Raw genomic sequence first — 71,773 nt, 5'->3', positions numbered from 1 at the left:
TGTTAATCGCCCCCAGAATTAATTTTTGGCCTCTGTTATGGGGAAGATTGCAATAAACCCTGCTCTGACCTTGCTGTCTTTGAAGAGGAAAGGCTTTTTAGGGGCAAAACTGACTGCTTCAGGCATCAGCACATCCTCACTGGTACCCACTGCAATAAAGGATGTTGATTAATTGATTAAATCTTGCTAACAGTGCTCTGAGACTTCACAAAAAATGCATATTGAAGAGGAGAACTTCATCAAGATAATCTTGGATACCTCATTTATTCTGTTCTCTCTGCCCAGGATAACGGAGACCTCCCAACAGATCCTGCTGGGATGGTGAGGGTTTGATATTTGTCATTTCTCCAGCTCAGCCATCTCTCAGTATTTACCTTGGTGTGTATGTGCTCGTCATGGTGACACATCCATGGAGGCTAAAATGAGCAAGATCCTATTAGCAGAGAACTGAGCATGGCTGGGGAGAGAACTGGAGCTGTTCCAGTCACACTAACACTTTTTGCTTGGAGATAAAAACAGCCCAGTTACATTAATTTATTTTTTTTTTTGCTAGGCACATCCAGTGTGGACTGACAATGATGGCCCCAAAGGGTTTTTATGAGGTTTTAATGCACCCTCTGGGGTTCTGCAGAGCAACTGGCAGAGTTAAATGCAGGACAAATCAGGTGGTTAATCAGCATGTGAATGCATGAGGAGCCATGTCTGCACACCAACAATTGCTATTTTTAAACCCCTGGGGAGCTCTGCCACCAGATGGGTTTATTTTATTTTTTTTTTTTTTTTTTTGGAGCTATGAATATTCCTCATGAGAGGAGTGTTGGATTTGTCTTTACAAATAAGCTGCAGGTCTGCTGGTAGATAAAACCAGCACTAAGAAATAAAAGAAACAATGGGATGGATTCCACTGATTGATGAATGGAAAAAGATCTTTGCCTTTACAAATCAACAGGAGGTTTGCTGATAAATGAGATTGGATATTGGAAGATGAAGGAAGCAATGGGGAAAAAACATGAATTCTGTAAAAATTAAAAATTAAAATAGAGGGTTGAACATTTAGAGAAGGATCTCAGATATCAGGTGTTCCAGGAGGTCAGGAAATTAGGATAAAAGGAAGCTGCATCTTCTAAAAATTTGAAAGATCTCAGCAGAACACTTCATGGCCTCTCCCTTTATTCGAATAAAGCAAAGAAGAATCTTTGTCTCCTTTTCAGACATAAACCTCTAGTATTTGTAAATTAATTTTCCTGACACTCAGAACAGTTTGGTTTGGGTCTTACACAACCTCCAGTCATTTTGTGAATATCCCTCTACAAGTGCTCTGTTTTTAGGCAGGGATCAGCCAACAGTAACAAAGTTAAGGCAAATCCTGTAAGTTGGATGGAACTTGGGCCTGATGAGGATATTTGGATTATTTTGCCTGTCCTGACCCTTGGAGTTAAACCTCTGGATATGAATGCAGTTTCTACATCCCTTGGTGAGTCTGGCTTTTTTAACCTCCAGTTAATTCTGCAAGTGAAGAAACCACTTCACAGCTTGAGTTTATTTGAAAACTTCTAAGTGGGGTTTGGTCATATTTCATTTAAACTTGACCAAAACATATACAGACTCAAAAATTAAGATTCTAGAAGGTTGTTGAAGGTGAGAATATCTGTTACTCACTAATTTATCTTCCTGTGTATCTAAATTATTAATTTTTCTCCCTGTTCCTTAATGAATAGAGGAGGCAATTTCCATTAAAAGTGGATGAGCTGGAAGGGTGAGTGCATGGTTTTCTACTCTGAAATCAAAATTCTTTAGTCTTCAAAATCACTGCCCAAGTGCTCAGTTGTCTCATGTCCCACCTCCATGACAACATTATCTGCTGAAACATCTGCAATGACTTTATTATTAATAGGCAATGTCATGATTTTCCTCTAGCAAACTCCCCCAGGGCTACACCTCTACTCTGAGCAAGACAATTTTATTTACTCACACTAAAAAAAAAAAACCTTGTCAAGAATTTTGATGTTTCTTCTGACCATTAATTAAGCTTGAAAAGCACTTACAGGCATTCATTGCCTCTTCATGCCTGGCTAAACCTATGGAGAAAAAGGCAAAGAGAGCAATTTGATATTTTGTGAAATAAATGTGCAGTGAGAAGATGATACAGAAACATAAATCCAACCAACATAAAACTTATTATTCTACTTTGATCAAGAACTAGAGGCTTCTGGTAAATGCTCAGAATATATTTTGCTATATACAATATACAATTTTTTATCTGCTCAAAATACACCACAGTTATTATTTTTTCCACTGAAATAATTACCAGAGCAGGACTTCAGCATCTCACATAAACATCATTAACACTGATGCTTCTTTTTGGAATCCTGAGGGATTTTTTTCCCCCCCTCTTTTCTTTGTTTTCTCTGTTTCCCCTTTCTCCCAGGAAAACCATTTCTCTTTGATGTGCTGTGTTTGTTCCCACAAAGACTTTGGGTTCTGGGAATTTGACATTTTCCAAGAGAAAGCCATTCCATGAGAAAATCTCCAAGCCAGTCGTTTCTCTAACTACAACCAGTTTGCCTCCCATGGGCCCAGATCCAGCAGCAATCACACAAATATCAACAAAACTCCACGAGTTCCTCCAGCCCAGCCCACTCCTGTAGCCATGGTTTATATAAAATTGAATATAGAGAAACATTTCTACCTTTTTCTGGAGTCAGTGCTGTCCATCCGTGGTCACCAATGGCTGCCTGATCGACTTAAATCTAAAATTTGATGTAAAATTAAATTTCAAATGAAAACTTAAAATTTCATTTCAGGTCAAATTTCAAATTTAATTTAAAAATTACATTTATTATATAGCCCTCTTCCAATGGATGCAGGTATAAAGAAAGCTCTCTGAAAAGTCAACATGGAAAAGTTGTTTTTTTTTTTTGCTGACAATTCCTGAAAACTTTCTCCCCCTGATCCCAGGTTTAAGCTCATTTGATGGTTTTGAGAAAATACAAGGATTTGATGACTTTAGGTGTCTTTGGCTCATTTTCCCAATGACAAAAAGGACAGGAGGAAGAAAATGCTTGGCAGTAAAAATTCTTTATGAAGGAAATATTTAAAATTAGTGGGATGAATTCCAAACGGATTCTGGTGGCAAAACCCACTGAATTTATTGGAAGCAGTTTGTTTTATAGCTTACATTGATTCTGGAGTGTCCTGAAACATTCTTTGTTTTCTCATTGTCAGTGTGCACTTAACAAAACCATGCTGCAGACATCCCCATTGCAGGGAGAAAATGGGGGAAAAAAAGCAGAAATTCCATCAGTCCTGAGCAAATGCTTTCCTCTGCATTTGCAACACAAAAGCATTGTCTGTAAATTTTCAGCACAAGGTACTGAGAATGAAAAATGATGTATTATGCACACAAAAGTCTGCCAAAATGACAGCAGCTCTTGTTAAATCTCTTTTGTCAGGGAGAAAAACTTGTCTAAATTGCCTTGCTGTTTTATTAGGAAGTGAAAAACAAATATCACAAAGGTATTTCTTTTAGAGTTGTATTGTAAATGGAGTTAAATACATTGAAAAGGCAAATATGGCTTGATTGATGTGTATTGTATCTCCCTATTTCTCTGTATTTCCCTATTCACATCACATTTTGTTCTGATTTAGACCTGAGTTCTTTCCTTAATGCTCAATATTTTTTGTTGGGAGAAGACATCCTCCATCCCAAGCTGTCATCAGGAAATCCAAAGAGACAAATTTTTTTGTCTCCTTCTGATCAACCTGATGATCACTGCAGTCCTCTCCAGGTGTGAAGTTAGACCCAAATAATTTGAAATTATCAGACAAAAAGAAGCACAATGACTTTGCCAGACAAAACCAGCTTAGGTACAGGCAGAATTTTAGCAAAGACTGGGGTGACTGCCCACTCCTGTGCTAAAAACAGAAATCCTCCTTCAAACCTTTATTTAGTTTTCCTGGTGCAGAAGTGGAAAGGAGCTGTGTTATCAATCAGTCCTGGGGCTCCCACCCTGCTGGAACAGGACATGTTGTGCACTATATATTTATATTTACCCATTTCAAAAAGCTGTAGATTCATTTATTTTTTTCCCCCCTGACATGAGAAATGTTGGTGGAAGCACTGAAGGTTCAGAGAGTGGCTGTGATTTGCCTGCTAAAGTAAACATGAGCCAGTGCTGTCACCAGATCACATTCCTGTGGTGGGGTGAAGAGATTTTAATTCTCAGCCACACTGAGAAGAAGCAGAAAGTGCACAGGGAAATAGGCTGAGCTTTCTTTAGTGTGGGAATGAAAACACGGGACAAAAAAATGGGAATATTTGGCCTCGTTTTACCTGCCTTGATCCTTGGGATTCATCAAGAATAGCTCAGGATGGGATTCCCCATCCCTGGAAGTGCCAGGTTGGTGGGACTGGATGGGAATCAAGGTCCTTCCTACCCCAACCATCCTGGGATTACAAGGATTCTGCAGACAAGAAATAAAATTGATTTCTCCATTTTAGACAGAGCAGCTCTGTCCTGCCCAAAAACCTCTGCCATGTGTGTGGTGACACTTCCAGGCAGGACTGGAAAATGGCAAAAAATCCTCCCACTCCAAAAAACCTTCACCAGGGTGAGTTGAGGGAGGGGAACAGCCTCTCAGCTCCCCTGTGCTGGCTGAAATTTGAGCAGCAGAAATGTCACAGCTCTGGGCTGAGCTCACCCTGCAGCTTCCAGCAGACACATCCCTGGATCCCAACCCCTCCTACAATGTGGGAGCCCAGGGTGCACCCCTGGCCTCCTTGGGGGTCCCCAAAACCCCCTGGCAAGGGTCTCAAAGACTCTGAGTGAGACCCTGGTGTCACAGGTGCTGGATTCTAACCCCTGGGGGAAGTTGTCAGCACAAGGAGAATGGAAACAAGCTGCCAAAATTAGTGAAGTGTAAATTAGATTGTTAGAACGTAGATAAATAGGGTTTTTTTGAATGTTTATGGTAAGGGACACGTGGCCAAGAGGGAGAATTTGGGGGGTGGACACCTTTTCCTTCTTCTTCTCCCTGTCATACATATTGGGTGACACGTTGGTACTCTTTGATTGGATGGGGTCAGGGCTGGACCATTTAATAAAATTGTACTGTATTGGTAAAATTTTGTAAACATGTAATATGTAGTACAAACTATATAAGATAAGCCCTGCCCTCACCAGGCAGATTCCACCATGGATGCCAGGCTGAGCAGACCCTGCTGGCCAGGCAAAAAGTCCTTGAGATAAGAAACAATAAACAATCCTTGGGAAAAGAGAAAACCATCTCCAGCAATCTCTCTTTGGCTGCTTCGGGTTTGAACCACCTCATGTCCCACTGGGGTGATCTGGGGAAAAGGAGAAACCCCAGACTGGGACACTACAAGTCATGGCAGGTCAAATTATAACCTCCTTTCCCTTTTCTATCCTTTCCTTCCTCTGGGGACATTTCTGTGCATGCACCAGAGAGGATTTCTCTGTAAATGGCAGAAAAGTTTGGTAAGGAGGGGAAATGAAAGCTGAAAATTGCATGCTCTGTCTAAAGACAGGCACGGCCACAAATAAATGGGTTAAAAATATTTTTTAAGATCACACAGATGGAAGATGAAGTTTTCTTCTTTTAAAACTCCAAAGACCGAATAATATACTTCAAAATAAATTCATTGCTTTGCCATATTATTGTGAAGAAAGCACGTGGTGCAATGGAAGATGCTCCTCCAAGTAATTGTTGGACATCATTCTGTTTTCACAATAAAAAATTCTGTATATATGGGTGGGAGTTGGATGAGTCACCCAATATTTGCTGTGATTTTAATGCCTTGTTATTTAATGCCTAAGGGAAAGCACAAATCAGAAGTTTTCAAAGCACAGGCACAGTTCTGGAGAAATGTTGCAAACCCACGTAGATGAACAAGCTGAGAGTTCTTTTCTTTGAGTGCCTGAGCACTGCTCTGGATCCAGCCAAGAGAAAGGAAATAAAATTAATAGAAAATAAATAGAATTAATAGGAATCCCTGGATTTTTGATGTGAATTTATCTCTTAATGTATTACAGTGACTTTTCAAGGAAAATTTCTGCTTTCCAACTAAACGTGTTTTGATATAAATAATAACAATGATAATAAAATCAAGCAGTTTGCATTGAGGTTTTATTTTTTTTTTTTATTTTGAGAAGCCGGACAGGGAAAGTTCTCCAGAAGAAAAACAACTTCTGCCCAGCCAAGCAGATCTGTCCTGCTGCAAAAAAGGTGCAATTCCAGCAACTCTGTGACCTACAGAAATGGCCACAATCAATGCAAGAGGGAAAAATGTTGCTCTGGCTCACATAAAGAAACAGCACATTCTGTCCCAGACTGGTTATGGGGCCCCTGCTGAGCTGAATTTCCCCTGGATAATTTCTTTATGTCTTGGAATTCAACCTCCAGCCAGACCAAGGCTTTATGTGCTGCTTAAATTAAATGGAAAATAATTTTGGGAGTGGTGGTGATGTCCTGTTCTCTGTGCTTTCTACATGCACAGCAAATTTACTCTGCAAGCTCCATGATTTGATGTTATTTCTGAAAGTTCTTGGGGATTGACTCGACTCCTTGAGTTTGGGGTCAAGCTGGAGAGACTGAAGAGGGGACAGAGACATTTTCTGATTTATTTTAGCATCATGTGCATGATGCAGCCCTGGGCTCAGTTCATCTCTTCCCATCTCCCTTCTCACCAGTTCAGTCTGGCCAAAATATGGGAATTTATATTTTCTCCCCCTGTTTTTGTTTCCCATGTAGAGAAGACATTTTTATACCATATTTTGAACAATTTTTGTTGCTTTTTTTTTTTTTTTTTTTTTTTCCTACTAAAAATTTCTTAGACAAATTTGGCTCAGGTTTGCCACTTGTACTTTGCTCTGATACTTTATTTCAGGTGTAAGGGAGTTCTTGATTTTCAAGACATCTCACAATCTTCTGTTACATTGTTAGAGAAAGTTTGTTCCACTGATTTACCCCAATGATTCAACCCTTGACATCTGGTAATTGACATTTTTGCTGAAGAAATTGAAACTTCTATGGCAGGTGGATGTAAAATCAGATTGTCTGAGATCTGGGACAACACAGAGCTAAATTGAGATTTCTGGATTAATCAAAATTCAGGTTTGTCCATGATTTGATATGCCAATGGGTGGGAGGGTTTGTGTTAAATAATTAGGAAAAATAGGTTTGGATTTAAGCTATATTTTGATGCAGGGATATTCCTTGTTTATTTTACAGTGGATAATCCATCCCAAATCCCTGCTCCCATGGAAGGAGATTCCCTGGGTTCCTTTAATGACTTCCCAGGGGTGGAATCAGCCATTACATTCTGATCTCCCTATTCATAAAGGCTTCCCCTGAAAGAATAAAGTGGCTTAATTGGCTTTAAATTAACAGAAGAAAAGCTCATTTATTGCAGTCACATCAGATGAAGAGTTACAAGGAACGAACTGTGTAACTGGGACAAAAAACAAATGAAAATTAATCTTATTTCTGTGAAATTCGTCAGGCCCTGGTGAGTTGCTTTAAAAAAATCATGAATAAAAATCAGTGGATTTTTGTCAGTGGGATATTGCAGGGGATTTGAGGGTCTGTGAACTGGGCTGGTTCTGGTTTTGTGTTGATGGATCTGTGCAGCTGAGGATGGGGAACCTTTTCTGTCTGCTCAGAGCTTGGGTTCCTCCTCAGACACTGCTGACCTGAATTTCCTCTCTCCAATCCAGCTCCCAAGATGGTCAAGAGGGTTTCTAGACAGATCTGACTGTGAAATTTAAAGATTTTTGTGTTGAAAACTCAATTTCTCCTGCTCAGGCTGCAGAGATACCCACTCTGAAACATCAGTGGAGAAGAAATCTGCTCCCTCATCATTCCAGAACTTTCCATTCCTGCTCTTAACTGGATAAACTCTGGTTGTTACCAGTCTGAAGCAATGCTGAGGAGCTTCTCATCTGATTTGACTTGAAAATACCATTAATTATTCTGAAAGCACCAATTACTCTCCTGAGAGCTGGATGGGGACAAATCAAAACCTGGGGATGCAACAAAACAGACATTGGGTGTTTTTCACTATAATAACATCAAAATTCAGGAGAACTTTGAAATGCTTCAAGAATTCCTTGCTCATGTTACCTCACAAATGGGAAAAATTAGATTTTTAGGAAAAACCTTTTTCCTTAAAGTACATAAAATACAAGTTGCAGATAATTAGATTAAATTAAAAGGATTAATCTTAGGGATCAATTAGATTATCATTTGAACTTCAGATGTCTGGGTCAGGAATAACACCATGGAAATTGCTGATATTTTGGAGGTAAGAATGTTTTTTTATTGAAACCTTTAATAAAAATTAAAAATCCCCAACCCCAAATCTAAAATGAAATCTTGATGAGGCAAACATTCAGCTGGTCCAAGGATAACTGAGAATCTAAAAGTGACCAAAGGAAATCTGGTACCAAACTGAAACCTAAAGCACCTTGTGTCTTTTAATCCCACTTACACCCAAACCCAAAGTAGAGCAGATAAACCAAAACTTTTGCAATAATTCCCACAGGAAGGGAAATATTTCCCACAGAGCTCTGTGGGTTTAATACAAATTTATTATTGCCCTTAGACTTGGTTTTTCTGGCTGTTTTGCCCTTTTCTGGTGGAAAATGAGACACTTTTATGAGAGGAAATGTGCAATTTGAAAGGAAGGCTGCACTCGGTGGTGCCTGGGCTCCCTCTCCTGGCTGTCCCTGCTTTGCAGCTTTTTAAATTAAATCTTTTATTTATTATATATTTATTATATATTTATTATATATATATTTATTGTATTTATATTTACTATATGAATATAAATGTTTATTATTCATTTATTATGTAAATATAAATGTTTTATTATTTATTATAGAAATATAAATGAAACTGCCTTACTCACTCTCTACACCCTCTATTAAACTGCACAGCACTTACTCCCAGAGATCCATAACTGGGATATTTCCCCTTTTTTCCCCAGTATAAACCATTGCCTCGTGTTTTTTGTCATTTTCACAAAGGCACTCAAAAATCCAGGTGTTAAATGCTCTGTGTATTTTTTTTCTGTTTAAGACAAAAAAAAAGCTTTTTCTGGAATTGTTTGTCAGGGTTTATCTGAATGCAAATGAATTGCACTGAAAGGAAACACAACACTTCCAGTAATTAACTCTGTGTTAATTGGCTCACAGTTAACCTGCCAAAAATATCACAAATGTCAGTGTCATGTTGAAAAATATACACCTTGTATCCTTAATTAATTGTGTAATCACAGTTTTTATAACAATTCTAGTTTTGTGCTCAACACAATGAGACCTGGATCATCACCCACTATTATTAAATCTCAAAAATTCCTCTTGTAACAGCAATTAACATTCAGCCAATCCATTTGATACATTTAGACTTTCCAAAGGTGACCTTGGCAATGGAGTCTCTGGGATGTGCTCCTGAAACTTCCATCATTCTTCAAGGAAGGTGCAAAACAAAACAACATTCCAGCTGTTCCTGTGTGTCTGCAGATTACAGATATTATTCTCTTCTGCTTATTTGAACACTGTGTTAATTTTAATTAGGCTCCTGTGCCTAATTGCTCGGGAAAACACCTCCTAGTAACAAATTTTGCTTCTTGCTATTTAAAAGAAGCTGAATCACAGCCCCATGTTGCATTCTATAAATATCTGTGTTATAGCTCATTAGGCTATATTTTTAAGTTGTTTTAAATGATGTGGTTCTCCCTTTAAAGCTGAGCAGAATGAAGTATTTGCTTTAAAAGAGAAAATTAAATCATGGAAAATAATAATTTATTGCTCTTGCTCTGACAGGCAAGACATCAATTTGATGTTGTTCAGCTTCTATTGCCATGGTGCTCAGAGCTGCCTTCTCCTCCCAAAACAACAAATGAGTTTTGATTTCTCTTCATTAAATGCATCATTAATTCCTCCTCCTGGTTTCTGTTTGTTTTCCTTTCCTGCTCTCTGGTGCCTGAGTTGGAGAGTGTGAGGGTTTTCCCCTGTGGCTTTGCAGCTTCAGGGAATTTCTGTTCCAAATTCAATATTACACCCCAAAATTCAATATTATTCCCCAATGCACGCTGACAAGTCCATGCCCAGGAAATATTGAGTTGCAAATATTAAACTGTGGAAATAACCACAGGTTGAGTGCTGGTTATATTCTGTCCCCTACCTATAAGAACATTATAGATGAAGAATTTTTATTATTTATTTTTGTTGTAAAAACCCAAATCAAACCAGGTTTTCTCTGGCATTTTTTGAATCCCCTTGGCCTGATGTTTGGTTGGAGGGAATCATAATTTCTTTTGGAGTTGAGGTGGATGATCCAGACATTATTGGAAAGGCATCAGATTTGTGCAGATTTGGGGAACTGAAGGTGGATGTGAGAAGGAATTGAGGAGAACATGAGAAGGGTAATGAGCCTGCACAGACAAAACTTGATGGTTTTAACTGGGAGCCTTGACTGTTGAGAGGCACATCTGGAAATTTTTATGCAATAAGAAGTTTTGATAAATGGTATTTTATACACAGGACTGAGGTTCCTTGTCATGCAAGGACAGTGAGTCTGCAGGAGGCTCAGCAGAGTCCTCACCTCAGCCATGGGAATTTTTATTCATCTACCCCAGACTCCTCTGTGTGCTCTGCCCCTGGAACAAACCTTTGCTTTTGTGTCCCTCTCAGATTGCTTTAAGGTTGCCCTCATTCTCTCTAATGACTTTAAATCACTGGGTTTGATGTCAAGTTTATCTTCCCAAAGTGTAACACCCCTGGCTTCATCAAATTCCCTCCTTCATCCCCTTGGCATCTCTGATCACTGAAGACTGGAGTTAGATAAACTCTCCCAGGTAGTTTTGATGTCTGTCCAGAGGCAGGTGAATGCCATAAAAGATCCATCACTCTTTCCTTGATGTCAGAAAGGTTTTGCTATTAAAGATTAGGGAGGCTGGAGGTCACTCCAAATCACAACATTGCTCACTTTATAAACCCATTTCATCCTGTCATCTGCTATTTTGTGTTCCAGTTGTTCCAGAGGACTCCACAGCATTCAGATTCCTCATCCTTCAGCCCCTTTGCACACTGGAGTTTAAGCACTGAGTGATTTGTTGAATGTCTCCAAAGTCAAGCTATTTATCTTTTTCACTGTATTTTATTGTCTCTGTTTTCCCTGACTTACAAACCTTCATCACAACACTGAGCTCTGCTTTCTTTAAGAGCTGGTGCCTCACAACAGGATGCTGAAGAAAGAAATCAGTGGGTGGTGAAATATTTCTATTTAAATTTATTGAAAAAAAAAAAAAAAAGAAGAAAAGAAGAAAAGAAAAATGTAGAGCCCAAACCACAGTTTCAAGATCCAAAAGATTATTTATTGTTGATTATTTCTCAGATTTAACACTGAACTTTCCAAGCCCAAATACTTATTTATATAATGCAAACCTCAAAAGTGGGGAGAAGAACATCACTTTTAAATCTCCAAAGTTTACATTTGGGAGACCAAACAGTTGATTTGGGGTCCAAACCCACTCTCTGGGGCTACAAACCCACACATATAAACTCCAAGGCGTATGAATTTAAAGCTGAAAGCCTCATTTAAAGGGCCCTGAGGATGATTTTTGAAAAGCCTGGTCTGGAATGTGGGTGGGACTGTGATGTCACACACAGTGGGGTGGAAGGGGCTGCAGGGAGGTGAGTTCTAAATTCTGGAGAGAGCCCTGAGCCTCCTCACCACTGGGGCCATGGCTGTTAACAGTGGTGTGAGTGGAGTCCAGATGGATTTCTGGGGTGGGATGGAGTCTGGGTTCATGAGGACCAGCATCACCCCCACAGGTACAGGCAGGAGCTGCTCCCAGGGCTGTGGGGACAAAAACCAGCCCTGACCCACCTGGCACACAGCCCAGGGGTGCTGGAAGGCTGAGAGGCACCAGAAGCACAGCATAAAATGGGATTTCCTTGTTTTCCAGAGAGAAAAACTGTCTGGGATGCAGTGGCTGGCTACATCCAAGAGCAGCTGATGCTGCACAAGGTGGGACAAGAGACTGGGACAAAACTGTGGGACAAAATTCTGGGATAAAACTCTGGGACAAAAGCCTGGGACGAAACCCTGGGACAGACACTGGGAATAAAACCCCTGGGATAAAACCCTGGGACAGACACTGGGAATAAAACCCCTGGGATAAAACCCTGGGACAAAACCCTGGGAGCTTGTGCAAGGGTGGTGTCACCTCTGGGAGGTGATTGTACCACAGGGCTGATCCTGGTCACTGGAGACAGGGGTGCCCTTGAGCTGCCTCTGACTCCAGCATGGATTTTGTGCTGGGAGAAGGGAAAAGGAGAGGCCCCAGGGCTCTCCCCACTGTCCTGACCTCTGAACAGAGGGAGTTTGCAGTGGGAGTCTGTCAAAGACACCATCCCTTGAAAGAACCATCCTCAGCTCTTTCCTCTGCCCAATTCTCACTCTTTGGGCCTTTCCCTTCTGCTCCAGGGGATCCGAATTCCCACCCTTGGGTCCTTTGATGTGGCCCACACAGAGACTCTGGTGGGGAACAAGACTGTGAGCCTGCAGAGGCCAGTGTTCCACCTGGCCAGGAACCTTGGAGAAGTCCAGAACCTGGAAAATAAGGATGACCTGGCTGGTAAGACAGAGGATTTAACCCTGCAGGCCCAGAGGGGAGTAGGGTATCACCACATTTCTGAAAGCATCTGCTGGGAAACACCTTTGGCCAAGCCCTGGGGAAGTGCATCCATCCCCTCCTGTGGTTTTGCAGGGGACAAGCAGCTGGAGCCTCTGAAATATGCCAAGGTGGCCATGGAGGCCTCTGTGCCCCGGAGGAAAGTGGAGTCCTGCATCCTGGGCACCACGTCCCTGCTGCACCACTGCCTGGAGAAGGGCGTGAGCGTTGTCTTTGTCCTGAAGGACGTGGGTGTGCTCCTCATCAAAGGCAGCACGGTGCAAATGAGATTCTACCCAGACTTCCTGAAGAAAGTGATTGGGGAGACAATCCTGAACAAGGCTACGCTCAAGGTGAGCCTTTTGTTTCCTTCCTGCTTGGGCAGACACACAGCAGTTTCCCAGTGTGCTGGTATCAAGGACAGGTGTCTGCCAATAAAGGCAGAAGCTTCTCTTTGAAATGGAGAATGTAAACCCCCTTATTCCAAATTATTATAATTTTGAAATTAAGGGGCTCTCAGGGAAAGGTATGAGAATAGGAATTAAAGTTCTTTACTAGGAAAATTAAAATAGAAATACAGAATTACAAAGAAAAATCCCAACCCCTGCCAGAGTCAGAATCCAAGCTGACACAGTCAGTCAGTCAGGGTGGTGGCACAGTCCCATTCAATGGTGGCTGCATCCTCCTGCAGGGGCAGATGTGGCTCAGCTGGAGCAGTGTTCCTGGAGAAGGTGCAGTTTCCTCTGAAGCTCCAAGGATGATGTGGAAGGGTCTGGTTTTCCCCTGGGATCCAGTGGGAAAGGCTGCTCTGCTGTTCAGAATCCCAGTTATTATCTGGGTAGGAAATGTTTGGCTTCTCCCCCTGGGTGGAGCATCTCCCAGTGGGATGATGTAATTTTATCAGTCATGCACTGGGACTCAGTGGCCATGAACAGGAGGTATCTCCTGTGGAAAGATAAAGATGATTGTCCCAGCTGGTTTAAAGATGTCCCATTAGCAGAGAATATGTGCCAGGAGATCAGGGTCACTGCCACACCCAGTTTTTAACAATGGCCCATTAACAGGAGATATCTCCCACAGGGATAAGAATCGCTGCCACACCCAGTTTTTAACAATGGCCCATTAACAGGTGATACCTCCTGGATGAAGGGTGGGTCATGGGAAGGATAAAGATGATTGCCCAGCTGGTTTTTAACAATGGCCCATGAGCAGATAATATGTGCCAGGAGATCAGGGTCACTGCCCCACCCGGCTGCAGCAGATGGGGACAGAATTCACATTTCTTGCATATGGACATTGGGACGGGGACAGGGGCTCTGGCCAGGCAGGAGTGTGGTTCCAGCTGCTCTGCCTTCCCTGAACTCCTCCTCTCCTGAGTGTCTTGGCCATACTGAGGATGTGCTGACATCTTCACATTCCTGTGCTCAGGCTCTCCAGCAGCTGGACATGGTGGTGTCCCGGGACGTGCCCATCACCTCCCTGAGCTTTGCTGGCCCTGTCATCATCTTCCCCAAGTGAGTCAAACACCCTGGCAGGTCTCTGGAGGGATCTGGGAGCAGTTTCTCCTCATGACCACAACAGCTCTGCAGAGCACTGACTCTCCTTTGTGTCTGTCTGCTCATCATCCCTGTGGGCAGACCTGAGGGGACAGAGGGAATATTTTAGGCAACCCTTGCTTCCCCATCATGGCCAGGAATCCTTCCCTGGGTGACCTTATTTCCCAGGACAGTCCTTGGGGTTGGGGCACACTTGACTTGGGAGAACAATGGCCTTTACCTGACTGCCAAACTCACCTGTGAGCAGGTGATAGTGGCAAGGGGCAGGGCTGGTGGGGATGTGGGTCAGCACTGTGCTGTCTCTTTGTCCCCAGCTTTGAACAGACGCTTCTGCCCACATCACTGTTCAGGGATCATCTCAAGTACTTTGGATTTGTTCCTGGAGAGGACAAGAGGGATGTAACAGGTTTGCCACCCATCAGGCGAGGCATGGAAGGTAAAGCAGCTCCCTGCTCATTTCCATAGCACAGGCAACTGGTGGCTGTGATGTGATGGGAGATTGTCACCATGTTCTGATGGTACCAAAGCTTGGTGCCAGCCTTTTCTCCTAAGGTTGGACCCACAAGAGCTGAGCCCTGGGCTGGGAGGTGCCCAAGATGCTCATCCCTGGTTCAGCAGGAGGTTGGAGATATGAGGGCCCATACTTGCTCCTGGAAATTACCTCTGCTTCCAGAAGAGACTCTGTCCCAAACCTGGCACTATGGATGGGGGGGTGGGGGGGGTGCCATGGGAGGGGAGTGGGAATTCCCTCTTGGATGTGTTGGGAAGAGACCTGAGCATCACCACGTGTCACTTGTGGCCAGCAGCATCACAGTTTTTCTAATTCCAGGGACACATCCTGGCCTGCCCGTGCCTGTTCACCAGGGTTCCACTGCCAAGGCAGGAGAGCAGCCCAGGGATGAGGAGATGATGGAGATGAGGCAGAGCTCTGGGGTCAGGTGAGCACAGGGCACAGGGACTTTTCATCATCCAGCCAAAGCTGTTGCCCAGTACATCCACCAGACAGACTGGGGCTGCTGGGAGCCCCCCATGTCACAGGGCTGGTTCCTCTCCATCCCTCCAGAAAAGCCTCTCATGGCAGCTGGAGCTGTGCATGGGATAGACAAGGGTTCCAGTCAGGGGATTCCTTTCCTGAGCTGGGCACAGCCCTCAGCTGAGGGGAATGCAGCTCCTGTGGGCAGAATGTGGCCCCAGACCCCTCCCAGCCTCACCCACACCCCTCCTGGTCTGTCCTTCCAGGAAGCTGCCAGTGATGCCAGGGGCTGCTGCTGGAAAAAACCAGCCAGTGACTGACCAAGCCAAGGGTAAACCTGTGCCCAAGGACCAAGAGCTGAAGCAGAACAACAGAGAGGGAGCAGCAACCCAGATGAGCAGAGGAGGAAGAGGAGAAACAAAAGATTCCCTCAAGAGAGATGGAGAAAAGAAAGTTCAACTTGGAAAAGAAGGAGAAAGAAGGGAATCTCTTGGAAGAGAAGGAGAAAAAGCTCATCTTGGGAGAGACAGAGAAAATAAAGTTCATTTTGGAAAAGAAAGAAGGGAATCTCTTGGAAGAGAAGGAGAAAAAGCTCCTCTTGGGAGAGATGGAGAAAAGAAAGTTCAGCTTGGAAAAGAAAGAAGGGAATCTCTTAGAAGAGAAGGAGAAAAAGCTCGTTTTGGGACAGATGGAGAAAAGAAAGTTCAACTTGGAAAAGAAAGAAAGGAATCTCTTGTAGAAGAAAAATCTCGTCTTCAGAGAGATGGAGAAAACAAAGTTAAACCTGGAAAAGGAGGAGAAAGAAGAGAATCTCTTGGAGGAGAAGGAAAAAAAGCTCTTCTTGGGAGAGATGGAGAAAAGAAAGTTCAGCTTGGAAAAGAAGGAGAAAGAAGGGAATCTCTTGGAAGAGAAGGAGAAAAAACTCCTCTTGGGAGAGATGGAGAAAAGAGAGTTCAGCTTGGAAAAGAAAGAAGGGAATCTCTTGTAAGAGAAAAAGCTCGTCTTGGGAGAGATGGAGAAAACAAAGTTCAAATTGGAAAAGGAGGAGAAAGAAGGGAATCTCTTGTAAGAGAAGGAGAAAAAACTCCTCTTGGGAGAGATGGAGAAAAGAGAGTTCAACTTGGAAAAGAAGGAGAAAGAAGGGAATCTCTTGGAGGAGAAAAAGTTCATCTTGGGAAAGATGGAGAAAAGAAAGTTCAACTTGGAAAAGAAAGAAGGGAATCTCTTGTAAGAGAAGGAGAAAAAGCTCCTCTTGGGAGAGAAGGAGAAAGCAGAGATTCTTCTAGAAAAGAAGGAGAAAGCAGAGATTCTCCCAGAAGAGAAGGAGAAAAGAAAGTTATACGAGGGAGAGAAAAAGAAGCAAAAGACGCTATTGGAAGTGAAGGAGAAAAGAAAACTCACCCCAAAACAGGAGAAAACAAAGTTTCTCTGAGTAGAAAAGGACAAAAGAAAGTTCCTCTTGGAAGAGAAGGAGTAAAGTTTTGTCTCAATAGAGAAGAAGTGAAATATCTCCTTGGGAGAGAAAGAGAAAAGAGACTTCTTTCTGGCAGAGGAGGAGAAAGGAAAGTCCCTGCTGGGGACACATCAGTGCTGTGGAGTGCCCAGGGCAGGAAAGCCCAGGACTCCAAGGTGTTCATGCTGCAGCAGAGAGGGGCTGAGGCAGCACAGGCCCTGAGAGCCAGACCTGAGGCGTTCTGGTCTGTGCTCAAAGAGCCCCAGAGGAGCATTTTGGCAGGATACAGGTTCGAGTGCTCCCACCTGCTGCCCCTCCTGGCCCCGCAGGACCCCCTGCTGAAGAAGAGAGAAATGGTCTCCAGGGGCCCCTGGCCCTGGGTGCAGTGAGCAGGGCTGGGTGAGCAGCACATGAGGAGCCAAAGCAGGGACATGGCTGGGACAGCAGCTGCCATTCTGTGCTTCCTCCTAGAAACATAGAGTTAGAGGAAATCTTCAAAAATCCTCCAGTTCTGGTGGGTGCCATGGCCAAGGTTCCACCACTCATCCATCTCCAGGGATGACATGATCCACCTCCTTTTCCAACAGAACACACCCTGGCTAGCATCTCTGGGGTTAGAGAAAGCCTGACTCAGCACAAGGCTTCTCTTTCCATCCCCACTGGGAAGACAAAACCCCTCTGGGAGGGTCTGGCAAAGGCTGAGAACAAAGTGCTGAAAGGAAGAGCTGTCCTTGTGTCCTTGTGTCCTTGTGTCCTGCCCTGAGAGCCCAGGAGAGGCTGGAGGGCACTGCCAGGTCTGTCCCCTGAAGCCCCACAGGGTGTGGGATTCCTGACTGAGACCAAACCCCATTCCAAGTGCTGCTCCTGACTCTATGCATCCTTCTCCCAGCCCACCACTACCACCCTGAGAGATTTTATTGAAAGAAAAATCCCAGAGTAGCAAATTAAACAGAATTCACTGTTCAATTATTTCATTTATTCTATTGCACAACCCATCCCTTGCACACCTGCAATATCCATTTGTCTTGAAGCTGATGGTTTCAACAAATGCCTCCAAAGTAAACAATTTATCTTTTCCACTGTATTTTATTATCCCCATTTTCCCTAAAACACCTCCCGCACAGCAGTAAGTTCCCTTTAAGAGTCTCTGTAAATAGAGGATATTTTTACAGAAAGAGGCACCTGTAAATGCTTTTATGCAGTATTCAAAATTGCACTGTGTTTTATGAGAATTCTAGTGAGTTTCCATTTGGCTTTTATAGTATTGTGTATTTCCAGGTAAGGTGATCACCCTGTTCTTTTATTCAGGACTGGTTTTGCTTCATTCCATGTTTTTAATTCAGTTAAAATATGGGATATGGCCACATATACTTAAGATGTTAATGTGCCAGAAAGGAGAATATACAAATACACTTATTAAATGCTGGTAAGAAACATCAAAGCTGCTCAATGCTTTGAAATTTTGCTTTTGTGGAAATTTCCTGCACTGCCTATCTGACATTGCTTGGATTCATGGAATGGTTTGGGTTAGGATTTTAAATCCTACCCAATGCCCCCCCTGCCATGACAGGGACACCTCCCACTGCCCCAGGGTGCTGCAAACTGATTTTGGGCACTTCCAAGGATCCAGGGGCAGCCACAGCTCCTCTGGAATTCCATTCTAACACCCACCACCCTCACAGGGAACAGTCCCAATATCCCATTTAACCTCATCCCCCTTTATCCACTGACAGGTCACAACAAGGTCTCCTGGAGCCTTTTCTTCTCCAGGATGAGGGGGAGAAAATCCCCAAATCTCAAAGGGTTTCTGTTCCAGGAAGCTGTTGCAGCCCTGGGATCATTTTTGAGCCCTAACAGGGCTGGGTCTTGCTTGTGATGGGGGGAGCTGGATGTGGAGCCTCCAGAAAATGGAGCAGAGAACTAAAATACCTTCCAATCCAAAATTTTTCCACAAACCACTGTGCTCTTTATCTTTATTTAGACTTCTACTACTAATTCCTTGTCTTCTGGGAGCTCAGAACTGGAACCCTTGAAGAAGCTGTGGAGAGAGAGGAAGCTGCTGGAGCCCTGTCAAAATTTGACAATCCCAGAAATGTCTCATGGTGTTTTCAGCACCCAGCACCAAAATCTGGCAATCCCAGAGATATCTCATGGCATGTTCAGCCACCCAGCATCAAAATTTGGCAATCCCAGAAATGTCTCATAATTTCAGCCACCCAGCACCAAAATTTGGCAATTCCAGAGATGTCTCATGGCAGGTTCAGCCACCCAGCATCAAAATTTGGCAATCCCAGAAATGTCTCATCATTTCAGCCACCCAGCACCAAAATTTGACCACCCTCTTGCCATCCCCCACTTTTTTTAATGCACTTTCACTCACATTATCATGCGCCTAAGCCATGCAGGGTTAATGTTGATGATCAGCATAACCACCGAGGTGCTGATGGAGGAGAGGGCGAACATCATTTCCACTAAGTCACACCAGCTGAATTTGGCATCACCTATGCCTGTGTCTTCCACGCCCTCCACAGGGTTTGGGTCTGCCCTGGTGTCCTCAGCCCTGCAGCATCTCTCATCCACACCTGGAGGAAATGCCCAAAGCTCTGAGATCCCTGGGAATGGGGTGGGAGGGGTTTGAATTTGTGTCCCTGGCACGGGAATGGCCACAGCTCCACCTGAGGGATGGTCAAAGGACTCACCTGTTGGCTCAAGGGCTTCACTGTTTTCCTCAAGGATTGGCACTGCCTCAGGTACCTCCTGGTCCACAGGCTCTGGCTCCAGCACTTCAGAGAGAAAGTGTGAATCCCAGCTGAATTCCAAACCTCCCTTCCTCATGGCAATCTGAGAGCAGAGCTCCCCAGCTCCTGTGGTTAAGAGTCACTTGTACCTGAAAGTCTTTCCTTCAGCAAAGTCAGGAATTCAGGCTGTTCAGGCTGTTCAGGCTGTTCAGACTGTTCAGGCTGTTCAGGCTGTTCAGGCTGTTCCATTAATGGCCAGGAAATGTTTCCCAATCCAGTTTCATTCTTCTGACCTTCAGGCAAAGAAGGAAAAACTTCCACCAGAGAAATCCCTGGAATCAGCTCTTGGGCTGTGGTCAGGGCTGACCAGGGATTCTTGTGCTGCTCTGGCTGGGGAGCTGGGAAAGCTCAGGGACACCAGAGCCCCACGAGGAGCTCCACCACACTCTGGGGCATTCCCTGTGCCAGCAGCACAGGAGGGGATCAGGGAATGACCTGGCACACCCAGGCAAGGGTGGACTCACCTGCAGGAGATGCCTCGCTCACGTTTGGGCCTTGAGCTGGCAGCTCCCAAAACAAATCAAAGGTCATGTAGGGTGCAGGAGAGTCAGATCCAGCCTCTGGATCTCCACTGCCTCCATCCATGGCTGTGAACAGGACAGAGGAGCTCAAGTGAGATATTTCCATGTGTTTTCCATGGCAGGAACTGCGGCTGGAGCATGGAAAGGCTCTGTGGTTGTGCTTGTCTCTTCCCTCTGGAGGGATTTGCCAGGTGTCTGACCCAGAACAAAGCGTGCAGGAGCTGCCAGGAGCTGAATCCAGCCCCAGCAATCCTGCTGGCATCACTCTTGGAAGCAGCTCAGGGCTCTGGGAATGCTCTGCACAGATCTGGGACCATCCCTGAGCCCCACCCATTGCCTCTCTGCCCTGCTGCACAGCTGAGCATCAGCCAAAAAATAGTGTTAAATTTGCTATCAACAAGATATTGAAAGCTAAATGCTCCTTGAAGGGAGCTGGGAGCTGCCCCTCCCTGCCCACCTACCTTCATCTGATGTTCCTGACTGATCAAGGGGAGATTTATACACCAGGGACAGCAGGTCTAGCAGGGCTAGCAGGATGACCAGGGGCAGCAGGATTTTCGGGGCTGTTCGTGTCCATGCCATGATGAGGCTGCAGGTGCCTGCAGTGCCCACCACAGCCTGGCTGTGTGACCCCTGGGGGGCTGTGGGACTCCTCAGGGAACTTTGGGGCTCCTCAGGGGCTGTGTGACCTCATGGGAGGATTCTACCACCAACATTCCACTGTCTCCAGGGGAACCCCAAATGTGCTGGGACAGTGCAGGCACAGCCCCATCCCAGCTCTCTGCTCTAGGAAACTCTGCACAGCTCACCTGGGACTTCACCTGGCTCACCAGAGCAAAGGAAGCTCTCCAAACTCGTGATTTTTAGCTGTTGGGTGGAAAAAAATGGGGATCAGAGTGGTTTTTTTGGGACAGTGTTTCTGTCAAGGGTGAGAAAGGCAGGATCCCAGAATGGTTTGGGTTGGAAAGGACATTAAAAACCAGCTGGTTCCAACCCCCTGCCATGGGCAGGGACACCTCCCACTAGGGAAAGAGATGGGAGATCCTCAATACAGCTGATTCTTGGGATACAGGAAAGCAGCAAAGATTTAAAAAAAAAAATAAAAAAATAAAAAAAAGGAGAAGAGCCATCACCCAATTTGTAGTGGAAAAAAAAAGGGAGAGATGGACATGCCTGGGAGCAGGGATCTGGGAACTCCTCTTCCTCCAGAAGAGACCAAGAATTGGCTGCAGATGCCTGGGAGGAATCTTTGGCAAGTGCCAGGCATGAATTTCCCCCAAAACATGAGTGATTCCCTCAGAATAACCTGGGGATGCTCCCAGGGAATTCCCTACCCACCAGGAAATACCAAAATGCTCCTGGAGGTGCCCATAGGAGCCACAGGAAGAAACAGGGCACAAACCTGACTCTGACATGAATAAAGATCTTCAGGAAACTGCCTGAGAATCCAACGTGTTTCCACCCAAGAGCTCAGCTGATCCCAGGGAAGGACAAATAAGATGAGACATGGAAATGATGCAAAACCTGCAACAGGTGAAGGGCTTGTCTGACATCCTGCAAAATAAAATGTCTTAGATGAAGGTTTTCCCTGCTGTTCTTGATATTGGGTACAACAACTGTTTGAAATTGCATTTTCATTACCCTTAGGAAGTTTGTTTACCTGATATCCTTTTCCCTGACATACTCTGGCACTCACACACTTCTCTCCTGCTAACAGCACTCACCATTTATAAGCTTTGCTGTGGAAATGCTCATTCTCCCTGTTCAAAAGGATCTGGGAAAACCTCACTGTCAGATTTAACATATTAACTCACTGTAACAGAGGCCAGAGAAGTTGATTTTGAATTAAATGCTATTAAATATTAATGGTTACACAGCAATGTCAGCCTGCAGCTATACACAGCACTGAAATATTCCTTAACTGCTGTCTGCTTTTCCTAAGCAGGATTCCAGGCTGAGTTAATGGCCTTTCTTAGGGCTCCCTCTACCACAAATGCTTTTGGTGGTTGAAACACTCTTGGTGTGTCTTAGAGCCTGTCAAACAAATTTCTTCAAGCAGCACTGCAGATGTTTTGAGTGATTTTGTGCTGAAACAAAGCCAGAGCCCTCTGATGGGCACCAGTCCTGCCTCAGCTGAGAATGCAGAAGGGATGCTGCCAGCCCTGGCACAGCTCAGCTGCCAAAATATGCCTGGCTTCTAGAAAAAAAAATCTGTGTAGGTACCTAATTCTGTCTGGATGCTGCTGTGGGGAAGATTTTTGGCAAACAAAACAATGTGGGATTGGCTGGTTTCATATTAATCCTCAAATCTGTGTGTGTGCAGTGCTGAACCTCAAGTCCTGTTTTGGAGTGAAGCAGATCTGGGCTTGATCACACCCTGAAACGTGGCAAATGCAAGATGGGAAGGAGCAGAAACCTGCAGCTTCAGCTTTGCAGTAGCCATGGTTTTCCTGCAGGGCAGCTCCCAAAGGGAAACCAAGGCTGATTTTCTGTGAGCAGAGTTAGAAATGTCAGCTTGTCCTTTGGACTGCTGGAGAATATTCTCCATGGTGGAGAAGAGGATTCATCTGTTGGTGAGAGCCAAAGGTTTAGTTGTGAGTAGAAAGGAAGGGGTTTATTAATTAGAAAATACTCATTGGGCAATTTAGATTTGGTTCAATTTGACTTTCCAGCAGTGCTCAATCCTCCTCTCTGAACCTTTCCCTTTGAGCTCAGGGTTGTGCTGATGACAGTGTGGGCAGCACTCTACCCAAGATCTGCCCTTCCTTCCCACATTTATCTGAAGAAAGAAAAAATTAGAAAAAGATTTAATTACTTTGAAAAAATTGGAGTTGGTTTCATTGCTCTTGCCCCCTGGGCTGTTGCTGTCCCTTCTCTTGAGTTAAATAATTCAGTGCACAATATTGCATCACTACCATGGTCCTGAAGGTTTGTTGAGGTATCTGCTCTTCAGGGATGCTCCTTGCACTGGGTAAATATTTAAGAACCATGATAAAAATCCATTTTGTTTAATTAGTGCTTAAATTATGCTGGGAATCACCCAGAGCACTGTACATTTGTTTCCACAGTGAGCAGTTGAGTGTCAGTGTGGATATATGAAATCTGAGATATAACAGAATAACTCACAGCCCAGAAGTCTGCAAGACTTCAAATAAAGTTTATTTATAGTGAAAACAGCAGGTAAGGACTATCCCAACTCTCCCAGGTGAAATGCCCAAATTAATGTGTTGGGAGTGCAAACCACAGAAGGCTTCTTCCCAAATTACCTGCTTTGCTGCAGTGGGTGTTTGCTCTGGGAGATTTGACAAACCTGTGCAGCCCCAGGGGTTGATAATGGATGATCAAATCTCGTGTTCAAGGCAGGAAAATAAAAAACAGGACTCACGTTGTAACATCATCAAGCAGAGCATTTCTGCTCTTGTGCTTGTCACTGCTCTGTAATGTTTTAGTAACTGTTAGGAAATAAATGTAGATTTTTATGGCAGTTTAATACAATATCAGTGTAATGTATCCACCCCCTTCATCTCTGTTTGCATCCAGGGCAAAGTGATGGGAAGGAGAACAAAAGCTTTGACTTGTAAAATGTACTGGTTTTCAAATTTCCCATTTCTAAATAATGTTTCTACCAAAAGACAATTATCCTGGGAGGAAGAAAAGGTTTTCCTACACCATAATTAGCACTAGAGTGCTGAAAAATGCAGTATTTCCAAGCCATTTGTATTTAGGGGTGTAAGAACGTTTTATATGTCATAAATTTTGGGGGAGGCAGAACGGATTTGTGCAGGGTTGCCAAACCCTGGTGTTTACTAAACCAGAGGATTTTGGGTTTTGCCTGATACTTTTCAATTCTCACTGGCTGCAAAACCCTTTTGTCCCAGGCATTGCTTCCACCAAATTCCCTTGCAGAAACTCAGGAGTTGCAGGACTCCCTACAAAGAAAAGGAGCCATGATCTGGTTTGGACTTTGAAGACCAATTTGGGCTGGTGAAAGAATCCCAGACTGATATGGGTTGGAAGTGACCTTAAAGTCACCCTGCCATGGGCCAGGACCCCTTCCACTACCCCAGGCTGCTCCAAACCCCATCCAGCCTGGCCCTGGGCGCTTCAGGGATGGAGAAAAGGTTTTTTTATTCAGCTTATTTAAAGAGCCAAGTTTTTTATTCGGCTTTAGCACTAGATGGAGCTAAAGGACTGAGAAGAAAAAAACACTGGCTGAGGCACAGGATGTGAGAAGAAGAGGGAAAAGCAATGGGGGCACAAATGCTGTTGGATCCTCTTCACTCTTCAGCTCTGGGACAAGAGCCAGACCCTGTCTGAGCAGTGTGGAATTGTCAGCACTTGAGAGGGGTCAGTGGGGTGTTGTGGGGTGGGGTGTAAACCATGAGTAGGAGTCCTGGTTTGAAGGACAGGTGTCTGCCAATAAAGGCAGAAGCTTTTCTTTTAAATGGAGAATGTAAACTCCCCTTCTTCCAAATTATTATAACAATTTTGAAATTAAGGGGCTCTCAGGAAAAGGAATGTGAACAGGAATTAAAGTTCTTTACTAGCAAAATTAAAATAGAAATACAGAATTACAAAGAAAAATCCCAAACACTGCCAGAGTCAGAATCCAAGCTGACACCCATCAGTCAGTCAGGGTGGTGGCACAGTCCCATTCAATGGTGGCTGCATCCTCCTGCAGGGGCAGATGTGGCTCAGCTGGAGCAGTGCTCCTGGAGAAGGTGCAGTTTCCTCTGAAGCTCCAGGGATGATGTGGAAGGGTCTGGTTTTCCTCTGGAATCCAGTGGGAAAGGCTGCTCTGCTGTTCCAAATCTCAGTTTTTATCTGGGTAGGAAATGTTTGTCTCCTCCCCCTGGGTGGAGCATCTCCCAGTGGGATGATGGAATTTTATCAGTCATGCACTGGGACTCACTGGCCATGAACAGGAGATATCTCCTGGAGGGAGGATGGGCTGTGGGAAGATAAAGATGATTGCCCAGCTGGTTTAAAGATGGCCCATTAGCAGATAATGTGTGCCAGGAGATCAGGGTCACTGCCACACCCAGTTTTTAACAATGGCCCATTAACAGGTGATATCTCCCACAGGGATAAGAATCGCTGCCACACCCAGTTTTTAACAATGGCCCATTAACAGGTGATACCTCCTGGGTGAAGGGTGGGTCATGGGAAAGATAAAGATGATTGCCTCAGCTGGTTTAAAGATGGCCCATTAGCAGATAATATGTGCCAGGAGATCAGGGGCACTGCCCCACCTGGCTGCAGCAAATGGGGACAGAATTCACATTTCTGGCCTCATCCTGTATTGCAACCCAAGACAGCAGGATATGCTGGACAGCAGCACTCAGCACGTGGATCCCAGTTTCTGACAAATCCTTGAGCAGAGCTTGTCCCTGCATGTTATCAAGGGCCTTCCAAAACTGCATCCCCTCAGCTTTCAACCTGAAGCACCCAGGAATAACCCCAAGGGACACCAGTGCAGGGAAAAGATACAATTTTTGTGTTTATAAAATCATTTTTACATGACTGGGTTTAGTGGTTTACTGGGTGGCTTTTTATTTATCATTTCAAGAAACTTCTATTTAGGTTGTTACACTCTGGAATTTCCCCTTCTGTCCCATCCAGGTAAAAAAAACCTGGTAATAATCAGATAAAACAAGGAAATAACACTTTATTTTCAAGCACAATATCCCTGGGTTGATGCAGTTAAGAATTTTAACTCTCCTTATCCATCCTACTGTGATTTTTATCAAATTTCACTATAATTTTTTATCAAATATATATCAATCCTATTGCAAATCATTATCAGTCCTATCCCATGGCAAAGATCTGCTGCTGCACCAGATTTTGCCTATATTAACCTGAGTATTTCTGTAAAGATTTCAGTAAAACTCAACAAGCTGTTTTCTCATTTGTTCCACGAGTGTAGAAACATTTAATGAAATTGCTTATGGTTTAGTGATTTGTATGACATAAACAATATCTCCCTTCTGTCAGACCTGGGCCAATCTTAAATTGCTTGAGGATGTAAACATGACAAAACAAACCCAAACAATTTAAATTAAATGCCTCATGTACCTGGGGACAGATTATCTGTTCTGCTTCCATCTTCCCATTCACAGTGGGGGTTCCTGTTTGTTGTTCATTGTTTTATTGCACAAATACTTCAGTGCCAAGGAATAGCACAGGGATGAGGGGATGGGCACCAAAGAAATCAAGAGTCCTTGTAAATCTACAGTTTTATTGTAGAAAAATAAAATATCCTGAGCTGGAAGAGGCCCATAAGGATCATTTGAGGTGCTGGAACAAGCTCTGAGAGCAAAGACAGAGCTCTGGGACATGGGCAACAAGCAGAGCTGTGGGCAGCAAGGAAGGGGGAAGGAGGTTTTTTGTCACTCCATGGGGCAAGAAGTTTTTTAGTGCACAATTCTCATTTCTCTCAGGATGGTGCTGAAGCCAGCTCCAGCTTGGATCTTCTGGATTCATTTTTGTCATGTGAATTTACCTTCCTTCCTTTGTTTATCTCAGGTTATAAATGGAATAGAGATGTTTGGGTGGGCCAGGGACTGTCTTTGTCTGGTGCCAGTGCAAAGAACTCTGATCTGTGATATCCCAGAGGAGCTGTGGCTGCTCCATCCCTGGATGTGTCCAGGGACAGTGAGAGGTTTATTTACTGATATTGAGGGCTTGAAAACTTTACAAATGTGTAGCAAGGAGAGTCTGGGCAAAAAAATAGAGGAAAGTCAGGATGTAGCTGGAAAAGCTGGCAGTACCTTATGGAATCCTAAACTCTGCTTGCCTGCAAGTGGAACATGTGGCACCACAAACCATCCCCTGAGGCTGTGTCAAGCAGAGCTGTCAGATTTCCAGCACCAGAGACATCCCTGTGATCACTGGAGCCACGATCAGCTCACGCCTTGGTGCGTCCAGCACTGAGCAAGGTGGTTAATCACCAATTAGGGTGACAAAAATGAGGGTTGGGAAGGAAAAGAGCTGCTGTTGGGATATCACACTGGCTTTGGCATCAGTCAGGAGCAATACATCAAAGAGAGCAGCAGAAAATCTGATGTCACCTACGTTCCTCCCATGCAAGTTTTAATTTTAGCTCTGGATTGGCTGAGCTGTGTCACTGAGCTCCACGCTCACACAGCTTTTCCATGACTAAAACTGGCTCCCAAGGACGATGTGAGGAGCAGGATGTTGAGACCCAAATGCATTTCAGAGGAGTCATTCTGGGTAGAGCATCAGAGTGAAGCTGAGCCTCGCAGCAGGGCGGGGAAGTGAAGCCAAATTGCAATTTCATTCGTGGTGCTCCTCAAGTTTTTCCTGGTTTCTGGGGAAAGCAGATGGGAGGCAGCTCAGTTCAAGCAATGAACTTATGACTGTGAGAGCTTTATTTTATATTTTATTTTATTTTTTTTGCCAAGAGACAGCTGTAATTGATTTCCTTGCACTGGGAAAAGTTATGTTTGGGAGACAGTGTGTTACTTACCACTGATATAGAGGGAATTTTCAGCTGGGGCCTTTGGCATAGGTGGAAAGTTATAATTTGAACAAGCAAAGGGTGAGACTTTGTAATCCTTCACCTGGATATTGCTGTACAGAGCCTTGCTTGCTCTGGAGGCATTGATATGGAAAAAATGTGCAAGAATGAATTTTCTGTCTTTTTCAGATGTGAAATTTGCCTTCGCCCTTCGGTTCTCTCCTGTCAAATCACTGCATGAGCCCACGGGATGTCAAGAGATAATGTGGGCAGTGACATCAGCTTGGAAATGGAGTCTGGAAAGTTGAAAATAGTCTAGCAGTCCCTATTAACTTATTCCTATTTTTTTTTTCCTAAGCCTTATAAAACATTCCACGGTTGAAGCCAAACTCTGTGGTAGGATTGAAATGCCAGCAGTTGATTGACTCTGCCAGCACCACCCTCAATCCAAGAGTGATTGAATGAAGCATTTTGAGTGTGTCCTTTGATAACCCCCATTAAGGGATTCTTGTATTTTCCTTTAAATCTGAACTTTTGTCTTAAATTTGTGATTTTTTTTTTTTGTTTGTTTGTTTTAAAATTGAACTCTGGGCTTAGAAGTGCTCAAGGCAACAAAATTCTGGGGCAAAGAGTGAACCAAATACTGCTAGAGAAGGACCTCTAATAAATGAGAATATTTTTCATAGAATCATGGAGTGGTTTGGGTTGAGAGGGATCCTCAAGACCAAACCCCAAGTTCCAACCCTCCTGCCACTAGACCTGGTTGTTTTGCTCTGAAAACAAAACAAAAAAAAAACCCAAACATTTCTGGATAATTGACTGGCCCAGCCACCTGGATGCCATTAGGATTGTTTGTTCCCAGTGTCAGCTCCTGTTGTGGGAATGGCAGCAGTTGGAAGTGTGGCTGTCAAAGCAGGGTAAATCTATTTGTGTATCTTTAATGCAAGACCAGTTTTAAAAGACAAGAGACTTCCTGAAAGAAATGAGTCTTGAAATCTAAGTCTTGCTGGGTAACTAACCCAAAAAACACCTTCCATTATTTAGGTTGTAAGCAATAAAAAATATTCTTGCTCACAATGGAGAGATTTCTCCATATATACTTGTTTCTGCTGTAAACTTGATGAATCTGTAATGCACTGCTTAATTAAACATTGCAGGAATATTGCTTTGGAGAGGAAACAAGTAATGAAGGGGATACAGTAAATTTTGGTGATTACAGATACAATTGTTTAGCCCAAGCATTGCATGGTCTGTTTTGCAGGTTAAAAAATAAAAAAATCCCAAAGAACACAATTTCGATTAAGCTCTGCCTTGCACTGCTAGCAATGGATTAGGCTATTAAACTATATTTTTTTCCATTAATAAAACAAATGTTAATGCATTGTTTGATGCTAATAACGAAACCATTGTAGGAAGCACAGCTCCTTCCATTAACATTTCTCATATCTTGTCAGGGCTGGGGATGCATTCAGAGCTTTTCTCATCCAGGTGAATTGGGAAGGCACAGCAGGGACTTGCTGCCCTCTTAGTCTGCTTTGTGTTTCCATGTTCTCATGGACAAGGCTGATCCAAGGCTGAACTTTAAATACATCAAACCATCTGCTACAGCACATCACTGGCTTCATTAAATGTTATTAATTCTTAGCAGAGCGAGGCAAGGAAGAGATTCTGCTAAGCTCTGCCTGTTTCTAGAATCTATTAGGAGGCTGGAAATGCTCCACCAGCTCTCCTGGTGCTGCACAGATGAAGAGCTGCCTGCCCTGAGATTTTTGCAGTGTAGTTTGTTTTGGGCACAGCCACAAAACCCTGGAGTTGGGATTCCCCATCTCCAGCAAATGCAGCATGGCTGGATCTGGCTGCCCTGCTGGGGTAGGTGTGTGTGTAGTTAGGAGGGCATGGGGATGGTTTAACACCTTGTCTAGCTGATAATGGCTTGATTTTTACCTTTTCCAGATACTTGGGAGAAAGTTCAGGAGTATAGGAGGAAAAATCTGGTGTCTTCAGGGGGCTCAGACTGGGTGCCTTACTGGGGTGGGGTTGTGTACATTGATCAGGGCATGGGAATGGTTTAAAACCTCATTCAGCTGTTAATATCTTGATTTTTGTCTTGTCCAGAGACTTGGGAAAAACACTGAGCTCAGGAGGAAAGATCTGATTCCTTCAGCTGGCTGCAGCTGGGTGTTGTTTGAGGATTTTTCCTCCCCATCCCTTTGTCAGAAATGGTTGTGCATTAATCCTTTTACCCCTGGCAATTCTGTCAGCTGGCTGGAGAGAGAGCAGGAGAGAAAGCACCTGCACAATGTTTATTCTGCCTGTTGTAAAGCTTTGGCCAGACACCCAAATTGTGGATATTTGAATGCAAACAATGATAGCTGCAGATAAAATCCAGTTAAGGGGATGGCTGGGAGCTCCCCATCAGTGATTTGGGTGATGCTGCACACGACATTTTCTCTTCCAAGGGAGAGCAGAGGGCACGGGCAGCTCTCTGGAGCCTCAGCAAAAGCTGTTTCCAAATTCTGCTGGAGCTGTGTCTGTCACAGGTGTCTGTCACAAGCAGGATGGCAGTGCCTTCAATCACCAGTAAATGAAGTCAAAGGCAAAACAAGCTCCTGGTATGTTGGGGCTGTAGCCACAGCTGTGCCCTCTTCATCCAGAGCAGCAATTTGTGTTAAAAGACTGTCAGGGAGGCACAGTTGGTGAGTCAAAGGCTCATAAATACCCAGAAGCCAAGCAGGTTCAAAGAAATGCTGCTGTGCTATTAAGGAGAACATTTCTGAGTCCTCCAGCTGTGTGACTGTATCAATTCTAAAATGTACCAATTTACAAATGTGCCTCAAACAGCAAACCCAGCCATTTACTGGGATGCTTCTGAAATCTGTGCAGACCTTAATTTTCTTATCTGTTGTGTCAAGGCTTGGTAGAAGGCTTGATTAAAAAAAAAGCAGTTGAGGTGTAAATGCTGACATCTAAATGGTGCAGAAATAGTATTTATTTAAATGCATTTAATGAGTGATTTTGGAAATGTGGCCCTGTTTTTAGAGTTGCAGCAGTGACTCTTCCTAAAACTAAGCAGGGCTTAGTCACACACTGCTTGTCTTTTGCTGCCAAGATAATTTCTCTGCTCCCTGGCAGTCCCCAGGCTCGTGGTGTTCAACACTGGACAAACCCAGCAGGCTCAGCACCCTTGAGCTTTTATTGAGAGCAGGGAAGGGGAGCAGCCTGGATTTTGGGGTTCAAAGGGCTGATGTGCCCTTCTGTGCACTCCTGGCAGGTTGTTTGGTCTCACAAGGTAAAACCTTGACTTGTGTGAGCTCAGCTTCAGTTCTGCTAGTGTTAACAGTTTTTATAAGTATTTAAATTAAAATGAATTATCTTAAAGCTTTGCTTTAGCAACAAATTAAACATCCTCCAACTATTTTGGCATGAATAAAGCTTTCCATTAGGCAGCAAATTATTATTCTGAGTAGGACAGATAAAAATTGATTTTTATCTACAGCTTTGATGCCTTCAGCCCTCAGCCCTGCCCTTCTGGGTGCAGGTGGAGTGTCTGCCCATTCCTACCTGGAAATCTCCTTCAGGAGCTGCCATCCATGGAAAATTATGGCAAAATTCCACTGTTGTTTGGAATAAAGCTGTAGCAGGGGATTCCTAATCCCTTTTCTCCCCAAGACACTGTTTTGTGTGTTGGGCCACATTAATGTTATATAGTATTAGGTGAAGCAAATACACTGTATTTGAGTCCCTGCCCTGTAATTACACATTACACAGTTCAGTAGCTGGAAATAAACTAAGTTCTGAAAAAATATGGTTGTTTCTGCTAACACTGTAATACTTGGGCTTGTAATTTCCCTCTTGTGCAGTCTTTATTTTTTTCTGAAACACTTAAGTGGTCGTGTTTAGGTTTTATTAGTCTTTTTTTGTTTGCCTACCTTCTCCAGCATATTCAAAGTGTCCCCTATTCAAACTCATGTAATTTTAATTAAATTCAATACAACATTTTTCCTTTCTGTATTAATGTACCTGTGTTGGCTCTTATAATACAGGCTCAAATATTGCAAAATTTAAAATTCAGCTCTTTGATGAAAGAGAAAAACATAAAGAGAATGCAGCTGGTGAAACCAACTGTTGGAGCAGCTGATGAATATAACCTCCTGCTCAGGTATAGAGCGTAAAACCCTGTTGTACAGACACTTCCCTCCAGATTGAATGAGACCTGAAATTTAATTCATTGTTGAAGAGGGTTTGTTTTAAAAAAACTCTCTGGGGAAGTGTTGTGCTGCTGCCTGGAAAGGCTGAGCTGGAACAGAGACTAGGCAAAGCAAAAGGGATAAAATAGGAATTTATTGAAAGAATTCACCTTGGGCAGTGCCAGAGCCTGGCTGGGGCTGCACCCAAATCAAATCCCAGATGGATCCTGGTCATGGGTTTTAAACTTTTATAAGTTTTGGTTCATTTACATCTTGGGGTCAATTATCCAACCACAGCTCCAGGCTATGAAGTCTCAGCCCCTTTCCCTCACTGTTGTTTCTGCTTTTTGGGTACCAGTTGTCCTTGATTCTCTGGCTGGGAAAGGATTGTTTTGTTTAACTCTCCTGTGAAGAGAACTTACTAACACCTAACTAACACCTTACTAACACCTAGCATGAGGTTTCAGAGTTACACACTAAGCAGCACAGATTCTGGAAAATATGAAAGCCAAACCCCAAGGCATCAGTGCCTTTCTGCACAGCACAGAGGTGAGCTCAGTGTTACCTGTGTAACACAGCTGATGGACAAGATGGTGAGATTTGCCAAAAAATCACATTAAAGACCTTGAGATATTGGGATTTGCTGCCACTCAGATCTGCAGGAGCAGGTGGTGGCAGTGACAGTGGCTTTCTCACCCTCACTGACACCAAGTCCTTTAAACCTTTCACCAAGGGATGTTGACACCTGACACCAAGTCCTTTAAAAGCTTTGCCTTTTCTGATGAAAGTGTAAGGATTTCAGAGCACATGTGGAAAGCAGCTCTCCTTCAGGCTCTGGGTTGAATGCTGAGCTCCTGGTATGGCTCTGAGGTCAGTGGGACTGGGTGCTCACCCCTCCTGTGGGTGCTGGGAGCTTTCTGAACATCCCAGCTGGGGATTTATTTGGAAAGACAGGTGTCTGCTAAGAAAGGAAGGAGCCTGTCTTTGAAATGTAGAATGTAACCCCTCTTCCTCCAAATTATTATAATTTTGAAATTAAGGGGCTCTCAGGCAAAGATATGGGAATTAGGAATAACAGTTCTTCACTAGGAAAATTAAAACAGAAATGCAGAAATTACAAAGAACAATCCCAACCCCTGCCAGAGTCAGAATCCAAGCTGACACAGTCAGTCAGTCAGGGTGGTGGCACAGTCCCATTCCATGGTGGCTGCATCCTCCTGCAGGGGCAGATGTGGTTCAGCTGGAGCAGTGCTCCTGGAGAAGGTGCAGTTTCCTCTGAAGGTCCAGTGATGATGTGGAAGGGTCTGGTTTTCCTCTGGAATCCAGTGGGAAAGGCTGCTCTGCTGTTCCAAATCTCAGTTTTTATCTGGGTGGGAAATGTTTGGCTCCTCCCCCTGGGTGGAGCATCTCCCAATGGGATGATGGAATTTTATCAGTCATGCACTGGGACTCACTGGCCATGAACAGGAGATATCTTCTGGAGGGAGGATGGGCTGTGGGAAGATAAAGATGATTGTCCCAGCTGGTTTAAAGATGGCCCATTAGCAGGAGATATCTCCACAGAGATAAAGGTCACTGCCCCGGCTGGTTTAACAGCTGGTGATGGAATCCAGACTTCTGGCCACATCCTGTATTGAAACCTGAGACAGAGGTCCCTCCCAGCATCTGAGATGTCACAGCACCTTGTCCTTGAATGTTCCCAGCAGGGAAGAGCTGCTCTGAGAGCTGTGGGCTGGACAGGCAGCTCTGCCACCTCCCAGTGCTGCTGAAGTGCTCTGGGTTGCCAGGGGAGGGAATGGGTGAGGAAGTTTGGATGGATCCCCTGCTGGTGATTTATATCAATTATTAGAGCAGCTTTGTGGCCAGATCAGGACTGGCATTTTTCACCCACCTTTGAAAATAAGATGCTTGTGCTCTGCAAACTTCTTTTTGTGGTTGGTTTTTTGGTCCTGAGCTCCCTAGAACTCTGCTCCAGCCACTGCTTCCCATATGCTCACTTGGCTTTGGGAAGGGCTCTCTGGGCAGCCATCCAAGAGGAGCCAGATCTTCCTCTGCGGATAATGTTGTCTCTTTTAACAGCAGAAAATAATCAAATATTCAAGAGATTGGATAAAGGCCTTGAAAAGAGCAATTAATTTGATGCACTGAAAGTTTGCAGATCAATTTTCAGCAGTGGGCAGCCTTACTTGACAGGCCTAAATGATATTGTCACACATAAAGATGAGGATGTCTGTGTGATCTGCAGATTGTTTCATTGCTCCTTGCTCGTTACATGTGCCCCAGCAGAGAAGATTTTTCCATCACTGTGCATCCAGGTGACCTTCAGAAGAACATCCATGGACCCCTTCCCCTCTGCACTCACTTCCCTCTGCTAAATGTGAAGTGGACCTATGAATTTAGGAAAAAAAAAGACATTTGTGGCCCATTCTCTCATCAGTTATTTTTTTTCCAGGCTCAGAGGCTGCACTAAACCTGTTCACATGAACCTCAAAGTGTTTGCCTTCATTTTCCCTATGCTCCTTCACTACCAGCTCCTCTGCCCTGTCCAGGAGAACAAACTCCTGATTTTACATTGGTTTTATAATTGATAGAGAAAAATTATCTCACATTCAGTGTGAGCTCTTCTGTAAGAAACTCAATTTTAGCAGTTTCCGCCCAACTGTGTGGTCAGTCTCTTACAGATTCTTCTTGCTTTTGCAGAAACCTTCAGAGTGTGATAAGAACACAGTGGGTTATTTCTGTTTTGGAATTGTCCACCTCTGTATTAGCTGATGAATTATTTGCAGCTCAGCTGTTTCCATGTCATTGCCTTAAGTTTGTTCTTTAATAGAGAAGGAATCTGCAATGGCTTTCCTCTCCTTAAATCTGTATTCCTCTGCTGTCTCATCTGTTTAATACATTTCTTTTACAAACCTAGACTTATGTTTTAGCCTAATGCCAGCAAGAGCTCTGGAAAGATTTATTCTTCTGGGCCCTAATGTGAAATGAGTAATGCTACAACTGGCTCCCTTGGTAGCAGCAACACGTTTTACTACTGATTGTCAGAAACAATAAAAAAGAGAATACATTGGTAGTTTCTTTGCTATTTGCTTCCTGGGATTTTTGTCCTGGATTAACCTCCACAAATACATTGCATGAGTAACTTTGGAGAAGTTCTCAGCGTGTGTGGAGGAGAGAAACGGGAGGAAAAAAGAGTTGTTGCTACAGTTTTTAATAATAAACATTAAGAGAATGAAGGGTTCATGGCAAGGGTGTGGTGACCCACTGGGCAGCCACTGGCAGGTGTCCCACTGTGTTTTCCAGAGCACAGAAATCATCTCTCAGCATGGAATTTGCATGTCCACTGCTGGAATAAGTTGTGTCTCAACTTGGCCAACACACAACCAGAGTGTGTGCTGCAGGTAAGACTCAATTCAAAGCTTTTAATATTTCAATTCTCTTAAAAAAGCTAAGATTTGTCAAATTCTGGGTTCTAGCCCAGCCCAAGGGATAAGTGTGTTCTTTTAAAGCCAAGCTTGACCACTTGGCTCAGCATCAGAGCTGGATTTGTTTTATTAGTTTTGCTGGGAAATGCAAGTGCTTTCTGCTCTACTTATTAAATAGATGAACATGGACTTATTTTATAGATAAAAATTCTATGAAATTAATCGGCTCACAGCCATCCAAGGTCTGAGTGAGTAGACAGAGAAATCTTCAGTGCTGAGTGCTGTTGGGCTTTTACACAAAGGAATTATGGAAAGATATAAAAAGAAAGCTGATGTCTGGATTTCAAATTGAAAGGAAACCAAGCCTGATATCTGAAAGTTGATATAACCCCTCCTAGAGCAGGTCAGGAGTGCTTCAAACTGCCCCAGTTTGGTGAAGTTCAGGAGTTCTTGTTATTTAAAATACATAAATGACCCGTGAGTGTCAGGAAAGGAGGGAACTGAAGTAGCTGTGGGAAGAGCCTCCAGGGAAAAGGCTCTTTCCTTTTTTCTGTGGAGGCTGGGTGAAGGAAACATCACTTTTCTCCTTGGCCAAAAGAGATCTTCCAAGGCTTAAAGGCCAGGACCTGATTGTGGCAGAGTGATGTTGATTGAATGCTGTTGCACATTGTCCTTAATGACTTAACAAGGTTTCTAATGCAGTTTGTGCCTTCCTTCCACCTCCAAGTCCCTGCTTCCCTTTGGGTCTTGGCAGGGAATATTGCTCTCCCCCAGCAATAATCACTCTTTTATCCTTTCCCATGTTCTCTCCCATGTGTCATTTTCTGATTTGTGTGTTGAGCTGCACAAGTGAGTTTTTCAGAGCAGTTTATCTGGCTGTTTTACATCAGTCTTGGGCACACTCTTCATTGCCCTGTCTTCTTTATCTCTCACACACTCCTTCCAAAATCTGCCTGTGCAAACACTAGAGCAAAAGGATAAGTTTTGCAGAAGTGGTGGCTGAGTTTTGGGAAGCACTGTGATATAATTTCAGTGGGGTTTGGACAGATCTGTCCCATTCCATGTTTCTCTCTTGGCTCTGCCTTGGTGAATTGCTCCTTGACACCCTCACTGTGCTGAATAGGACACGGGGAGGATTTTACATTTGTTTTACATGTGTTGGACTAAACTTCCAGAGGCTTAAAAATCTAATATCCCACCTGTCCTTTCTATCATTCACTTGAGAAGGACGAAAGGCAATTAAAATCACAGCAATGTCAGGAGCATGACAGGAGCTGACGGTTTTGGGTTGTGGAGCGTTGCTCGCTATGAATGGCTCTGCAGAAATTGTCACATCTCATCTTTGTCTCCTGTCAGAGCTCCCTTTCCCAAAATGCTGCTGGGCTCTCCAAATTGCAATGATTTCGAAACAACTACCTTGTCTAAATTTTTTTATTTTTCACCCAAGCAAAGGCGCAGGGAAGTGATGCTACAGAGAATTTCTGGCTGTGCCAATCCTGGAAGTGCCAAAGCCAAGTTGGACAGGGCATGGAGCAACTTGGGACAGTGAGAAATGTCCCTTCCCATGGCAGGAGGTGGTACTGGATGGGATTTAAGGTCCTTCCAACACAAACCATTCCATGGTTCTGTGATTCTATGATTTTCCAGAGCCAGCAGCTCAGTGTGGGGAGGGAGTGTTTGAGCTCGGCGTCGCTGCTGTCAGCAGTGATTTAACAGTTTATGCAGCTCCAGCCCAAGAGGAAAATCAAACATTTACACTTTGCTAGGAATGGGAAGCAAACTTTGCATTGCAGCTGTGCTGAGAAGTTGGCTGTGATGAGACACCCAGGATGAAATGCAAAATTTGTTTCTATTACTTTGTTTCTATTCTACTGTTAAACCATTTTACTCTGGTAGAAACCCCATGTCGGCCACATCTGGGCACAGCTGGATGAGTGATTATAAAATGTGGGATGGCTTTTGCCTTGCAGTTTATGGCCTAAATAAATAGTTCACAGCATGAGGGTTGATGTGAATAAATGAGCACTGGCCAAGGAACAGTGATGCAGAGACACCTGGGCAAGCTGGGTCCCAAAATCAGCCCATTTCTAGGTGAGAGTTCATGGCATGGAGAAAATATTAAGTGTGATTTGAATTAAATTCCATAGGATTTTCCTTGTTGAATCCCAGTTTACCACTTAAAATGTAATTTTTGGAGGACTTTAATGAGGTCTTTAAATAGCTTGCAGCTGTGTGAGCCCTGAAAATATAGAAATAAAATCAAAATTGGCTTTGAACACCTGTGAGCTTGGGATTTGGCTGGGAGCTCTGTGCTCCTTCCCCATCTCATGTTGGCATGTACATAACCATGGTTATAATCTGGAAGAGATGTGTTTTAAAATATCATTTAGGTGAAGTGTGACTCTTCACTTGGTAAATAAAAGGAAATCAGAGGAGGGAAAGGAAATCAGATTTTACAGAGACATAAATGGATTCTGGGGCTAGATCTCCAAGCCAAATTTATTGCAAGGTTTGGTGAAGTTATTTGAAAAATGGACCTGCAAAATTCTAAATAAATTAATTCCTAAATTGGAATATTTATGGCCTCAAAATCAGCTGAAGATTGGAGCTTGTGAGAGTAAATTGTGCCCCTGGGACTCCAGGTATTGCTCTTAGCTAAGGAGGTTTATAGAGAGAGCAGTGAGTGGAGGTAGATGCAGTGAACTCAGTTTTTGGGAGCTAAGACTGAATTATAAGTTTTGTTTTTGCAGTTTGTGCTACCATCAGTACCTAAAGATGGATTTATAGTTTCTTAAATAAATTCATCACCATGTAGACAGGATTTGCTATTCTCTTTTGCAGAGGGAGAGACCAAGCTCCTATTTTGACTTGGATTTTTCCCCCTTTAAATAATCAAAGCAGATAAAGAACCCCCATCTCCATGAGTTTGCCAGCAGGGGTGACTTGTGGATCACACCCCTTTCTAGAGGAGTGTTTCTGCTTGAGGCTGTGCCAGAGGTCCCAGATGATTCCCTCTGGAATGGGGGGCTCCATGTGCCAGCACTGCCCCACTGACCTGTAATTTCCAGACAGGATGGAATTCAGCCTCTGTGGTGGGAGAAAAAGTGAATTTCCTCAGGAATCTGGTATTTCACACTGCTGCTAAGCAGTTTGGATATCATCTTTAACACTTATTTTGATCCTTGCAAAGCAGCTTCAAAGTTTATTTATAGATTTAGACCACAAAATGCCGACTGACTGACTTGGATCCACAAGGAGAATTTCAAAGAGCTTTTCTTTATGCATTCCTGTAACAAGACTGCTGGAAAGTTTGTTCTAGAGTGGGAAGGTAAAGGTCTGGTAAAGAATTGACCTCTGATCAGACTGGAAATGTAAATGCATGCTGATCATGGTCCAGAGTTCATGTGTTTGACTTTGGGGTTGAGCTCTAGCATAAGGGCTTTGATGCAAAGGCAGATGCAAGGGGATGTTGTATCACAGATTAGCCTTGAAAATCATGAAGGAAGTTGGTTTTCTTAATCGAGGAAAGTTACAGAAAAAACCCAAATTTTTTACAGTTTTATTGGTGAATATAAATAGAAATATCACAGGGACTTGCTGCTAATGCAATATTGTGCTGCACGGGAGGTGGGCTGATGATTAAAACCCTTTTCCACCCTCAGCGAGTGCTTTGCTGCTCCCCAGGCAGTGAGAGGGAAATCCATTCAATCCATCCTTGTAGCTGGAGCTTTGCATTGGCACAGGGATCTGAACTCTCTTTTACCCTCTGTCCCAGCTCACTCGAATCAGACACTGCCAGGGCTGAGAATATTCTGCCATAAAAACAAAGCACCTGAAAGATCATCAGGGAATTTCAGCTGTAGGGCACAGTCATTCTCCTCCTCCTGGCATTGTTGTGATGTCAGGAATTCCAGATGTTCCTATAAAGCAAACGTATTTGTGGATGGTGTCTGCCACTGTTTTGGGTTGCAATATAGGATGTGTGCAGAAATGTGAATTCTGTCCCCATCTGCTGCAGCCGGGTGGGGCAGTGCCCCTGATCTCCTGGCACATATTATCTGCTAATGGGCCATCTTTAAACCAGCTGGACAATCATCTTTATCTTTCCCATGACCCACCCTTCATCCAGGAGGTATCACCTGTTAATGGGCCATTGTTAAAAACTGGGTGTGGCAGTGACCCTGATCTCCTGGCACACATTATCTGCTAATGGGCCATCTTTAAACCAGCTGGGCAATCATCTTTATCTTCCCACAGCCCATCCTCCCTCCAAGAGATATCTCCTGTTCATGGCCAGTGAGTCCCAGTGCATGACTGATAAAATTCCATCATCCCACTGGGAGATGCTCCACCCAGGGGGAGGAGGCAAACATTTGCTACCCAGATAAAAACAGATTTTGGATAGCAAGGTACCTTCTTTCCCACTGGATTCCAGAGGAAAACCAGACCCTTCCACATCATCCCTGGAGCTTCAGAGGAAACTGCACCTTCTCCAGGAGCACTGCTCCAGCTGAGCCACATCTGCCCCTGCAGGAGGATGCAGCCACCATTGAATGGGACTGTGCCACCACCCTGACTGACTGACTGTGCCAGCTTGGATTCTGACTCTGGCAGGGTTTGGGATTGTTCTGCATTTCTATTTTAATTTTCCTAGTGAAGAACTGTAATTCCTATTCCCATATCTTTGCCTGAGAGCCCCTTAATTTCAAAATGATAGTAATAATTTGGAGGGAGGGGGTTTACATTCTCCATTTCAAAGAGAAGCTTCTGCTTTTAATGGCAGACACCTGTCTCGGACAGCCACCAGTGCTGCAAACCCAGCAGAGGCTGAGGATGGTGCTGAGGAGTTAGAAACTGGAGGTGAGAGGTGACCCAGCAGCCACAGATGCTCTTGTCCTCTGAATGCCCCAGTCAGAGTCACAGGTGGGACTTTTTTCCTTGTTATCTCCCCCACTTTTTTGCCCCCCCCTTGGGTCCAAGTGACACCAGCATGGTAAACTCCACCCTGTGCCCCTTGCTGTGTGCTCCTGACATGCTCACTGCAAAATAATTGCTAGGACCTGGTGTTAAACCCATTAATTTTGATTTTGTTAGCTCATTAATGGGCTTCCTTCATCTTCCTTCCCTTTCCAAAGCAGCCTTATATTTAATTAGCATTGGCTGACCTTTTTTATTTAGCTGGTAAAAAGGTTATTTAAGTCCTTAAGAAGAATTACTACAACTCCAGTCGACCTGGTAATTGGTGTGTTGTTGCAGGGGCTAATTAGGCTCATGTTCGTGCTGGGGAAGGCTGTGCACGTGTGGTACAGGTGTGTGGGCATAAATTAGTGCTGTTCTTCAGCAAAGGTCAAGGCACAGAGTAAGGAAATAGTAATAATTAAAAAAGAAACAACACTTAATGGCTGGTGGGTTCTCCTGAGGGAGATCAGCTCCTCCTCTGAAACTTTCCCAGCAAATGTTCGTGTTTTTCTTCTGAACACAATCCAGGTGTGTGAATATTTGGGGTTCCTTCTGCTGATGCCTGGCCAGGCAATTGCAGTGATTAATGAAAAACACCAGCAAGGCTGAGTGTTCAGAGATGGATGTCACATTGTGCACAATTGTAGAGATAAAAACAACAGCCCTTGCAGAAGTGAGCTGAGATAGTGGCAGGCAGTGGTGTCCCTGTACCTGTTTAATCAGGTGTATTCATCCTTACATGCCAGCTTTGTTCTCTTTAAGAGGTGCAAACTGCAGATAATAAAACAAACCCTGGTGCTTGCTGCACTTGGAATTGCCATCAATCCCCCAAGCCTGGCAGAGTCTGCTCTGAAAAATGAGAATAACAGGCATTCACTAAAACTTGATTCAGAGGAGTTCATAGGCTGAGCTGGGTTTTTTGCAAGTTTCCTTGGAGAAAGCCATGGGAAGGTGTTTGAAAGGACTCTTTAATCAAGGTCTAAACCACAAATCTCCTCTATTTCTTATAAGGCCTCCTTTAGAATGGGCTACAAACAGTTGGAATTTCATTGCTTTGTCCTTTTGCAGAAAAATTTTGAGTTCTCTGAAGGTCTTGGTCTTTAGGATTTCTTCCAACCCAAATTCTACCATTAGCCCATGTTCTGTAGAAATTCTGCAGGGTGCCTTGCTGGATCCACACACATCTGCCCAACCTAAATCACAATGAGGGAAAACCTCCAATTATCATTCCCATACCTTTGGAATTGCTGTGATAACACCTGAGCACTGCTCCCCTGCCCTTTAGGGCTGTGTCCAGCCCATCAATCTGTTTTAGTGATCTCAGACTCACTGGTGTTTGCAGCACAACAAATCTGCCCTTGGTTCTCCTCCCACATCTTCCCTGGTCTCTGAATTTCCTCTCCACACCAAAGACACTTTGTTAACAAAGTACAAGTGTCACCAGACATTTAATAAATCCTTTCTTCAGCAATTTGAAGAAGAATTTCTGGTAGTGCAGGAAAACAAAGCAGTTTAGGTGACTCATCTGTTAAATGCAACAAAAACAACAAAATGCAGAGTTTCTTTAAGTAGAAGACCAAAAACTAAAACCTGAACAGAAGAATTAATGAGTTTGGTTGATGGCACGCAGGTAATTGTGTTTCATGAGCTGATGGTTTTAACACAGACTACACTGAGGTGGTTTGTAGCATTTTAGGAAGATTTGGGTTTGGTATTGGCCAGGTTGGATGGGGATTGGAGCAGCCTGGGATAGTGGAAGGTGTCCCTGCCCATGGCAAGGGGTGGAAAAAGATCTTTGGGATCCTTTCCAAACCCAAACGCTCAGTGATTTTATCAGGGGGGATCTTTTCCAGACAGAGTTTCCCAGTGAAATGTTATTGGTGCAGGTGCCCAGAACTTGCCCCATGCCAGGTTTGTGTCCATTTGAATTGCAGAGGCAGAGCAATAGACATTGCATTTGTGTTACAGCCTGAGCTGGGATCTCTAACAAGGTACTCAGGAGAAAGCAAGTTGCTTTTTAACATTTTCCATCAAAAATCAAACTACCAGGCTGGCTGGAGTGGAGGCAAGCCAGGAAAATTACCATCCCTCTTAACAGATGCTTTCCTTGAATGATTCAGGCATCCATAAATGATGAGTGTGCTTCTCACTCAGGGCACTGGCTTTTATTTTTATTTTGCCTGTTTATAGAGAAACAAAATCTATTCTCTGTAGATTGCAAGGTAACAAAAATCAGAGACAGAGCTCCTGTTGTTTGCCAAGGCACAGGCATGTTTGACTTTTGTCTTTTTGTCTGCAGGTTTAATCTTGAGAAAGAAACTTGCTCCAATCAATTCCTAAAATCTCTACAAGGCAGAAAAAAAATATTGCAATGGAAAAAACATTTTCCTGTCTTCAGTGTTTGGTTCAGCATAATTAACATGACTAATGCAAGACAATTTTCTGATAGTTATTATATTAGAGAGCTTAGCTGACTCATAACTGCCCCCATGACAGAGCCAGAATGCAAATTTCTTGGATAGAAATAGCACTGAGCTGCTTTGATTAAAATGTGATACATATTTTGAATTAAAAATATTCAAGGTCTTACAAAATGACCTGAATGTCACGTCTCTCCTTCCCCCAAGGCCACCAAAGAAATTTGCATGATCATTTGGAGCCAGTTATTCCCTTCTCTGTGGATCCACAGGCTCTGCCACTCATGGAAAAACAGGGTGGCTGATTCTGTTCCTTTTCTGAGCTCAGCAGAATGACAATGGAGAATTTTGGCCTCTCATTGTGAACCTGGATGCTTTATCACAGTTAGGAAGATAATTAAACTAACAATAAACCATCAGACTCTGTTCCTTGTAAAAAATCAGAGCCATGTCCAAGTGTCTCTACCCTCACCCCTAAAAATCCAACTGTGTCCAGTCACCTCCAAGCTCCTGAAATGCCTGAGAACAAAATGTTTGTTGAGATTATTTTGAAGATTTTTTTTGTGTGCTCTAAATTTTGGCTGAAGAGGTTGTAAACCTGGGCAAGAGAGGGTCAGAAGATCCTTTTCAGACTCTACGAGATGTCTGAAAAGCCTCCAAATTTTCCAATTCATATTCCAACTAATTTTCCAATTTTTCATTTTTCCAATTTTCTCCATTTACTCTGAAGCAGTAATCCCACATTTCTGCAGCCTGGGAAGGAGCAGAGCTCTGGATGGAGCTGAAAATTAGAAAGGAGAATTATTACAGAGAATTTCCCCAAAACATGAGATTTCTAAGTCAGCTTTCTTCAGAACCCCAGTAAAGTGATTCAATGATTCTGTGTCACCCACACTTGAGCTGGAATTCAGACACATTTACAGGTAAAAGGATTATTTTGCCCATTCTCCTCCCAGCAGCTGTTTTTGTGTGGATGCTGAGGAGCAGAGTTCACTCAGGCTCCAGGTGATGAGGCTGCAGTGTGTCTGTGCAAAAAATAATCATTTGCATGGATTTGGGGCATAAACAAACTCTTGATGCCCTTCCTCTGGTTCCAGGCTGGTTCAGATTTCAAAACCACCTTGAAGGGCTTGAGGTCCAACTCTGCTGGACCTGCTGGCACAGCCCTGCAGGGGTTTTTATTTAAAAACACATCAGACTAAAAAAAATGACTCCTTAAATCTGATTTTTGCAGCCAGAGCCCCTCCCAAATTTCTAGCATTATTTAACTCCCACACTCTCCTCTGCTGTATGAGCTTGTTTTGATGCACGGTGGGGAACAGATCTGTGATAAAAGCTCTTTTACCAAGATTTTTTTTTAATTTTATAGCCTGGAGACTTGGGTTTTGTCTTCCTATTCCCCACCATTCATTTATTCCATGTGCTTTACTCCTGACCCTCTTCTTTGTTGCTCCAATTTTTGATACCTGGAGATGTGTTTGATAAGGACTAATGAGTTATCACTAATCCACCTCTACCTGCAGGGATGCTGCCTCACTTATTTATGTGTTCAGCACAGCCTCTTCCTCCTACCACTGCTGGGTATCACTCTGCCCTTTAGGCTTTTTTAGGCTTTTTTTAAAGCTGAAAAATAATGCAAATATTCCCTAGAACATTCCTGAAGATAAAGATTAGAATGTGGAAAGCACAACTCAGGCTGAAGTTAAAAATTAAGGAATAGGCTTGGATATGAAATAGGTGAATAAAGTGGTGAATAAAGAGATTCCAGTGCTGAATAAAGAGATTCCAGTGCTGAATAAAGAGATTCCTGCCCTGGACATCCAAGGAGCTGCCTGGGAATGAGGTTGAAAATCCTGGGATTGTGCCACAGGATGAGCCCCAGTGCTGGTGGAAGGTTCAGTCACTTTTTCTGTCACTGTCACTGCACTGCTCATAAAATCCAACCCCATCTGAATCCCATTGTGCACTGGGATTAATGCCTTCATTTATGTGCCACTGCTGCAGGGATTTGTTTTCAGATTTCACAGATGCAGAAGTTGAGCTGTTCCCTCACTCTATTAATGCTGTTTGTGAAGGTTTTGAGTCTCTGCTGGGGAACAAACAGCTCCTAAACCCCCTGCTCTTTCCTCTTCTAACCCAGTAAAGCTAAATAAAATAAAATATCCAGGACTGGAATTTACAGTGGGTGGTGGTGAGTAGATCCCCAGTTTGCCTGAAGGTGGCAGAGAACCATGGAATTGTACAGAAATTAGAAATAGGTGTGGAAAAGGCCTTTAAGATCAAATCCAACAAGTAGCAAAAAGACAGTGAAAGACAGAATTCCATCTATCATAAAACTGCAATTTTTTTCCTCATGGTTTTGTTTGAGGAGATATTTTCTTTGCTGTAATGAATGTTCATTAAAAAATTTTTGAGCTGCAAGATTCACAGGATGTGATTTACTGTAATTGTAGATATTACATTGGTGGGTCGTGGGCTGGAGACAGAGACCTCAAAAACTCTCAGAGATGACAAAAAAAGATCCTTTTATTGTCCCAGACCCTTCTTAAAGAGAGGGTTTGAATCTCTGGATGTACACACAGGGTTGGTTTGGGGTCTTACCAAACCCATTGCCCTGGCCAGACACACATCTGCATTTAGGGTTCAATGGGTTGGCTGGGATCCCAAAAAGGATTTCTCATATAGGACTAACAAAAAAAAAAGGGGAAAAAGAAATGTAATTGGGTAAAGGGGGCAGAATTAGGTGAGCAGGGGCTGGCAGCAGCCAAGCACTCCTTGAACTGAGAATATTCATTAAACCTGACTTGTTCTGGAGCACTTCTGCTGAGAGTTTTGCTTTCACTGAATTCTTAGTGCTGCTGAAAGGTGCCTGATTGATGGCTCTGAATAATAATAATAATGTACTTAACATTTTTCACTGGCAGAACTCAGGGGCATTTTCAGCCTTGTCTGGTTTGTGGGGAGGTGAATGATGCCTGATTTTCTGCAAAGTCATGAAAAGGTGGCTCCTCTGTCACTGGCACTAATCTGGCTCATGTGCTGCTTCTTCCAACATTATTGCTGCTCCAGAATGCTGATCCCTCATGGAATTTTTTCTGCAGCCCAGAAAATGGGAAGATATTCACCTTTGCATTCCTCCAAAATCTTGGGAGCTGGATCCTGAAACAACACACTTTGGGAAATTAAACACCTGGATAATTTAAACCTCAGTCACAGAGAAAGTGTTGAAATCATTCCTCTCATAGACCTGTGTCTGCTCATTCCACATCTTCAAAGGAGTTGGAATTTCTGTCTTAATTTTACTGGATTTTTTTTTTTTTTTTTTTTATTCCAAGGTGGTAGAATGGTTTTAGGAATTGTCCCTCACAGAAGAGCAGGTAATTAAAATTAAAATAACTCTACAGGAAGCAGTCAGGGGTTGAAACATGAGGGGTTTCCTTCAGCACAATTCAATAGCTGGAAAATAACTGTACAATCCTCAGGGCATTGGGAATGTCTCCAGGAGCCTTTGGGATTCTGCAGATGAACACCAGAGGGGTTAAACAATACATTGTTATTAAACTGTACTTTATTTTCATCACTATAAATATTGAATTGTCAGCCCAGAACTGCCAGAGCCCTGCAGCAGCATTTTTATATTTCTGGGGGAAAAAAAAATAAATATGGAAAGTGTGTTGTTCCAGTGTATGTGCCAAGTGCCAGACTTTTTATAATCCTTTAGGAAGACTTTTCTTACCTTGTTTTATTCCTTAGATATTGTAAAGATGAATATTTATGGATAGGTCAGCTGCCTTCATGAGAAGGATCCCCATGGAAATTGCTGCTTAATGCTCCCTCTAGACTGTTATATTATTTCCCAAGTGATCCAAGGGGAATTCTTCACATGAAGATGTGAAAAAACTGAGTGAAAATGGGGGATGGCGCAGGAAAAGGCATTTATTGAAGCAGAATGGAAAAGAAGAGGTGTTGAAAACTGAGCTGCCTCTGGAAATCAGGGAGTCAAATGCCTCAGCACAAGAGATTAGGGAAATTATTTGGGATAAATGGGCCTGGATGGCCTTGGCAGCACCCAAGTGTCACAGGGGCTCACTGGCAATGCTCAAAACATCCAAGTGCTTCTTTTTCTGCACTCTGTGTTGAACTGATGGTTTGTGGGGTAAAGATTTAACAAACCAGCAAATGACACAAGTCTGTCATTTGTAGAGCCACTCTCAAGGCTTGGCTGTCCAAAATTTGATTAAGGAAATGAAAACCTGGCATGGATAAATCCTGCACTCTTTTGACCTTCATCATGTTTGCCATCCCTTTGTCCTAACTTTGTATTCATATTTTATAGTTATGAATTCCCTGGTTGGAAATGTTTGATAATATTTTTATCTGTTTGCTTTGGTGGAAGAGTTTGACACAGCAGAGAGAAAAAAAAAAAAAAAAGACTTTTCAGACTGAAAACAAACACTTGAAATCTTGTTGTCTGGTTCCTTCCTCTGCTGTTTTTTGGGTATTTCCTGCTTGCTCTGGCTGAGCTCTGCAGCTCCTGGTGGATCCCCCTGTCCTTTTTGCTGGGATCCTGTGGTGGGATGCTGCTGGATTCTGCCAGGGTGAATTGAGAGAGACTTAATTTAGAAATTTAATTTAGCCCTGCCTTAGGGAATGGGAGTCTGGAGATAACTGCAGTGATGTTTCTGTGTGTGTTTGTCTGTGTCTCTCTCAACTTCTCAGTCTGATTTCAGCCCTCACTGAAAATCTGAATTCCTCTGCCAAATGCAGACTCATTTTGGGGGAGAACAGAAACCCAATACAGTGTTGGAAACTTATTTCAGCAATAATCCAAATGCACAGAGCAGAGCAGAAGAGCCATCCCACCTCCCTTCCCCAGGAACTCTGCTCCTCACTGGAATTTTGGGGGAGGAAGAGGTTTCATATTTGGAAGATCATGACTAAGGGATTTCTTTAGCTGCTGTTCAAGCCAAAGTATTTTAGCTGCTGACAAATGTATTGTTTTTGAATTATTTCAGTTTGCATTCTTTGGGGGAAGAAAAATACTCTCACTGTAGATGTGTGGGTTCAGTGGCAGCAATCAGGAAATAGCTCTGCTTTTCATCTTAAAGACAAATGTACAGTGGGGTTAAACAGCTCAAAAGGAAAAGGTGGAGAAATTCATACTGAAAACAGAATCCAAGATTGAGCAGCCAGTGTTGGACCCTTATTCAGAGTGAGCTGCTCCAACCAAATGCAATTCCCTCTCAATTAATGTGTGTCAGTTGGATTATAAATGATAATAATCACTCAGTGATTTGGGGTGCACCAAATGTGGGTTCAGTGTCCTCTATTCACTGGGTGTAAAAACTGCTGTTATATCTGAGGTTTGCATCCAAAAATTAAATTCCTTTACTCCATTCATTCCAATTTTTGCATCATTTATGCTCTGGATGAGGGGATGGCTCTGGAATGGCATCAGTGGCATTTCTACCTCTCTGTGCTCTGCATTTGGATCTGTTTTATTTGGAACACCTAAAACCACAGCCAGAACTTAAAGATCAATGGATCACTTCTAATTTTTGAAATGCTGCTTTAGAAAGAAAGATGTTTTCTGTTTTAAGGACTTGGAGCCTTTCACTTTTGTAAATCCAGGAGTCCAGAAAACAACTCAGAGAGGTTTCTTTGCTCTTAGGAGCTGGAACTCCCTCACAGTGTGATATTAATTTGCAAATCTACAGATTTTATTTTTATGTTTTATTTGTCTGGGTTTTGTTGTTGTTTATTCAGCTTTTTTAACCAGTTGATTTCCTTGCTTAACAGTAAAATGCTTGTTCCAGTGGGAAGAACAAGGTAAGTCCATGGTTCCTTTGGAATTTCAACAGCAGGGGAATGGTAAATCTGCTTAAATGAGCACAGGTTAACAATTAATATCCTGTGGATATCTTCAATTAATGTCCTGCAATTAATGTCTGCTTGTGGGTCACAGGGCAGTGACAGAAATCTTTTAAAGAGCAGGAAAATCTGCTGCAACTGCTTGAAATGATTCCTAATCTCGTAAAACAAGTTTTAAATTCATTTTTAGGCAATGAAGCTTTTTACTTCTAAAGTACAGGGGGGTTTTATTTATTTGTTTGTTTGTTTTCCCCCCTTGAATGAATCAATTTTCTTTCCAGTTTCATGCTCTGTGAGTATTTGGACTAAATTAATCTTTTACACTTGGCTGATGTACATCAGGATGAAACTTTTACCTCAGAGACAACATGCAACCCAAAAAAGAACCCAAAAATCTGAAAAACTTTGGGGTTTCTCCTGCCAGCCTTTGATGGCACCTGTGAATCCTTCATGAGGAATTGCAGAGAGGAGACAGCCCCAGCTCTGCTCTTTCCCCTTTGGATTAAACTCCCACTTTCCCTGTGGTTTTGTCAGGTTTGTTTTGAGAGGAATGTTGGATTTGTCTTTACAAACAATCTGTGAGTCTGCTGGGAGATAAAACCAGCACTGAGAGATGAAAGAAATAATGGGATGGATTCCACTGATTGATGAATGGGGAAAAAACATTTATTTACAAACAAACTGTAGGTTTGCTGATAAATGAAATTGGATATTGGAAGATGAAAGAAGCATTGGGGGAAAATGATGAATTCTATAACAATTCAAAATGAAAAGGGAGGGTTGTACATGAGAGGGGAATCTCAGGTGTTTGGGCAGTCAAGCCTCTCAAGCACCTCAGCCCATGGGGAAAGAGAGAGGGAAATTGGGATAAAAAGGAGGCTGAGTCCTCCAAAATCTGAGAGACCCCAGGGCAATGCCCCCTGGCCTCTCCTTTATTGGAATAAAACAAAAAGGACTCCTCTGTCTCCTTTTTGGGCACAAACCTCCGCTGTTTGTGGATTCATTTTCCTGACAGTTTTCACTTCCAATGAAAGCTGAAGCAGCTGAGAGTGAATCTACTGGTGTGCCTGTGTCTGCTCTGGGTACAGGATTTTTTCCTTCTTGTCTTCATTCTGTTTTAAAACACCAGACATTTGCTTTTCAGAAGCACTGCCTGTTTTTCTGGATGTATCATTAGTCAGCAGGCTTGTGCATCTTCCCCAGCCCCTGCAGAGAGATGTTGCTGTCAAGGAAAGACATTTCTCTGCCAGTATTTTTTTTTTTTTTCCAAGGTCATATTTCAATTCCAGAAGCTGATCCTGAGATCTGTTACAAGTTGGAGTCAGTGCTGAGTTACCAACCACGCTTGGAGGCAAAATCAGGAAATATTTATTGCTTCCAGTGAAGATCAGCTCCCTTTGCATCCCACCTCTGTTATCATCCTTTACCTTTGCAAACCTGGCTTTTATTCCACCATAAACCACAATAATTCCTGAAAAAAAACTCTGCATTTCACTGACAGAGGTTTAACAAGTGCTTTTTATCCTTCATTTTCCAGCAGGGAGGTCGCTGAGTGAACAACACTCCCCAGAAGTTTTACATATGTCATTCCTCATCATGATGTTGAAGAGTACAGTAATTAGTTACAACAGCTTAACTACCCTGCAAACGAGGCAGTGCAGCCCTTGTGTGCCTGCAGATCTCAGCCAGAGCTGGGAGAGGCTGAGGAAGCCTCAGGGCAGCTTTGGCCAGCAGTTAAAGCTGGGATTGGTTTTTTTTTTTTTTCACCTTTTAAATGTGCTGCGAGTCCTGATGTGACAGGAAACGTTAAAATCAAACTCGTACATCCCAAGTGACTGACTCTGTGTCCTTGTCACTCACAGCTGCTGGAAGGAGCTTCAAGGGGAGGGTGTGGGCTTGATGTCTCAGGGTTTGTCAGCTTAAGGATGATAGAGAACAATATTGTTCTTCTGTAGGTTCAAAATCCACCTGAGCAGCAAATTGCAATTTTTTTGTGGGTACAGGAGGTCAGGATTGAGCTGCTGCTCTGGATCCACCTCTGCTTAGTGCAGCTGTGGAATATTTCCAGAAGTGAAACACACCTTGTCCTGCATTCCCCAAAATAGGAGAGCATTCCAAAAGAACAGGTATTTCAAATTTGTATTCTAAAAAAGACCCATCCATGATTATGCATTTCTGAAAGAGGGTTTTGTTCAGTTCTGTGTCTCACCTGGAGATGGCAATGTGGCAGTGTCATTGTCACATTGTGGGTTTCTCTCAGGAATACACACAAATTACATAAAGCCAATAATACAAAATAAAGCTTGGTTCGAGCTGGCTTTGATAATATAGGGAATAAATACCAAAGAAACATACAGATAATGGAGCTGAAACACAGCTGATTTCACTAAATGAGAAGCTTGGTGAATGGTAAATTAATTTTTTTATTGTACCCGAACACTCAACACACTTTTAATGCCACATAACATCCATTGTAGTGAGTGACTTACAGAAACCACGAGCCCTGTGCTCCTGCTGGGCTGAGCTACCTGAACTCTCAACATCCTCATCACCTCTATGCTCCTGTGCCTGAATCAAGCAACTGAAATTTCTTCTTTATCAACTTCACCCTGGAAGCTTAAAGATGTTTTTAATAACATTTTGTTTGCTTGTAGCTGACTTTTTTTTTTTTTTTTTTCCAAAGGGGAAATTAAAAGGTTTTAATTGTGTTTAATTACAGCATTGTGAGAATGGTGCCAGCTCTAGTAGAGAATCCCAGAATGGTTTGGGTTGGAAAGGAACTTAAATCCCACTCAGAGCCACCCCTGCCATGGCAGGGACACCTCACACTGTCCCAGGTGCTCCAGCCTGGCCTTGAGCACTGCCAGGGATCCAGGGGCAGCCACAGCTCCTCTAGGAATTCCATTCCATTCCATTCCATTCCATTCCATTCCATTCCATTCCATTCCATTCCATTCCATTCCATTCCATTCCATTCCATTCCTCATTTATGTTTAATTTTCACTTGTTTCCAAGAGTTCTGCTGTGGATTTTCAGCATCATCCTCAATTCCCAAATGGAGGGGTTGGTGGGGACCAGGTCTCTTCCAGGACAGCCTAGAGGCAAAGCTGGGCAGATATCCCAGGTTTATTTATGCCTAGTTTATCCATCTGCATTCACAGCAAAAGGAACTCAGGATCTTCTACATTTGTATCTGAGCAGACTTAAATGCAGACAATCCCCCTGGGTCCCTCGGATCATTAGGAATACAAGGGAAGTGGTAGATGATATAATTTGGGAACCCACTTCTATAGGAATCCATGGGGATTTAAGGAATGTGATTGCAGATTTTTTTTCATGGGAAACCATGTCTGCATACTGAACACAAAAGGTTTACTCACTAAAATGTTCTGGCTCCCTGCACTGCTTTAAATTCCCCTTTGGGATCAAGACATCTGAATTTGCTAAACTCTTTTCTTTGCTGCTCCAGCTTGGATTTCTCTTCCAGTTTCTTCCTTATTTCAGTTCCTCCAGTGCACCCCATTTTGCTCTAAGACCTCTGCTGATGGGGAGGTGACTGCAGTCTGAATTGCCACTCCAGCATGTTGCAGTGTGTTGAATAATGCATTTAACACACTGTTGTGATGTACCTGCACCGTGCCAAATGTCTGCAGCCCTGACTGCTGGCTCGGTGCTGTTTGTTTACCAAGCCCTTTGTGCTCCAAGAATTTTGTTCTGCACGTACATTCAGGGAAAGGACAGAGGAGATATTCCACAAATAGGTTGAGTGAACCCACCAAATGAGAGAGGATGGTTTTTCCCTCTCGTGTCACTCCCCTGGTGTGTTGTTTTCTTACCTTGGGAGCTGTTTGGAGGATCAGGGAACATCAGCTCTGACACTCACAGGCTCTGTGTTGTATTTTTAGTTCTGTCACTGCTGTTTTTGTCACCCTGATGTGCCACCACATCACACTTGGCTCCCCAGCTCCTCAAATGATCTATTTAATACCTCAATCCACTCTCCAGGTGTGATTAACTGCACTTTTTGAGGTCCACCTGTGCTGTTTGAAAAGCTGACTGCTGGTGTGGAACACACACCCCCCTGGCATCATCTGCCTGCTGTGATTTCAGACACAATTCCAAAGAAAAGGCATTTATTGCATGGAAATGCTTGAAAAATCCTTGATGTCCCATAAAACGTGGCCCCATAAAGTCAGGTTCAGAGCATCCTTTCCCTTTCCTTTCCCAAACACAAACTGAGGGTTTGTGGCTCATGTTCATCCATGGGAAGGCAAAATCCCAGATTCTTCCAGAGTGTGGCTGTTGGGGCTGCGTGGGAAAGGGAGAGTTGATATTCAGTCATCAAGTGTCTCATTTGGACACATTTAGTTAATTTGAAAAGCAAATGAAGGAAGGACCTAAACCATCTGTCTAACGCTGTGCTTCTATTCCTGACGGTTTTTTTTTTGTTTTTTTTTCTGATTATAATATCCTGGCAGCTCTGTGGCATCCAAGCTCCACTCCAGATGGAGGAAAGAATGGAGAAGGTGCAGGAGAAATTAATCTGCTCTTGGGCCTGGGCTCTGTGTGCCTGAAGGTGTGAGATGAATCCACTGTAGTCATCCACAGGAGCACAAAAGCTGGATAAACTGTTATCAAATTTTCACACTTGATTAATTGATCAATTATTAACCTCCCAGTTGGTTTCCAATGGTTTAGCCCAGGATGTGGCTTGGACAAGTGCTAAACTCCATGTCCTGTGCCTGGGGAAGTGCAAAAGTGGGTTCCTGGAGCTGTGGTCCAGCTTGTTCCATGCTGTGCTTGGTATTCCTGAGCCCAGCCCATCAGGAAAACAAGTGCAGGATGAGAGGGGAAACTGGAGGTACAGCTTTAGATTAAAAGATAGAATTTAAATCAAGATGGATGAGGTGAGGACAACAAGGGAATGATTACCAATGGGATGCTGTTTTTCACTCTACAAGGAGCACCAGGAATCAGAAAGCAAATGGGCTTCAAAATAAAATGGAAATAATGCTTAAGAAAGCCAGAGATTAAACTCTGGGGCCTTTGCAGTTGATGCTGCAGCAATTGAAGATACAGATTAATTCCAGACAAGGTTAAGGGATTTCCTGGAGGACATATTCCAGTTTTCCTCTTGCATTTCCAGCTCTGACAAAATGCAGCCCTCTGGCTGTTTGGAGGCTGGTGACAAATCACTGCACACTTGTCCTTGATTACATTGCTCTTGGAGCATCCAACACCAGATAGACAGGGTTAGGTGACCTCCAGCTGGATTTGCATTTTCGTGGGAAGAACTGCTTGATAACTGTATTATTCCTGTTGTCTGGTGGAGCTGATGGCTCAATCTGCCACCATGGAATGGAGAGTTTTTTTCACATGGTCTGCAAAGTTTGAAAACCTTTTAAATCCTTGCACAGCATTTGGTACAAGAGGGCTTTTAAAATGCAGGTCATTATTGTCTGTGTTGAGCTCAGTTATTGAATTGGGATGCATTTCCTCTTCAGAAAATTCTATTTATATTGCAATGATGCTTCAGGCCAATTTCTGTATCATTTCTGTGCATTTATCTTTGTTGATGATGGTTTATTTGAAGAAGTCTGTTTTATATTGTCACTGACTTAATGATGAGAATCAGAGCTTGAGGATTTGCAGAAGAAAGGAAATACTTGACAGGCACTGCTGAAATTGTTTAGCTGATCTTTCATTTTAACAATAGGGAAATAAAATAACCCAAGTGCAGAAAATAGATATTTCTGAAGCAGAACATAATGCTCATCAGCACAGATAAACAGAGAGAGGATTGATGAGTTTTAAAACTGTGTCAAAGACTCCTGTTCAAAATCCATGAGTGGGCTCCTCCTGCACCTCTTCTGTTCCAGGGTAGATTAAAAGGGGTTAACAGGAAAAGGAGTTTTGTGTGGAAATGGGAGCCTGAAGTGGCTTTTCCCTGCCTGTTTGCTGCTTTGCCAAGTCCATGCCCTTTGGTTCAGGCTCCTGTGAATGAAGATAATTTGCTGGTTGGGATGAATTTTGCTCCTAAACCCTGAAATATGGGAGTGGTAGGAGACAAGAGTGTCACCTCTGCCAGCTCAGCTCGCAGGGGCAGGGATAAGGGATGAGGCTCTGAAGAGAGCCTTACTCCTCTAGGGTGAGCCACAGCTTCAGGGGAAACTCCTGGTGAGGATCCCAAAGGGTAAGAGCCCATCTGTTCCTCGATTATCCTGTCTGATCACAACAAAGATTTTGCTGTTTGCAGTTGTGTTGGGTTGATGTGGCCAGAAATGTGAATTCTGTCCCCATCTACTGGAGCCGGGTAGGGCAGTGACCCTGAATCTCCTGGCACACATTATCTGCTAATGGGCCATCTTTAAACCAGCTGGGCAATCATCTTTATCTTCCCACAGCCCATCCTCCCTCCAGGAGATATCTCCTGTTCATGGCCAGTGAGTCCCAATGCATGACTGATAAAATTCCATCATCCCACTGGGAGATGCTCCACCCAGGGGAGGAGCCAAACATTTCCCACCCTGATAAAAACTGAGATTTGGAACAGCAGAGCAGCCTTTCCCACTGGATTCCAGAGGAAAACCAGACCCTTCCACATCATCCCTGCACCTTCAGAGGAAACTGCACCTTCTCCAGGAGCACTGCTCCAGCTGAGCCACATCTGCCCCTGCAGGAGGATGCAGCACCATGGAATGGGACTGTGCCACCACCCTGACTGACTGACTGTGTCAGCTTGGATTCTGACTCTGGCAGGGTTTGGGATTGTTCTGTGTAATGCTGCATTTCTATTTTAATTTTCCTAGTAAAGAACTGTTATTCCTAATTCCCATATCTTTGCCTGAGAGCCCTTTAATTTCAAAATTGTAATAATAATTTGGAGGGAGGGTGTTTACATTTTCCATTTCAAAGAGAAGCTTCTGCCTTTATTGGCAGCCACCTGTCCTTCAAACCAGGACACCTGTGCACAAATCCAGCCTGGTGCTCCCCAGCATGAAAAGGTGTTGAATTTCTAAGGATTTACCTGGGCTCACACAGTCCCTCCCTGCAGTGATGAAAGCAGAGCTGCTGCAGCATCAACCAGGGCTCTCCAAAAAGCCCTTTTTTTTTTTTTTTTCCATTAAAAAATGATGTGAAGTTCAATCCACTAAGTCACCCTGGAGTGTCGTACCCCCAACTGGGCTGTCCTTGTTTACAAACAAGCTTTTCTAAGCCAGCTTAAAATGGCAAAGTCATCACCTGGTTATCCCTGACCTTCCTGCTTTCTAGCATATCTGGAAAACCTGGACAATTCTCTAGTTGTGCTCCACAACAGTTTTCCTGAAGTTAATAATTTAGTTGCAAAACGGCATAATCATTACTGCTGGATTCTGAAGTGCTCCCCTCTTCCTCCTCTTCTCCCTTTGTGATTAATTAAACACGAAAAAATGATGATTTGAAAAATGCTTGTTAAGGATCCGAGGAACTTTGGGTGCTGGTGGATGCTCTTTATCTCATTGAGAGACTCGTCCCTGATAAATCTGCTCCAATCTCATCTGAGATCCACAGGAATTAAGAAGTTTCTGATGTGATGAGAGCTGATATCACCACAAATAATGTTTGCATGCCACATCTTGTAGGAGGCAACGAAACAAATCTGTTGTTTGTGAACCTTAGTGGGAGAAGCTCAGAAATAAGAATGCCTCAAAAATGAAATTACAGATGGCATTAGCAGTGACCTGCTCAAGCACCAGCCTCTTTGGCTGTAAACACTTCAAGAATATTTGTCATTATTTTATACTTTTGCTAATAGGAGAGGGCTGTACTGAGTACGACACAAATTTTACCTTGGAAAATACAAACCTAATGAAAACCTCCCTGTGGTAATTTGCCAGATTAAATTAGATGTTTTGATAAGGCCAGAAAATGTAATTGAGACTTTTGTAGTCTAAATTAACAGGGAAGATCCCAGGTTGATTTCATGTGTCTGGAGCACTTCAGGACTGTTTGTTTTGCTTGTTTTGCAGAGGGTTTGCTCACTTTGCTCTTGCTAATAGGAGATGTTTTGAAGTCTGGATGGTTTTGGCCCAGGGGAAACTTCTGTTTTTAAAACAAACAAAAACCATCCTTTTTTTTGGAGAAGGGGAAGTTTGCTTATTCATTACCTCTGTGCTCCACCCTTGAAAGAGAAGAAGAAATAAATGCTGGTGCTGTTCATGTTTTTGTCAACCAGCAAAACCTCTGTTTTTAAAGGCAGAGCAAGGGAAAACCTTGACTGGATTAGTCCAGCTTTCAAAACCTGCTGGAGATTATGTTTTACAATGTGGTAAACAGGAAGATGAGTCCATAATAATATTAGTTAAAATGAAACTTTTGAGGACTTGACTTTCTTCCAATATAAAACAGCGTTGAGTCCAGAAACTTGCTAAGCCTCCCAGTAGCTGTGGTAGGAGAAATCAGCCAAAATGTGATTGCAATGAGCAGCAAGAAAATTGGCATTTACATGTCTGACTTGAAGAAGTCACTAAGGGCCAGCTGTGCTCCTGCAGATCTCCAGGATGAAACTCCTGATCTCCCACAACTTACCTTGAGTTTGGCACCTTCAGTACTGCCCACCTGAATCCTTCTTGCCTGTATTCCAGATGCCATCCCAGGGCATCAGCCTGGCTCAGAGAATTCCACCTGGCAGAGTAAGTCAGGTCAGCTGTCAGTGTTTTTCCAAACCCACTTACACACCTGGCAGAAATGAACCCCTGGATCCTGGAAATGCCAACACCAAAAAGAATTGTAATAAATATTTCCAAGAATTTCTGGTGACTTGACCAATGGATCCTGTGAAGGTGCTGGCAGCTGGGTCCCCCAAATCCCCAGTCACACAATTCCATCACTTCCCTGAGCAATCCATCCTTACATGATGCACATATTGATATTCTTCACCAAGAAAGGCTGTTTCAAAAAGCTTTTATTGGTGTTTAAAAACAAAAAACCAGCTCTGCTTAGCTGCTGAAGGTCAGTGTACATTGGCATGACATCGGATATGACACCACTGCTAATCTAATCAGAGGAAAACAGATGTGGGAAGCTCCCATGATTTCCTGCTTATTAGGATTAGATTTGTCCTGTGATTATGAGTCTCTTTTGCCTTCTGGAGATATGGATGCTCACACAACACTCTTAAAGATGCATTTGAGAATTATTAAGAGCTGGTTTGTCAGAGCATCATCCCTATCTGCTGTTGGCATTAATTTATTAATGAGATAAATTTTATCCCCTTCAGAAGTAATTAGGATGACTGTATTTTGTGTGTGTGCATCCCAGACAAGTAGGAAATGCTACAGATTTCATAATCTTTCCCATTTTTTCTGAAGATAATTAACTGGGTTAAGCAAACTCTCCCTGTGAAAGACCAGGGAGGCCAGACCTGCAAACAGTACCTGGTTTTATTCATTATTTACTGCTTAACATCAGTCACATGTTTCTATTTCTAATGTCCTCTTTATCACACTTGATTGGATTTTTGTTGGAATATTTTCCAGGGCTAAACTCCTCCTTAAACCTCTTCACTTAGGAGAGCTGATATTTCTTGTGGTGCAAGACTGCAGAGCTCAGTTTAATTAGCACTCGTGGGGTGGTTACAAATTGCAAACCTCAGCTGCATCTTGAGTGGGAGAACAGACTTAAAATCTTATTTTTCCTGTGAACTGATGCTGTGCAATCACACATTCCTTCCCTAAAGGCTGTCCCAGGCAGGGTATTTATCCTTTCTTGGTGTCTAGCAGCATCACCATCATTAACCTGCAAACAAGAAGTGCCAAATGTTTGTTAATTTTAGAACCCCAGTGCAGACGTGGTTGGGGGTTTAAAAGCTGCCAGCAGGAGTGGCCAGGTGAGCGTGGAGACCCATCAGGGGTTGTTAGCAGAATCCTCAGAACTCCCATCTGGCCAGACAGCCTCTCCAGGAGCAGATGTTTTACTGCCTTCTCTCAGTGCAGCACAGCTGCTGCTCCAGCCTCAGCTCCTTGGATTAACAGGGAAATCCAAGGTTGAAGGCAATGATGTCTGAAAATAAACTCCAAACAGCCTGGTGGAAATTAAGCAGGGCTGATTAAAAAGAGCAGAATGATCTCTGCTAGTGTTTAAATGCTCCTGCTGCTGTGACAGCATCCCAAACCTGTGCTCCTTTCATCCAGCATGTCCCATGTCCTTCCCTGGGGATGGAGGTGAGTGTGTGGGGTGAAGCTAGGAGGGAAGAGGGATTTTAAGTTGCTTCTGCAGCCTAAATTTCCATTTTCTCCACTGATCCCTTGTGATGCTACCCCAATATCCACCAAGTCTTCCCCTGAGGGAGGGCTGGAACCAAAAGTTGGAGCTGCTTAAGGCTGGAACCCAAAATGTCAGCCTCTGACTCCTTCCCTCACACAAGCACAGGGCACAGATGGCAAATTCTGCAGCCCCTTCTCGTTCCAGGTCTTATGGAAAAGGGCTGCAGGGTCAGACCCACACACTTTGCTAAGACTGGATCCTCAGCAGGCATTGCATCTGCTGCAGTGCATTGCTTTTGCTTTTGTTGAACAGACCATAAACAATTTGTTTATATAGACAGCTTTTCATCTTCCACAGTGAATCATCAGTGAGTTCTCCTGGGATCAGCCCCCACTCTGGTGGCTGCTCTTTGTTTATACACCAGGCTTGGATGATTTAGATCCATCAGCGTTTCCATCTGAATTCTGAGGCAGCTGCTTTATGGCCTTTTCCTCACACAAAGGTTCTTACTAAAAATCTGCATTGTGGGTCTGGCAGATTAGGCTTTGCTTTGGAATACTTTGATATAAAGTAGAAAAGAGATGTTATAACCTGTTTGCCACAGAGAGGAGCACCCCAGTCCATCAGTGCTCAAAGCACAGGTCCCTCTATCCCAGCAGTCCTACTCTGATGGGGATAATGATGAGATCTCACTCAAAAAGAAAAGGAAATGTGTGGTACAGGGCACTGTGTCCTGTACAGAGCTCAGACATGGGCAATGAGCAAATGGGCTGAGGTGATGCCCTGAAGGTGACCAAGTGGGCAGGAAAGCACAGCCATGGTGCAGAGCCAAGAACTGGAATTTTGTGAGACAATCTCAGCATCTGGGATGAGCCCAAACCTCCTGAGAAAGGATTTAGGAGTGGCTGGAACCGCAGAGAACTGAAAAACAACCTACTTTGACTTGCAGTTTCACTTTTAGTCCATCTGCACATTATTCTACAGGGCAAGTGTAGCACGGGATCCTCAGGTCAGAATTGCAGGCTGTGTTTCAAAGAGTTTGCCTTTCATTTTAATTCTTAGCTAATTTTAATTAACTTTTTAGTTTCACATCTTGAGTTTGATACACTAAGTGTGGTTATACCTCCGGTGGTATAAAAATGGAAAGACTCCAAAGTGATTGCCACTCTTCATATTTCAATCAGTTTTTTTAGAGAGGAACTTCCTCTCCTGGAGCCCAAATAATGTATGAATTTTGATGAACAGCATTTCACCTGAAATATCACTGAACTCTTGGGATGATTTTCCTTGCTGAGCTGCAGAAGTAACTCAGATTAACAGCCCCCTGTGGTTGGTTTTAATCTTAGAGGGAAGGAAATGCTGCAGCTGCTTTGTTGTGAAAAATCCTGGGGAAAACAGTGAGATTACTCCTTGAAACTGCACCAAATGTACTTAATTCAAATTAAGTCTTGGGAGGAACTGCTTTTTTCCTGTCAAGGTGTTTATTTTAAAAAGTACTTTGGAGCAAATAATTCATTATCCTCTCACCTTCTATTTGGTAATTGCTTATAATAAGAGTCCACTTGGAAAAGCAGTTGGCTTTTTCCTTCATTATATATACATAGACCCAAAGAATTTTTTATACTCCAGTAAACATAATTTGTAGTTCATGACGTGTTATGAGTTTCCTGTTGTATGAATGTCTTAAAATGAATTTATAAATAATTTTTATGGTTCAGTGAGAAAAGCCATTAAGGTGTTTTAAATGTTTGGAAGTGCAGGAGTTGAAAGAGTGGGTTGATATATGGGGTGCAATGGGAGCTGGGAGCTGTGCAGGAATGCTGCAGAGGAAATCTAGAGGGCTTCAACTAAAAATTATTGAAATTACTACTGGTAGAAAGAGTACAGAAGAGAATTTAAAGGTGAAAGGAAATGAAAAAACATTCAAGTAATAATATCACGGTGTTCACTCACTTATTGTGATCTATTTAGATCAAGGTAAATGTTAGATTCATTTTATATGTTTAAATAAACCTGTGAAGGTCTGCAAATAATTTATCTGCTTAGGCATTGTCCCTTTGCCACACCTTGGAAATGTTTAATCTAAGAAATGCCACTTGTGACCCTGCAAAAATATGGTGGTGGGGCTGCAGGCTTGTCCTGCATTTTTTAATTATTCTGGACAACAAAATGAATAAGAAAACAGTTGCATTATGTGACTCCTGGAATCCTGGAGGTGAATTGCTGTCCATGAATTTCCCTTTTCTGCACTAGCATGAAAATCACGGTGCTAAATCCATGGGAATTGAGTGTGGCACCATCTCTCCTGAACTACAGAAACTTTGAATTGCACAATCACTTCATTTTTAAGAAGAGAAATTGCTATCAGCTCTAATTGCCTCCCCCATCCCAGGGTAAGGTCTCTTAACTATTTTTTCTGTGTTATTTTTAATTAACTTGGAATGAGCATTTGTGCACAGAAACCTCAGTGCAAATGTGTACAAGCATTTTTGTACCTCCCTCCAGCTGCCACGCTCTGCAGGCAGGGATTTTGTTCCATTCTGGCTGTTCTTGCCAAATTTCCTGGGAAATGTGCTGGGATCAGCCAAGGGGGCAGGTCTGAAGCAAAGGGACATTCACCAGGTTCAGAACATCCCTGAATCCCTCTGAATTCCACGAGAAAATGGATTTACAAGGGCATGGAGTGACAGGGCACAGGGAATGGTTTCAAACTGCCAGAGGGCAGGGCTGGGTGGGATATTGGGGAGGGATTGTTCCCTGTGAGGGTGGGGAGGGGTTGGGATGGGATTCCCAAATAAAATCTTGCTGTCCCTGGATCCCTGGAATGTCCAAGGCCAGGTTGGAGCAGCCTGGGACAGTGGGAGGTGTCCCTGCTCATGACAGGGGTGGCACTGGATGGGATTTAATGTCCCTCCCAACCCAAACCATCCCAGGATTTTATAATTTCTATTTTCTACTATTTATTTAACTGTCAAAAGCAAATTATTCAACCTCTTCACATTATTGTAGCCACCAGCTAAATGACTCCATAAAGGCTAAAAACTGGTTATTGGTTATTTCAGACTTTTGTTGTGAAGGTAATCTCAGAGAATAAACTGGGTATTTCCAGGCTACTGCTGATAAACTGAGAGGGGAATTCACCCTCCCAAGAATTAAAATACTGTAATTGATAAGGAAATTTTTGTAACTGCAAAAGTCATTAATTTAAACAAATAACTAAAAAATAAACTCACACACAAACCCAATAATATAAACAAAATAGTATTTTTTGCAGAATACTTTCCTGCTGGAAAATGATGCCACAATTACATTCACTTTGACAGAGAATCCTAAAGTGGTTCCTGGTTCTGGTCTGTCCCCTGACCTCCCTCTTTTCAGATCTCTGGGTTTGAGATGCTCAGGTGTGCAGATATTTGGAAGGACAGGTTAGCTCATGGGTCTCACTGAAGCTGTCAAAAATGTCTGGGTCGACTTTTCCTCTCGAGAATATTAAAATCCATAAATTAAAATTAAACAACATTAAAAATCAATCACTGTTTTTTGTCAGGTCTAAAGGAAGCTGCCTGCCAAGGTCCTTACAGGGAATTATTTCCATAACTGGTTCATTTCCTTCCTTACCAAAAAAATTAATTAATCAAAACCAGCACAGTGTCCTGTAAGAAACGTGTTTCATTTTAGTTAAAAAAAGATAATAAACACCTGTCTTGTCCCATTCCAAATTCCTACACAATAAGCTTTAGTAGGAAATTATCATTTTTGCCTTCTAAACCCCATAATTGTGCAGCTTCTTAAATATTTAATTTTCATCATGAGCACATTCCAGTATTATCATGGACAAAGTTGGTTTTGAAAATCCCTTGTAGGGTTTGAAAAACTACTACTCCAATTTCAGGGCTGTTTGCCTGTGTGCAAGGCTTGACAATGAGGAGTTTTCTTGATTGCTGGAATTCCATAGTAAATGTCAGTATGAATAGAATTAGAATTTTTATACATCACCCCTCTCTCTTCTTCTGCAGCAAAATGCATGTGCTGGCTGATGGCAAAATGTCATTGCTCTGTCATGAGCCCTTGTGGGCATAACACAGGTGTGGGGTGATATTTCCTCTGCTAGAGGTCACTTTGGGAAAGGGCATGGAGAAAGGAGGGAAGGAAAAAGGTGTTCTGTGAGCTGGAAATGATGGTAGAAATTCTGTCTGCACTCGAAAGCTGCTGTTTGGAAGGTGTTGGTGGAATTGGACAGCGAGTTTCTGCTTAATAATTAAATGAATTGAATAGAAATGCTTTTTACACAGGTGGAGTGGCCCTGTGGGAGCAGGAGCTGCTGCCTCAGTTGGAGATATCTTCATGACTTGCACGCCAAGTTTGTCAAAGCTGTTTTTACAGCTAAAGGTTAATAAAGGTTCATGTGGCAGAGCAGAACCACTGAAAGGACAACGATGGCACAAACTCTGAGTAATGGTGAGCCCGTTCTGGGTTTGAAATGAGCCCTTTTCTACCTGACAGGAGGGTGCAGGCAGGAGGAGAGAGGGGTCAGGCTCTGCTCCCAGGGAATAGGGGACAGGATAAGAAGAAACAGCCTCAAACTGTGCCAGGGGAGGTCAGGTTGGACATCAGCAAGAATTTCTTCATGGAAATGGTTTTTAAGCATTGGAAGTGGCATCCAGGGAGGAGGTCCACATACCTGGAGGTGGCACTGGGAGCTCTGGGCTGAGCACAAGGAGGGGATTTGGCACAGCTTGGGCTCAATGATTCCAGAGGGCTTTTCTGACCTCAGGAATTCCATGGCTGTGAGGCAGCCCACAAGGTTTGGGCAGATTCCGCCTTACCTGTGTCACCAGATGCTGTCACACCCCTTGGAGAAGGTCTCTTCCCTTGAGGAGGGGTGGATTAAAGGACATCTCCTTGTTCCCAGGTGTCCTGGTTTGAAGGACAGGTGTCTGCTAAGAAAGGCAGGAGTTTCTCTTTGAAATGGAGAATGTAAACTTCTTCCATCCAAATTATTGTAATTTTGAAATTAAGGGGCTCTCAGGCAAAGATATGGGAATTAGGAATAACAGTTCTTTACTAGGCAAGTTAAAATAGAAATACAGTATTACAAAGAGCAATCCCAAACCCTGCCAGAGTCAGAATCCAAGCTGACACAGTCAGTCAGTCAGGGTGGTGGCACAGTCCCATTCAATGGTGCTGCATCCTCCTGCAGGGGCAGATGTGGCTCAGCTGGAGCAGTGCTCCTGGAGAAGGTGCAGTTTCCTCTGAAACTCCAGGGATGATGTGGAATTTCCTCTGGAATCCAGTGGGAAAGGCTGCTCTGCTGTTCCAAATCTCAGTTTTTATCTGGGTAGGAAATGTTTGGCTCCTCCCCCTGGGTGGAGCATCTCCCAGTGGGATGATGGAATTTTATCAGTCATGCACTGGGACTCACTGGCCATGAACAGGAGATATCTCCTGGAGGGAGGATGGGCTGTGGAAGGATAAAGATGATTGTCCCAGCTGGTTTAAAGATGGCCCATTAGCAGGAGATATCTCCCACAGAGATAAAGAACACTGCCCAGCTGGTTTAACAGCTGGTGATAAAATCCAGACTTTTGGTCACATCCTGCATTGCAGCCCAAGACACAAGGACAGAGGAGCTGTGACTGAGCTAAAGCCCAAGAGGGTGAAGTGCTGGCATTAGGATGAGGAGCTGGGGCTGCTGCCTGAGCTGATGGTGAGGTTAAAACAGCCCCTCCTTGTCCTCAAAACTCATACTGATAAGGACAACACGAGGTCATCCACTGGATCTGCTGCTAATTAAATCTTCTACTCACACTAAGTACTACCTTAAGTGTGTGACTGTTTTATTTTGATGGGTGATCTTCTCTTGCATTGGGGTTTAAGAGTGCAGAAATATGGAAATGTGAAACTTAGTTAATTTATTATTAACACGTAAGAACCTCAATATTTAATAAGAGCATTTTATTATTTTCTAAAGAATTATTACGCAATATCCAGTCAATTGACCTGGCTATTAATACTCAAATCCTCCTTGCAAATATTGATCACTGATAAAGATTCCTATATCTCTTTTTTTTCCCTTCCCCCACCAAGGATCTGGCAACAGTGATTGCCAGAGTAGGTGTCCATCCACATAATTTCTGCTTTTTCTCCAGGAGGTTGGAATCTAAGTCAGGGATTTAATGTGCAGTTTAACCTGCAGGTAATTTTTTTGCATAAAAATGTGAGCTGAATAAATGAATCTGGGCTATTTTTTGTTGTGAACTGTTCAATTTTGGGTGATTGCATCAGAATGCAGCAGAGTTTTACCAAGTGAATAAAGTTTAAATTGAATTTCCCATGAACACTCGAAGGATGTCAGCAGCAGGCTGAGGGTCCCTTGGTCCTAATTGGGATAGTCTGATAAGGAAAATTTTATTCCACATGTTGATTTAAAAATAAATTATGGCAGGAGGTAATCTGAAATAATACAACCCTTTTTTTTACCCTCAACTCAGCCTTTCCTTTTCCAAAGTACTGATAAAAATCAATAAATAATTATATGATATCACATTGTTAACTAATACAATTTCCTTCTTTTAGAGGCAGTTCCTGCAAAAATGATATTTAGGACCATATTCTGTATTCCTCAGGAATATTTTAAGAATAATGGCATAACCAGGTTAAGGAAATTCTGGCATGCAAGAAGGATTTGAGTCAGTATCAATAGTCACATATGTTGATTGGATATTCCATTGTAATTTTTTAGGGGAAAAAAAAAATCCTATGAAATGTGGATGTTTCTACATGTTACATTATTAAATTAATTAAGCTATTAAGTTTCACAAACCTAACATGCTTGGAATGCCATGAAGGAAAATGTTCTGATTAAATTTTTTAAAATAAAATAAAGCAATGAACAGTGGAATGATTGAAAGCAGGCTTGAAATTCAGCTTGTGAAATTCAGCTTTAGTTTGGAATAACTGGGAATAGATGAGTTACTACCATTAATTAATGGCTATAGAAACAATCTAATTGGGGGAATCATTTCCTTGAAATAGTGAAGCAACAAAAGTACACATGGCAGAACAGATACAGAAATTTTACAGGTTACTTCAAAGCAGGAAAAGCCCAAAGCTGTGAGGAATATTTCAATTGCCTCCTGTCCAAAAGATGTACAATTAAATAAGCAATTAGTTATGGACTATTCCCTCATCTTGGCTGCTGGATATTTGAGTAGCATGTTAACCTTGAAATGACTGGGTTTATAGCCCTTATTGTTCAGCAATAAATTAAATCTGCATTAAAAAATCTCACCCTACCTGGGCTTGATCTTGTGAAGAAGTTTTGCTCCTGATTATTGATCACAGCAAGGACACTGAGGCACCAGGAGCTGGAGGCACACATGGAAGATGATTCTGCCTTTAAATAACTTGGGGGTGATGGAGGGAGAAGAAGAGATGGGGGATCTTTCCTTTAAAAAGGGAAAAGATTTGCAAAAAAATCACAAAACCATGGAATGGTTTGAGTGGGAATGGATTTTAAATCCCATCCAGTGCCACCTGTGCCATGGGCAGGGACACCTCCCACTGTCCCAGGGCTCTGCAAGGCTTTGGACACCTTCAGGTACATTGGTTTTTTTTTTTATTTTAAACAGTCTCTAAAGTTCTTTGTCCAAGTCTCACGGTGTGAAGAGTCCCTTCCCCATCTCAGACTCTCTGGGGCTTTGTGCAGCATTTCCTCCCTGTCTGGGTTCCCTGGTTCAGCCGTGCTCCCACAGTGGCACCACTGGCCACTGTCATTTGGCAATATCTGGCAGCTATTTTCTAAAATGAGAGGAACTCGATCAGAACTGAGATAACTATTTTTTTCAGCAGTATTTATATGTGCTCCATTCACATTGGGCTGTCCAGCAGCAGAAAAAACCTTCAGCATCTGTGTGTTGCCACCTCATTTTTCCTTTTTGTCTAACCAGGTAATCCATTTTCACAAGAGAATTTTTTTTTTTTGTGGGAGAAGGAAAAGCAGGAGGTAGTTCAGAGGTGCTGTCACAAGCACACCTCTGTGCCCTGCTGCCCAAACCCAAGATTGCTTTCCTTGGCACTGGGTTTTGTCTCCTGCACAACACAAGGGGTGGGGTGTAAGAGCCTAAATGAGGGAACTCCCTCGGGCTCTTTAAAATGCTGTTTATTGTATCCAAGTGATGCAGCAATTAATTTATCAGTTAAAATGCTGTTTATTGTATCCCAATGATGCAGCAATTCACGGGTCATGGGTGACAGAGTCCAGCCTAAAACCTTTTTAGCCACAACTGTGGGTTTGTCTAAAAGTTTTTTCTAGTTCTGGTGACAATGCATTATCTACTTTTCATTACAGACCATCCTAAAACATGACAACTAATCCATACTACTACCTACAGCCCATTATAACTACTAACATTACCATATTCATGTTACTATTTTCCAATCACAAAAAGTTAGTGTGTTACAGTTTAACCTAGAAGTTGTTTTTCATTTTTTTTGTAGTGGAAAATTCTGAGATTTTTTTTTTCTCTACTTGCAACATGGCATTTTTGTTTGTCTGTGAAAATTTTTTTGCATGGTAAAAGCATTTTTTTGTTTGAGGTGGATTTATTCTTTGCTAAGAGTCACTTCCAACTCACTTGCTCTTTGCCTTTTTAGTTACCCAGTAAGATTGGCTCCCACCTTGATCCCATTTGAGGTTAAGCCCATCTTTCCCTTCTCACCTGCTCTCATCCCAGTCTGAAGATCTCCCATTCCTGCTCCTGCATTATTCATTCATGGAAAAGAAGAACAAGTCATGCCCCTTCTTTTTTGTGAGATTCATCATTGTTTAAGATCTGGGGGAATTCTACTCATGACTGTGTTTATTTCCTCATCAAAGAAAGCAGAGAGGAGCAGACAACCAAACCTGGGAAGAAAGAGTTGTTTGTTTGTTTTTTTCTGGTTTCTCACCTTCAAGTTTTTTGCCCTACATTGAGACAGAGCAGGGCTTTGTAACAAACACTGTAATTTATAACCTAGAGATTTGTAATTTGTAATATAGATATGTGGTAATAAAAGGTGGGGAGGTCCTAACACAGGCTGTCCAGGGAACCTGTGGCTGCTCCACTCCTGGAAGTGTCCAAGGACAGGGCTTGGAAGAACCTGGTTTAATTAGAGATGTCTCTGCTTCTGGCAGAGGAGTTGGACTGGATGGTTTTGAAACGTCCCTTCCACCCCATTCTGTAATAAAATCATGGTGGCTGAACAGAAGGAAAAGCTGAAAGCAAATTGGTTTCTTGAATTTCTGACTGGACACATCATCCCCTTCAAGGACCTGGTACCTTTTTCTTGGCATCTTTTCAAACCCAGGACAAGTTCCTTGGCTGTTGCAAATTCTGACAGCATTGCTTCTCCCAGGGATTGATGATTTTCCTCATCCAGAGGGACTATACTGATCTCCAGTACAGAGAATTTTCTTTATGTCCAGGAATATTTAGGTGTTTGAGACACATTAGGATTTCTACATTTTTAAACATTTTTTTATTGAAGGTAGCCTAAAGAAAAAGCAGATCTGTGGCTGAATTTAGCTGTTTCTGTGCTTCCAAAAAGTGAAGAAGGGGCAGGCAGGCCAATTACCCCCCCACACCTTCAACTGATCACATTAAAAATGAAGAGTGAAGTTTTCATGGCTTAAAGGGAAAAAACTCTGATTTGAATTCAAATAAATCAGAAACATTAATGTGTTTGAGAAATGAGTTTAATGATGTATTTAAAAACTATTAAATTAATGTTTCTCATTAGTGGCACAGCTTAATCATTCTTTGCAAGCAGAGGGAAGAAAGTAAAGCAATATCGTAAAAGATCAAATAGTGATTCAAAATTAATTAATCCAGCATTGTATAAATCAGGTACCTTCAATAAAAACACTAGTTCAGTATTCAGCTCTTACAGGCAAAATTTAAAATTAAAAAAAAATGCCTTAATTAGTGCCTTTTCATTCAATCCACCTGACCTATTTATTTTTAATTGAACTACGGGGTGCTAAGCATACTGTGAAGGTGCTAATTGCAGTTGTAAACTTTTGAACATCTCCCCCCGGACTCAATACCTTGTTTAGTGGGAGAATATCTCAGAATAATGGAGAAAATTGGTCTCTTGCTGTGCTGGGAGCTGCTGCTGTGTTTCCTCTGCAGCTCCTGACCTGTTTCATGTTGTGCAAACACCTCACAGCTCTTGCTACCACAAATCTGCTTTGGCTGTGTCAAGATTCATTTTGCAATTTGTGCTTTGTGAACTCGTTAGAGCTGCTTGAGTGACAGCAGTGGAGCAGCTTATGTTATTAACTTTTAAAATTTGTCAAGTTCAAACTGCTTGACCAGGCTTTTAATGAATGATTACTTTTACATTATATTTGTGCCAATCTACCTCTTTGCACTGAAGTTTTCTTGTGATTCTACAAGCAGATGTGTTGTCCCAAATCAGGTTTATTCCTACTGGGAAAATGAACAGAAAATCAGAGCAGATTTTTTTTTTTTTTTCCTTTCCTTTCCTTTCCTTTCCTTCTTCCTTTCCTTTCCTTTCCTTTCCTTTCCTTTCCTTTCCTTTCCTTTCCTTTCCTTTCCTTTCCTTTCCTTTCCTTTCCTTTCCTTTCCTTTCCTTTCCTTTCCTTTCCTTTCCTTTCCTTTCCTTTCCTTTCCTTTCCTTTCCTTTCCTTTCCTTCCTTTCCTTTCCTTTCCTTTCCTTTCCTTTCCTTTCCTTCCTTTCCTTTCCTTTCCTTTCCTTTCCTTTCCTTTCCTTTCCTTTCCTTTCCTTTCCTTTCCTTTCCTTTCCTTTCCTTTCCTTTCCTTTCCTTTCCTTTCCTTTCCTTTCCAGCTCCCCCAGGCAAGAAATTTTTTTGTGTTATTCACTCTATTTCCAGCCAGCTGATGCAGTAGGAAGAGATTTATAAAAGACTGAAGTCTGCAAATCTTCAGGTCAAACTCCTAGATTTGTATCTTGAGCACCTGAATATTCATTGCCAGCCCCAAATAATCAAAAATCACAATCCAGGATCTCCCAAAATAATTAGAAACATACATGAAATGCATAAGTGACTGTCTTGTGCTTCACCAGTATTAAGAAGATAATGCTATAATATATTCACATTTTGGCCACTGTCCCAAAATATCATTTAATTGAACAAAATATTCTCTGTGCATTCAGAGGAACCCAGTTGTCCCTGTCACATACCAGAGTAGGTATTGAATGTTGCAATAATAAGCAGACAGGCCTCAGTTTCCTCATGCAGAAAAAGCTGAATCTTTATTGCACAAGTCATATTTGATAGGATTTTTAGAAGGCAGTGTTAAACCTGTCAGCAATACAGTGAAACTCAGTTCATTGGTCAGTAAGGGCTGCTGTATGTGTCTGTCAAATTTTCTCTCTCCAGGTATGGTTAAATATTTTGTTCACTGATTCTCATGGGACAGATCTATTGTTTATGCAGGTGTAAACTTATTTTTCTCTGCAAGAATAGGTTGTTATGCATGCAGACTGTCATTGCCAAGATTGTTTCACATGAGATCCCAGCTAGCTGCACTTAGAAAAGTGACAGGCTGGCTGGTAATTCAGCAGAGCAAGGCTTGATCTTATAATATATTTTATAATATCTTTTACCTGTCTGCAACACTTGAACACATATTTTGTAGCCCAAGTGTCCAAAATACAACCTGAGCTTCCATATTTCCTAATTTTTTGTGAAAGGAATGGGAACATATAGAAAATATAAATCCCCTGGAGAGTGAGGATGATGCTGCTGCTGCCCTGAAACTGCTGAGCACAAGGATGAGACAGTGATGGGATTCTCCACTCTCTGAAAAAAAAAACCTTTGTCTCATCCAGCTGACAAAAAACGTTGATTTTTCATGTGAGGGGTTAACCTCAGCACTTCCTCTTCGTTCCAGGTTTTTGTGGCATTCCTGGAATTGTCCATGAATGTCTAACAGGGACATCTGGGAAATCCAAATGAAGATGAGCTGCTTCAGCCTGACCTCAGATCACACTGCTCAATTCTCTCGCTGTGCCAAATGAATTTGCAATAAAGAACTTCATTGTTTATTGATTTTAGAGATGGATGTGGACATAAATACTGCTCTAATTGTTTTACATTTCCAGAATTGCATCTGAGCTTCAAAAGCGACCTCAGACCTCTGCAAGCCTTGTACTCAACACGCTGAACCTGATATGACACCAGACTTCACAGGGAGGGCCTGGCTGGGTTTGAATGCTCTTAAAACCACACTAATGCTCTCTAAGTGGAGGATTAAGTGATGGGGATGAGACAGAGAGAGCTCCTGCCCTGCTGTGTGATCCCAGAGACCTTCTCTGGGTGAGCACCTTTGAAGTGCACAGAATTAATCCAAATATTCGTCACCGCAACACAGATCAACAGGAGAGCTTTTCACCAGGAAATACAGAAAAAACAGAGTTTCTCCTGGCACCTACTGCTTCTAAATCAGAGCTCTAATAATTTGCTTTACAAAGGTAATACAGATTATTTTAGATATGGATTCAATTTTCAAATGCCCCCGAGCTTTAAGCATTCATTTCAGTAATCCCTTATTGGAATTTGGGTGGACTTTTTACAGTCTGAATTAAAAGCCTTGTTGAACCTAATTTAATTTCTTCCATGATTTAATGTGGTGAAGAACAGATTATCGTGTTTTAGTTAAAGAAATCTATATGATGAGTTAAATCTCCATGATTTCTGGAAAGGCCTGAAATTCCCTCACTAAATCTTTCTCCTGCCATTGAAAGCACCTGAATATTTTTCCAACATTGAGGATGTTTTCCTTCCCAACACCCCTGGGAAGTGGAGAAACCAAGTGGGTAAGAAACATTTTGTGCTTTTCTTTCCAAAAGTGCCCTTAAATCTTTGGGAAGCTGATGCTGGGCCCAAGTGCTTTTGCAAATCTCTCCTCTTATGGTTTCATCAATGACACTTCAGGGCATTTTTGGGAGACTTTGAAAGAGGGGTCCTGATTCCCAAGGGAAGGGCAGGGCCAAGATCCAGACCTCTGAGATTCTGCCATGGAATTATTCCTCCTGCAAGGCTCCTTCTGCTTGCTGCAGACAGATTCCTAATTTAAATAAAATTAATAAATCCCCCAGGAATAAAGTGCTGTTAGTTCCTTGTTAAAGTTTAGGGATATCACCCATCTCTGTTATTTC

At 42.9% G+C, this 71,773-nt stretch overlaps 1 protein-coding gene and 2 long non-coding RNA genes across 3 annotated transcripts; 2 read left to right on the top strand and 1 right to left on the bottom strand.

Moving 5' to 3' along the window:
* Positions 1–11,760: 11,760 nt before the first annotated feature.
* LOC306813481 (uncharacterized protein) lies at positions 11,761–17,071 on the top strand (the record flags this gene model as incomplete). Its single annotated transcript, XM_079328948.1, has 9 exons — positions 11,761–11,858; positions 11,993–12,054; positions 12,514–12,664; positions 12,797–13,053; positions 14,129–14,214; positions 14,571–14,692; positions 15,086–15,194; positions 15,496–15,682; positions 16,835–17,071. Exons 1-9 carry the CDS (start codon positions 11,768–11,770, stop codon positions 17,069–17,071), a joined length of 1,302 nt encoding a protein of 433 aa, XP_079185074.1. The 5' UTR covers positions 11,761–11,767.
* A 2,080-nt stretch (positions 17,072–19,151) lies between these two features.
* Positions 19,152–19,613, bottom strand: LOC306813527. Its single transcript, XR_013776999.1, has 3 exons — positions 19,570–19,613; positions 19,382–19,465; positions 19,152–19,264 (listed from the first exon to the last, which is right to left on the bottom strand). It is a non-coding gene; the product is annotated as an uncharacterized lncRNA (long non-coding RNA).
* A 7,111-nt stretch (positions 19,614–26,724) lies between these two features.
* Positions 26,725–28,025, top strand: LOC306813520. The gene is made up of 2 exons (XR_013776995.1): positions 26,725–26,939; positions 27,671–28,025. It is a non-coding gene; the product is annotated as an uncharacterized lncRNA (long non-coding RNA).
* The last annotated feature ends 43,748 nt before the right edge of the window (positions 28,026–71,773 follow it).

Source organism: Erithacus rubecula, assembly GCF_903797595.1.
Source record: "Erithacus rubecula genome assembly, chromosome: 29".
Classification (NCBI taxonomy): domain Eukaryota; kingdom Metazoa; phylum Chordata; class Aves; order Passeriformes; family Muscicapidae; genus Erithacus; species Erithacus rubecula.
This window is presented reverse-complemented; position numbering and strand designations above follow the sequence as displayed.